Raw genomic sequence first — 72,089 nt, forward strand, 5'->3', positions numbered from 1 at the left:
CGTTAGACCCACTTTGTGCAGAGGGTTGGTTCTTGTAATGCGAGTGAAGCCATCAGACGGACAGAATGTGGCTATAAAATGTGAACGGGAGTCAAAAAAATAAAAATCACTGACTTCGCCTGTGCAGGTACGAACACGCTGTACTCACCTGTAGCGCTGACTCAGGACTTGACAGACGGATAAATTTGAATATTTCATGTCCACTCAGATCGTAAAAACAGTCATCAGAGCCACAATTACTTTAATCATCAGTTGTGATTAATGTGCAGGAATTTGTAGCAGAGGGATTGGTGCAGAGGCGGACCCGAGCTTGTAAAGCAGTGCAGGACATACGCACAATGTAGAATAAACTGTAAATCTATAGTGCAGAACTATATACTGTAGAGAGGTCACGTTTTAGAGTAATGACAGCCCACAGAATCTCAGATCTTGAGCTCTGTATGAACACGTTTAAAGTCAGAATCCACATTTTTTTTACATCATGACTTCAGCTCGACGCAGTGTGGTCCTCGTAAACAGCAGCATCATATCTGCACTGCAGGACAGCAGATCAGATCAGTGTGTGTAGACTTCAGCTCGGCTCTTGTTTAGTCTTTGTTCAGCATTAGAGGCCCCGGCAATGTGAGATGGGACTTTATCTCCTGCAGAGTTTCTTAATCCTTCAAACATTCAGCTGCCGAATATGAAAACAGTTTTTTTTTTCAGGTTCTACTCTTCTGTCTCTGAACCAAACATCAACATGTACAGCAGATCTGCACAGACTGAACTTTACACAGTGTGAGGATCCTTTTTTAAACGGCTTCTTTGATTATTATATATTATATCATATTTACAGAATATAATTTCCATAACTCTGTTCTCATTAGTGTTTACTCTTCTGAAAATAAGAGTCATGATGTTTTTGTTACCTTACAATGAAACTTTTATTTACAGTAGCCTAGAATGGACAAACTGAACACTGGCTCTAGATCAGGCCTTTAGAGCGTTTCACATGGAATGACAGGGGAAGGCAAGGGGGTTGCAATCTGTACCTACACTGCTAGATGCCCATAAATCCTACAACTCCAATTCCAAAGAAATTGGGACACAGAGTAAAACTTTAATTCATCCATGTGAAACATGGACCTGTCAGAAGACTTTCTGTCAGCCGGTCTCAGATGAGCTTAGTGGCAGTGTTTCTGGATGCTGTTCATTTGTAGATGCAGCGATGAGCTCTATTTACCGAAGTCATCTTTCATGTGGGCATACTAATTTACCACAGACTGTCTAAAACCTGGACGTAGTCTCCGTGATGTCCCCAACAGGTTTCTGAAGAGTCGTTGTAAAGCTCAGTGTGGTGGCGCTCAGCTCAGTCCTGCCTCTGCTGGCTCCTGGCTAATCTAGAAATGGGCAGAGAGGTGGAGCTGAGACGATCTGAATGAAACCTAGTTCCTGGAACCAGACCATGATTTTGTACCAGGCTGTAAACATGTTTATTTCTGCTGTGAACATTCTAACATGGGGACTTATGGAGACTGACTCACGTGGACATTTGAGGAACTGCAGTTTTTGGCACTTCCTGTGTTGGCTTCACTTCACAGCTTCTTTTGAACACATCTTTGGCTCTCAACGTGGCTGATGACACAATAAAAACACAAGTTGTTTTTATTTGAAGAGCTCATCTCATGTTGGATATACTAGTAGTAAGTATTTAATTAGACCTGCATCATATAAACATATCGAAGTGACCATTGATCCTCTGCTCTAATCAGTCCACTGAGTTTTAAGCAGCTAATTAACCTCATTACTTCCCTTTGTTTATCTGTCTGAGCAGCACTTCCCATGCTTCCTTATCACTGCTGATAAGAGATGAACACAAGACGTTTGTGTCAGTGTGCAGGCATGTGAATAAGTACGCAAACATGCGCCAATGACAAAATGTGTGAGTGTGGGTGTCCGCACCTGCTTCCCTGGGAGGAAACATCTGCTGCAGGGTGTCAGAGGCCACCTGTCCGAGTCCGTCCTGCAGCCGCTGACTGACTGGCCTGCAGAACTGATCCACTGTCTGCTGGAGCTGAACCTGCAGCAGAAGAGATCTGTATGCGGAGAAACAGCTGTCTTATTAGACAGACCTTTGGCCCGCCATCTGAGATGCTGTGGGTCTGTCCCGCTTGCACAAATGAAAGGCGAGTGTGTTGAACAGGAAATCTTCTCTGCATGCTGGAAGTAACAGATTGACAGGGTTTTCATGCTGCTGAGAGTCTTAAAAATAACGTTGAAATGGTCTCAAATGTGGCAGAAATGTCAAACATATCCTGAAAACACAACTCATGGGACCGGGAGAAGATTTATACTTGACAATTATGCAAAATACTTCAGATTAATAACAACGTATCTAAACATTCAGCTCATTCAGTCATCACTTTCACTACATCTAACCGACGCTTTGGCACCAAATTCTGTCCATGTGTTAATGCTCAGAGGATGAATCCTACTGACCCCCTCAGGAAGATCTGTGATAACTCTGATGATCTCTTGACTTTTCATCTCAGCCTCAGCTGTACTTTAATAAGCAAAGCAAATATTAGCATGCTAGCACACTGAACTAAGGTGTAAACATTGAAGCTAATGTTAGCATTAAGCATTGCGGTGCCTCGATACAGCCGTTAGCATGACTGTAGAGTCTAAAGGCAGGTTCACACCTAATGGTCTGTTCCTGAATCCAACAATGCAACAATGATACACTGTTTCAGTTCTTCAGCTGGTCCGGTTTGCGTTCACCAAAGCAAAACTCAAATGGTTCAGAAATTGTAAACAAAGGCGATGTGGTGAAAACGTCGTTCAAAGAGCGACGAAGTCAACGTATGGATGATGCTCGAACAAACACACCCACGACACTGCTGTTTGTTAAACCAAAACCTTCACCATTTGAGTATTTAGTTAGTTATGTAAATCATGTACTTAACTCACATATGTCTGAATGACTTTCATCTCTTCCTAAACCTAACCAAACTCTGTTTTACAATATTAACCACGTTTTATGTCACATTATTGTTACCGTGAAGACGGCCACCTGACTACGACATTAAAAGTCATTGATTATTTTTACCATGATGATGAAGATCATCTGACAGGGATGACGTCATCATTCCTGCGCGTCCAAAACTCCTAAAATGCAGCATCTTTAATGGTGACACATGAAAAGCTCAGAATCCATAGACACGACACATGAAATGTCTTTAAAACTGATTATTTATATGACATCCCATAATATTGTGTCAGACATATGGCAATAAAATTGACCAAAACATCATTAGCTTACACCACACCATATAACACCACGAAATCTTAATTTGAAATGAACCCTGACCTATGCAGCAACGTGCTGTATGAACATGATTCCTAAAAACACAAGTGACTTGCTTGTAAATGTATTGCCACATTGCCCCCAAAAGTGTAAATAAAGCTCCAGGCTCTGGGTTCACAGAGCTCCATTGTGTTGAGTGGCTTGCAGGTGTCCAAAATAGTTTCACAATGACTGTAAATACTCCAGGGCTGCTGCAATGATTTGAATTTCCCAGTGTGGTACCAATAACAACAATATCACTTTATAAAAAAAAGCAAACAGTCGAGGTGAGATACTCTTATGTAAACAGTGATTCGAATTTTGAAGAAGGTTATTAAAAACTTAATTCTCAGCTTACCTGTCAAACTGAAGGCCCGTGCAGACTTTTCTTCTGTTTCTAATAACTTGAACTTATCTTTTAATAAAAAAGACTTCTCTGATTTGAATGTAGCTCATCAGTTTGAGTCACCTGCACAGATTTTCCTCTGCTCCACTGTTTCATGTCCTTTCTATTAGGCGTACCTTCCTGAAAGCAGGAAGGTAACTTCATTGTTTTTGTGGTTACTGGCAGTTTTTATCAAAATAAATGTGATCGATCAAAAACCAATGAATTCACCATTAATGAATAACAGACAGATCACAGAGGCTGGTAAGTTTGAATCTTTGGATACACATGATGTGTTTTAATAAACTGAAGTGGAAACACACAGATGATTGAATTTTCCATCAGATCGTCATAAGAAAACTGTCATTGTTGATTGGTGGAATAGTTCCCCCGCGTTGGGAGCGAGTTGCTGCCCCAAGCTAAGGAGTTCAAGTATCCTGGGCTCTTGGTGACAGGTCATGGGAAAATGTGGACCAGTGGGTTGGTGCAGTGTCTGTAGTACTGCAGACTGCAGCTCTCCATTCGCCAGTCCATCTATGTTCCAACGTTCACCTATGGTCATGAGCTTTGGGTGGTGACTGAAAGAATGAGATCGTGGATACAAGTGGCCGAAAAAAGCTTCCTCCACTGGGCAGCTGGACTGAGCTGGGCTCTGCTCCTTCCTACCAGCTGACGTGATTTGGGTATCTGATCAGGATGGCCCCTGGGTGCCTTCCTTTCCAGCATGTCCAACGGGGAGGAGACCCCAGGGCAGACCCAGAACCTACAGGGACTACATTGCCCATCTGCCCTAAGATGGCCATCTGCCCTAAGGCTCATGACTCTAAATGAAACAGATTATGATGTTGTTGGTTCCACCTGTAATTAATCACCACAGTTCTTTGCTGTCCTTCAGTGCATGAATGTTGTGCTTGAAGTTTGGAACTTTATTGTTTACACATTTTATGTCGTGTCTTTGTGCAGTGTGTGATATTAAAGCTGTCATACATATACAGAATCGTCTTTAATGGAATAAATGAAGTTGTTGCAAATCTCAAATCTCAAAACAGAATTTCAATTCAGGTGATGCATGCCAAAACCCTTTCTCCAAAACTGAAACATAAAATCACAAATATTAATACCTGGTGCATTACTGTAAGTGCACTCTGCCGTATGCAAAATAATGATTCATTATGAATCATACATATTGAAAGAATAGCATAAAGAGAGAGTTATATTATAACTTATTTCCATTCTTTTTTTCTTTTTTTTTTATGTCTGCTGGGTTAAGTCAAACTTTATGGCAGCCCCTCTTTGGACAGCCCTGCTACATGCTGGGACTTAAAAGGTGTCTCTAGGTGGATGAATACTCAATGAAAAGTATCACCCAGCAGATTTCAGTAAAAGAAGCAGTGAACAGATGATAGCAACAGATTAAGATTTATTAACTGTGATAAAAATCATATATTCGCCTCTGCATGTTTAGAGATGAGTGGAAAATGTGAGAAAGGGAAGATGAACTTATTTAATGCAGAGAAACACAAAGTAGAGTGGAGTAAAAGTACACAGTCCTACTAAAATGCAAATATAAAGTAGTACACGAGTAACACTTTACAAAGTGCAGTGTCTGATTACATGTAGAGGCTGTCCTTCTCTTTCAGTGTCTGTGTGGGGCTGAGCGGTCAGTAGAGGGCGCTAACAGCCGCGTTTCCTCCGCCTGCAGGCCGGCGCTCAGCAGCTCAGGTGTCCTCCACTGAACGCGGCATGCTTCTGCAGCATGCATGCGGCATGAACTCAAGTGTTTGTGTTTCTCGGAATCTTCTGCATCAAGCCTCTGTCTGACACTTTGAACAGAAACATTTTCATCTGGATTCATTTTGAACGTTTTTATCTAAAATGTAAATGTTATTAACAGAACGCTGTGAGTGAAGTAAGAATACAATTAAAAGCTCCCGTGTGAGAAAACTAATATAAATCTATCACAGTCCTCCCCTCACTCCTTCTCCCGCCCCTCTCCCTGATTGGCTCTCAGCTGACAAACGTTCCACCCAGGCGCTTCGTGATTAGTTAGGGGAGCTGTCCATCATGTGTGGGGGGGGAGTGCGACCGACTCCGGCTTCGGGCCACAGAGACGCACCGCTGCTCCCCTTCTGTGCTGTTTAGTGCGTCGAGCGTCTGAGGGAAGTTGAGTTCGCGCGTCTTGTTGTGCGTCTGGACCAAGCAGCAGCAGCAGCAGCAGCAGCAGCAGCAGCGGTGCGCCTTTCCTCCTCCAGAGCCATCCCGGAGGCATCCCGGGGAGCAGCCACGGCAGGACACCACAGAGGAGGAGGATACTGCGTCCTTTATTATTCTTTTGACTCATTGAGACATCCATATTTTTCATTTCCCTGATGGTCACCAACATTGAGCAGCCGGAGACATGTGGAATAATCTGGGGAAAGTGCAGTGCTTCTCGTTAGTGTGTCTTCTCCTGACGCTGCGGGCGGAGGTGAGAACTTTTATTTGGCTGACTTTAACAGAGAGCTGATGTTTTTTAACGGAGGCTTCACTCATCAACCCACTGCAAGTGTGTCTCTTCTTTTTGTCGGAGGTTAAATTCCAGCTTTAATTGAATTGCCTGCTCGACAGTTGGATCATGTGATGTCGGAATTTTCTAAATTTGCCTGGAGATAAATTAAGTTTTCGGTTCATTCGGTTCATTTTTTTAAAGACATCTGCTGAGCTGTGATCTGTGTGATGCGTGAATCAGCTGATCCTCAGAGACAAAAAGCTAATGAATAAATAAATAATGAAAGTTTGTGTTTATCCCTAAAGTTTCATCACAGAAGGCTCGGTGCCAGCGTTGAGCGTTAATTGGTGTCTGATTGTCGTGTCTGCAGTGCAGCTTCAGCTGCGTGGAACATTTCTACAAGTCAGAGCTTCAGTATTTGATCACTTCTCTGTTAAAGTAAAAAAAAAAAAAAAAACATTGTGCGTAAAGCTCAGAGTTCAGGTGAATTTGTGGTGTGATCGGCTGCAGCCTGATCTGCAGAGTGAGCTGAACTGGAGTACTATCCAGCCCTGAAGTTCAATTGTGCCAATATGTACAGTTGTGTGGGCTGCAGAGTGGCCGTGCTTTCCAAAAAATAAATAAAAATAAGTTTCTTTTTGAAGATTTTTATGTCTTTTTTTGACCGTTTAATAAATATTTGGCATAAAATGTCACTTTTTTAGAGCCGATCGACCTTTTAAAGACAGAAATCCTGGACAGTCTTTCCTCCTTCAGATCTTTTCAGACCTTCTCACTCTCTCTCTCCTTTCCTCCTTCAGATCTTTTCAGACCTTCTCACTCTCTCTCTCTCTCGTGTCCTCCTCAGGTGTCTCAGTCCACGGGTTACTTCGAGCTGCAGTTGATTTCGGTGGAAAACCCTAAAGGTCAGCTCCTGAACGGCGACTGCTGCGACGCGGAGAAGAGCGCGGCGGAGGGCCACTGCGGCGCGGACGAGTGCGACACATACTTCAAAGTGTGTTTAAAGGAATACCAAACGGAGGTCACGACCAATGGACCGTGCACCTACGGCTCGGAAACTACTAAGGTTATCGGTGGGAATACTTTTCAGTTCAAAGGCGGACAGAAAAGCGGACAGAACCGGAACAACGATGCTGGGAAGATCATCATTCCCTTCCAGTTCGCGTGGCCGGTAAGTGGATCATGGTGTCACTGTGTGGAAGTGGAGATTTCATGGCTTACTGCCGTTAAAAGGCGTATTTGAGAGGAAAGAGGAATGCGTAAAAGTTTGCAAAATATTTACTTGGACGCATCGCCAGATTAATTCCCTCACATATAAAACACGAGTTCATGTCAATAATCGACCATACTGTGTACAGAAATGTAGAATTACACAAGGGAGTCATGCAGCAGCCTTAACTCTGTCATCCAGCTCTTACAAAAGACAGTTCTGGCACATTTGTGGCACATTCTCTCTCTCGTCCGCTCATTCTTCCCTTCGCGTGATTATTTGGCAACTTTTCGCGTCTCTGCATCATCAAACATCTCTCGAGGGACCTCCCATTCCTCTTTCGCAGCTTTTGGGTTGATGTCAGCGTGTTTCTGATCAAGCGAATGCCCCGAGTGCGCGTGACGCATGACTTTTACGCGCAGCGGAGGTGCAGTTTGTGTCTCGGTTTGATGAGTTACCAAACAAGCTGCTGTTTGTGTGGCTTCAGTTACAGTGTGTGGAGGGGAGGGAGAGGAGGGGGGTGTGGTGCCAGCGTTTGAAGAAGGGAGAAAATAAGGATTTCCAAGCCAGTGTTGATTAAGAAGTGGCAGGTAACTTATTATCTAATCCAAACAGAGCAGCCAGAGCCAATCAAAACTCGCTGCAGCCTCTTATTTGGAGAGCCAGCGTGGGAAACAGGAACAGTGTTGGCAAGCGGAGCTTCATGAAAGCTTCTGTTAGACTGAAGGAGCTGCTGCTGTTACACTCAAGAGATATTTATCGAGAAGGTTTAGTGGTGAGAGTGACGTCCTGTGGAGGAAACGTCACAGGTTTGATTCCTGCAACAGCTGAGTGAGCTGTCAAAATAAGAGTACTCAGTCATTGTTAGGCAAACTGGGAAGGAGTAACAGTGATCGCTCATGAATGAGCGCTTGAAGCATCTAGTCATGAAGAGAAACATGATTTATGACTCTTAATCGATTATTGCCTGATTTTATTATTATTATATATAAGTCATTTTAGTTTTTATTGGGAAGATTTTCTTCTTCAGAGTTTCCACATTCCACATGCTGTCTTTGCAGATACAGATGCTCATTTTTTGGAAAAACCTTGAATTGTGTTTCACGAGCTTCCAGAAAAATACACCTTTTAGGACTCAGTGATGAACAAAATGTCACTACTGACTCTCACATGATTTGGAGACTTTTAGTCTCAGCTTCTCCAGTTTGAGGATTTGTTCTTTTTGTTGTACATTGAATATTTGGGGATTTTTGCTCAGATCAAATAAGCTGTTTAAAGACTTGAATTGGTTGCTGTGAATGTATGATTGTCATTTGTCTTAAGATTTGACATTTTACAGACAAAAACTGATCAGATTATGAAAACAATCGACACATGCAAACCCAATTGTGGAACTTGGAACATTCAAACACTTCATGGTGTGAAATCAATGATCAGATGGAGGTAAAACTCTTTCTAAACCGTTCAATCATTCAACTCACTTCCGACATACTTGCTGTGAAAAAGCAGAAAGGCCGCCTGTGTGTTCATGTCAGCTACATACATATCGTACATATCGGGTGCTTTGTGTGCTCGGCTGGCTACGTGACCTCTCCATTCATCACTCCCCATGGTCAGCTGTCAGCAGACGGGAAGATGGAAGTAGTAAGTTGGGGCCCTGCGGGCGGATACGGTTACCACTAAGTTGTGTGTGACACAGGCGGTGGATATCAGTGTCACCAACTACTCAAACAAGTGAAGATCCCCGGTCAATCTGGGCCGGGGGATGCCTTTACCTCGCCGCCTCTCAGGTTCACGCTCTATCCGTTATTGGGTCATTGTCTCACTCGGCGTGTGTGGGGTCAGTATTTTCCACTATCCGCCTGGGAGGGGGGCGAACTCAGGAGTGTGTGTGTGTGTGTGTGTCTGTGTGTGTGTGTGTGTGTGTGAGGAGGGGGCACAAAGGAAGGAGAGTATCAGTGTTCAGCAGCTTCTTCTGATGAGACTGTCAAGGTCAAAGTAGTTTAAGGCATTTTAAAAATGTCATCGTGTTTTCTCGTGAAGGTGTTTGTTTAATATTTGTCTGTGCGACACAGCTGCACTGAAGAATTCAAACACGATACCTGCTGAGGGCTCCGACCTGAGATCTGTCCACGATTCTTCCAGCAGTTCCCAGATATCAGTTTGCAAACATATAAAACAGAGAATGTTTGAAGGACTTTAATCAGTGAGTTGAATCGACTAATCATATTGTAACTGAAGCATGCCTGTTGATCCTGGAACAGGGATTCCTCCTCTATTGCTCCTGTTACAGAACAAACTCATCACTCCACTTCACTCATCTCTCCTCAGATCTTTGCTGAAATGACCATGGGGTATCATGAGTTCTGAATGTAAATGAACTGCTTTTCCTGAAGTGCGACCACATCTAACATCTCTGAGGTTAATAGTTTTTATGTTTCCTGTTCAAAAGTATAGCTTGTTCTTCAAGAGAGAACAAAAAGAAACTGAAGTGATTGAAGAGGTGCTGGATTATTTACACAGTTAACATGATATTAATATTTTACAGTTATCCTCAGCATTGCGACCCCCCTAATCTTCTCTTAAAAAAAAAAAAAAGAGACAGACGTCTCACTCTGCTCACACTTCATGAGGCCAAACCTTGTCCTTCTCCAACCACAGACTGCAGTTTGTACTCTGGCGTGCTTCTGGCCAACAGACAGTCAATAACTAGAGTGTGTTTGTACGAGACCGTGGCCTGTAGCCTCTGGTGCTGCTATAGTGGACTCCTTCGGTCGGCCCCGGTATCTGGGCCACTGGTCCTGACATGAATTAGCTGCTCGGAAAAAAAAGAAAAAAGAAGAAGGACATTGTTCTGCCCCCTCTGTTGCCGATCATTCCCCCTTCATGTTAAGCCCTCGGGCTGTTTGGGTCTTTAGTGACATCTTTTCTCATGAAAGGGATGGGGGGGGGGATTGACTGATGGAGCGAGGGAAGGAGAGATGATGGGGAAGAGGGAGGAAGCAGCCCCCCCTTTAAAATAAAAAAAGCCTCCGCCCGGCTTCCTTGTGATATTTCTGTCACGAGGGTGGTGTATTTTTAGGATGCAGAAACTTCAGATGTCACTTTTTTTTTTTTAACAGTAGTGAGTGAAGCAAAAACAAGCATTTACTTCTTCTCCTCTTCCTCCTCTGCTGCCCCCCTCTCACCCAAACCTCCACCCCCCATCTCTTCATCTCCCTCTCTCCTTATGGGGTATTTTTAGAGCTGCTGTCCTCCCCTCACCCCTCTGTGAGTAAATCAAGGATCAAGGGTGCGTACTCCTTCAGTTTCATGGCCTGTTTTTTCCCCTCTGCCCCCACTCTTGCCAGAATTTCCCCCTCAGCCTGGCAGTTCTGAGAGGACAGAGGTGGAACAGCTGTTGTTTAGAGACCTCCTCCTCCTCCTCCTGCTAGAATAAATGTTTTAGTGAAATAGCATTAGGAAAACAGGCTATGATTACAGCGTGCCCAGCGTAAGATCACCTCACCCGGAGAAGTATCAGTGAGCAATCACAAAGTGCAATTTTGGATGATGGCGAGTCGTCGTCTTCTTCGGTTGTTTTCCTCGATGCCGTCACTGCCGGCGGTTGGCTCGTTTGGCTCATTTGCCGAGTGCGTCCCTGGCACGCTCGCCTGCGCTTCCATCAGGACCTCTGTTCGGTTTGGTGATGCTTTCATGGCTGATTAGTTTTGGGAAAAGGCGAAGAGGTGGAGGAGGAGGGCGTGACACTCACGTGAACGGAGGTGTAGGATTGGTGTTGTTGGAGGTGTGTTCGATAAAGCACAGTAAGAGAGGCGGGGTGCAGGGATGATCCTATAAAATCTAGAGAGACTAAAATGCCATTTTGTTTAAGCCTACATGTGCAAAACAGTTGTGCAACAAAAATAAAAGAATGCACTACTTGCAAGGCTGCCAGTGTTATGGGCCGCGAGTACCAGATGCTGCAACCAAGTCAAATCTTGATCCATCCAGTTCACTCATTCATCTGCTCCTCGTTAGCATTAGCTACCTGGCTATATTGCAAACCCGAGAGTGTAGATCACTGTGCAACGTCTGCACAGATACAACTGTCAGCTCGCAACTAGGGAGTCAGAGCCAGCTAGCCACCTGAGGCTTTTTTTTTTTTTGTTCTCCTCAGTGTAGCCATTCTACACATTGTAATGTATTTGATTTAGCAACAGGTTATTCTCCTGTCATTAATATCTTTGAGTCACAGAGCTTAGCATTTGTTTTGTGAGAAAAAGTAAACACTCTCGATAATGAATTACCTGGAAGCATCATGTTTTCTACACTCTGTGTGCAGCCTCTCTAGTTTGAGGCTTCATTGTCAGCCAGAGAGGTGGTGAACCATGATACAAATCAACAAGACATGTTTTTTGGTTCATACATCAAAACTCCAAAGGTTAAGTTAACCTGGAACATGTTTCTCTCTGTAAAATAACAAATCCAGACCCCTCATCTGCATCCCCTCCCTGCTCAGAGTGTCTTTAATAAGTCTAAAAGCCTGCAGGATGTCCACAGCAGGGCTCTGTTACGTGGTGTGTGCTGGCCAGGCAAGGCGGTTGAAAGCTCTCTGCTCGGTTAACTGCGGTCAGCACGGACGTGCTCATCTTTCCCACGCTGCCACTGGTTCCATGTCAGCTGATCTGGTTCAGAGGCGTATAAATGTGTGATTAGCTGCTTGGTCTGTCCACCTGATCGATTGTTGATGCTGCTGGTAAATTTGGTTTTATGTGTGACTGATGTGTCTACAGGGGTGGCTTTGTGTACTTGTATTAATGACGCTGTGGGGACATAAATCTGTTCTCACAGTTACACTATGGAGACAAAATAGCAGGTCCCCACAAGGTACCCCAAACTAGAATGAGACAGACAGCATGTGTGTGTGTGTGAATGAAAATTATATATATGCGTCATATTCATACTGTTATGATATGGAAACACTCTCAGCTAAAGGTCCACTTAAAAGCTTTTTTACTGATCTCAGTACAGTGAAGACGTCCTGAAAGAAAATCATAACTGCCACTGAGTTAGCATGTTTTTATCCTGTCATGAAGACCATGTGATGTTGTTGAAAAGTAGAGATGAAGTTAGTTAGTTGGGATTCTTTTTGACAAACTAAAACATGAGAATATTCTAAATATGATTATATTTTATTCATACAAAGAGACAATGGTGAGTGAAATAGTATTTTCAGTCCATTATTTATGTCAAACTCAATTATCAGTCTTATACCTCTTAACTAGTAATGTTGCTTGAAGCATTGGTATTGTTGTTATGGTTACCGGTAGTTTATTCTCCACTGAGCACTGATTTAGAACTTGCACCATGTTTGAGATGTCCTTATATACAGTTTCAATGGAAACCTGCCAGGCCAATCGTAAATAACTATGGCATATCACTGAATTAACACCAAGCCCACTGCTGTGTGTGTGTGTGTTTCTGACTTAGGCTACCTTTGGGGACATATTTCTGACTAAGGACCAGTCAACTGGGGACTGCTTGTCCAACTGGGGACAAATGCCATACCCCAATTGGGAAAAAGGTGATAAGGTGTATGTAAGCTTGGGCATGCATATGAGTCTATTGTGTATGAGTTTTTGTCTTCATGGGTACATCCACACCTTGTATTTTGAGCGTTATGCTTCTTGTTATCTCCACATTGTGGACACATTTTGGCATTGTGTCATTACAGATCACAATATGTTTGGCTCAGGAAGGCTTTTTTTCAGGTCTTGGTTGAGATAGCAGGAAGAGATGGAGTCAGATGACCTTCCAGCCTGTTCGGTGCATTTTTTTCTTAAGAAACGCGACAGCTGCTGAGATGCGATCACATTGCGAGTCAAGTCCACCTCCAGATATGGTTTCGCTGATCCGATAGCGTTCCAATTGCAATACATTCTGTGTGCATTTACACCTTGTATTAACACGGTTGTTTTCCTCATCCAGATACAAGATCTGTTTACAGATTACATGCTAATACCAGGTGCAAATGGGACTGTATACTCATAATGTATGTGTGTGTGTGTGTGTGTGTTTGTGTGCATTTAGGCGAGCCAGCGGTAATGAAATACATGCGTTCTGAGCACTGAGGTGAGCAGTGGTGATTAAAGCATCACACACAAACACACACACACACACACACACACAGAGCTTAATTTCCCACTTGACTCCCAGTAGTTGTTCAGAGGGCTAATGGAGCTCAGCTGGACCTCACTGAGCGAGAGAGAGGTTATGAAAGAACAAAAGAGAAGGAAGGCAGCATGGGAAATAGAAAAAGGGAGGTGCAGATTATACATGACCAAACCTTCCATTGTTGCTGTATTTGTTTATCTTCTAATATCTCATATATCCCTTGGGTATCTTGTCCATCTTTCCCTTTCTCTCTCAGAGTACCTACCAGGAGAAAACCCTGAAACCACATATTTTGTGCGTTAGAAATCGATTGGCTCCTATGTTTCAGTTTTGTTAGCTTGTTTTGGTGTGAACACACCTACAGTTTGCTTTCTTTGGTCTGAAACAGAGTGGGATAACATCATTGTGCTGTACATTTATATTTGGCTCGTTCAGGCTCACAAAGTTGCATGGAGTCAGAAGAAGAGTCCTATCATGGACAAGGTTTGAGGATTAGTGAGTCGTGACCTGACTTCTATGGTATCCAATTAGTAAATCTTTTTGTTTAAAGAAGGGCTTTTATGCAGTATACTTTTAGCTAAGCATGACAGATTTCTTGGCAATTTTTCTTCTCTGGTGTTTATCCCACTAAAGCGCACATGAAGTAGTAGCTGAAAATGAACGACTTCCTAACATGACTTTCATTCTTTTCATGGACTAATAAACCGAGTTAAAGGCACAAACGCTCCAGAGTTCAAGTAAACCACTGCAAACACGTTTGGTATGAACGCACCCTGACTCATCCTTTGGCTTTCCACAAGTATGCTGAAGAAATCAAACGAGGCAAATCAGATGGAAATTGTCCCTGACAAGTATGACTGCAGTGTTCTTCTGTACTTCTGCTGCAACATGGTTGTTGTGTAACCTGTTGATTGGGTGAAGGTTTAGCAGGGTTTCTCAACATCTGGGGCCAAAATCAGTAACCTCATTTACACAACCTCACATTTTAAGGAGAAACCCCCGGGACACTCTCATATACTTCTGAATCCACAACACGGCTAAAACGACAGATGTGTTATATGTGTACGATAGAATACCGTGAACGTTCTGGGTTGATATATGGCAAGATGGAAACCTTCACGATAAACAAACATATTTACATGAGAAACTGAAGATGAGCAGTGAAAATCCATTACAGTGTATAGATTGACTTCTCGCTTCAACTTTGACCTTCTGTACTTTCAGTAGTTGTGTGTATTTTTCCAGTGTGGCGAGGGAGTTCATGCACACTCACTTTCAGTTTGACCTCCAAATAAAGTGGTTTAGATAACCTGGATAAAATGTTGGCTTGTCTACAACCTACTTGTGTTTCTTGACATGTCTGACTTCTTTCCAGATCTCACCACTTACTTTAATGAGTAAAATGTCACCATATCTGATAGAAATAATGGACTGGGCAGGGGTCAATGCCGGGGCATGGCATAGTGGAGGTTTAAAACCAAGTAAGCTTAGTTTATCCACCTCTTACAATGAGGCTGACAGTTTACTCATCTGTTCTCAGTTAAACCAACTGTATCAATCAATGAGGGGACGTCTTGCCCAAAATTAATTTGTACTTTCCCCCACACAAACTGTTTACTAGCAGTTGTCATATAACAGCAAGTGTCTTAACTGCCATGCAAAGAAGACGTTATTGGCTCTCCAACTTGTGCCAAACAAACTAATGCTCGCTTGTGCTTCTACTCATAAACTTTGCCTTTACCTGCCACCATTTTCTCCAACTGCCTGATCTAGAAGACACGAGAAGGGTCAATCCCTATCACCTCCCAGAAATGACAGATCTGATTGGACAAACGAGTTGCTAGATTTACTGGCCTGACATTGGTTTTTACTTTCCAGAGATGTTTGTTAATACCCCTTCACACATAAGCTATAAAAATCTTATAAATTATTTATTTTTAAACCAGCATCAGTCCTAATCATACATATCGAAATGAATGATTTAAAAAAAAAAAATCTTTTCTAATAACACCATAACTATTTAAAAGAAATACCTAGTAACTTCATGGAAAAACTTGGTGGAGACTCTGTCCCCAATCAGCTTCACAACACTGGTTTCCTTCCAACATGACTCAAAATAAGATAATAGTTAGTTGCAGCCCTATTTTCTCCATTTGCCTTAAGAGATGACAGTTTAGTCAAAAATTCTGAGTGTCACTTTCCTGCAGTTATTGTCCTCATCTTCTTTATTGATCTGATGTGTCTGTATCTCTTTCCCTTTTGTCTTTACACTCAAACGAAACCTACTTTTGCTTGACTGCATGACAACTGTACAACTCGGCACGGCACTTGAAGTTTCTTCTCCCACCGAGTAGTTCAGGTCAAAACAACAGTCAGAGCTTATGTTGCACTTAGCAAACCCGTCTCTCCTTCCCCCTTGTCTTGACATTAAAGAGTTTTATTTGTGTTTGCTGTTGGGTGCAGGAGGGACGTTTATTCGTCACGTCTGTGCTCAGGTGGATCATTGATGAAGGAGCCGGTCGGGGTTTTCCCACGGCGTGAATATCACTTTCCCAGTGGCGCTGTGGAAACGAGGGCTGCCTTAACCTCTTTGTCACCGCACCTTTCAGTGGGAACAATGACTTTATACCTTGGCTTTTGTGCCCAGATATTGAGTTATCAAGACGAGTGGAGGGAGGGAGAAACAGAGAGCTTGAGGAGGGAGATGGAAACAGAGAGAAACGGAGATAGAGGAGGGCAGCTGTGCTGGGCAAAATGTCAGGAGTGGATTTGAGAGCGTTTACATAAGGCCTCTCTTGTGCTGCTCTCTAGAGTGCAACATGCTGAATCTGGTATTCACGCCTGCTTCAGGTGTTGCCTTCTCGCTTTGACACAGAGCTCTGAATTTAGAGCTGCATCCAGTTGTTAGTAGACGAGGGTGAGTTATATTCAGGGACCATCTCAGCAACTGATGGTATTCTTGTAACTGTCCCATCCTCCTGACTTGCTGACCTTTTAGAACTACAAGAGAGGAACATGTAATAGAGTTTTCAACATGAGGGATCGAATGTGACATTTCACTTCTCTTCCCTGAACCCAATATGTCATCTTCCAATCATCTTTTGTGACCCACAGTTAAAATCCTGAAGGGATTTAATTAATTTCATATTATATGAAATACAGCAGTGGTAGCAGCAGCATGCCCCACTTCAGAAATCGAAAAAAGTTCACACCCCCACCATCACCACCCCATAATTCTTATCAATCATTACCAATGATAGGAGAATCAACTGATTAAACATGATCCAAGTTGAATTCTAGTAAATAAAGCTTCAGAAGCTCCTCATGAATAGCTTCATATCCTCAAACTGATTCAATATTCATCAAACGATTGGTTGTTTTTGTGCCATGGTTCCCTCTTAGCTGGTGCTTCCTCACTACAGTATGTAGGACATTTGCATAAAGACTGACTAGTTGGTTGTTTGTCACTGAAGTTTTCTGCTACCTCTTTGGTTGGAGCTGAGTTAAGTTTAGGCAGCTAAGACGCAATCGTGGTTCACAGAACAGCTCTGATAGGTAAAGGCTTGTAAACCTTGGATGCAGTCTGACCCTCTGCATGAGATGTTTTGCTTGAGTGCGAACCAAGAAGTTGCTCATTCAGTATCATTTGCACACAACACACCCTAATCCTGTTCTGTATTGTAGATTTCTGCTGCTTCATTTCACATTTTGATCACACATTACAAATAATTACAGGTTAGCATTTTTTTCCATGTTTAAACACGTTGAAATCTTGAATAAAAAGTGACACCTCTAGTCGTTATTCATCACAAGAGTTGGCTTGCACTGACTCATCTTTCCAGCTGTGATGTTGCTGCTGCTGCTGCTTTCTGTTCTGTTCTTTTTGTCTTAATGTCTGATTCGGCATTCACTCAAGGGTCACAGTGCATCTCACGTCCACATCATTTTAATCGTAAAGAGGCAATGTGGCTCAGTTTTTAAAGGAGATCAGTCTAAACCAGTTTGTGAGAACCGACTGAATTTCCTCGGTGAGTCACTGTGGACTTTTACGGTCATGGTTGGTCTGAATTTGTCTCTCCCTCTCTCCACTTCACTCTGTTTACAGCCTGTTATCAAATCAGTAGCTTTAGCCAAGCATTTGAAGCGGTCACAGACGCATTCTCAGTATTACAAAAATCTGTCAGACAGTCCACATTTGTATAAAAGCCTGAGGACATTTCTCACAGGAAATATGGAGATGTTGATGCTCATTTTTCTCTGTTTTGTTTATGTTTCTTCTTTGGTAACATCACGTCCTTATAAAGCACAGAGCCCAGAATCAAACACATGAAAGCTCATAGGTGACTGTACTGTACGTACCACCATGGAGACAATGCATTCATAAAACAAAGAGCTTCCTCCTTCTTATTACTGTCTCTGAGTTTGAGAGTTAGGGGACGAGTGATAAGCAACTGGACTTGTGCTACAAGGTAAAGTAGTAAAGGGTGAGACAACATCTCTGTTCCTTTCTTGTGGCTGTGATACACAGTCCACTGTTCTGTAAATGCGCAGTGGTTGAGAGAGAGTGTAACGGTGGGAGTGTAGGTTGAGTCAGTGCTGCCAGATTCCCAGCGGCAGCATCTGATTACAGACGATTTCACGAGGAGGTAATAAAAACCCGAGCACAATGTTTTACTCAGATTTTATCTCTGTACCTGCTGTGACTTACTGAGATCGTTGTTTGAAGTCTTTGGCACCTTAAGAGCAAATATAAAATCATTGTGGAAACAAGTTCCAATACGTGATGCAAATTTTCAAGATATGAAAAAAAAATTGTTTTCGATATTTTAAGAAAACATCTTTCTGCACATTGAGGCAAAAAAACTAAAGTCACATTTCTTTTCAAGTATGTCACTGAATCAGAGGACTAACTAATGGATTTAAGGCGGTATTTTCTGCTCACTTTACAGAGCACCGATTTACTCGCAGCAGAAAAATTCCTCTCCCTCGCTGGAGGAGCCGGCGTAACCTGGAGCGACAGAAATAGCTTTTCACGCATTTGGTGTGGGAAAAGTGAATTGGGTCATTTTTCCATTCTGCAGCTCAGTATAAAGACCTGATTAGATTAGCTTTGATTAGATTTGCTGTCTGAACGAGGCCTCCTGGGGGAGGGTTGGTGCGGTGAGGCCTCCTTAGAGAGAAGAGGTGGTGGCGGGTGGAGGGGCGGTGGGGCGGTGGGGCTTGTTCTGTTAATAATGTGCTAAATTAACCATCTCAGCTCCTCTCTGCCGGGAGCGACATGTTTTATTCATGTCAACAGACTAACAGGTGTGACGTGACAGGTGTTACCGCTGCTTTTTTTAAATTTCTTGCTCTGATCACAACTCGAGAAAAGTCGTTAATTGGTTCTTGGGCTTTTTCTTTCTTCCTTTTTTGTTTTTTTACCACTAACAGTTCCCCGCTGCTGTGAACTTTCAATTAAAGGAACATTCCTCTTGTCACTGTCAAACTTAAAAAAAAGATGTGTTCTTCATACTGATAACTACATCCTAAATTACAATGTGCAAACAATGTGGAATGGGTCTGTGGTAGTGATGTAGAGAATTGTCAGCTGAATCTGCAGCTCAGTTCGGAGTTTTAGCTCATTACTCGTCCGTCTGTCTGCAACTTTACTGCTCTGCTTCACTCGTGGCCCCCTCATAGCGTCATTTATAGAGAGAAAAACTCATTGTAGACTCCCTGCACAGCAGTACTAAGGTAAAGAGCCAGGTGTTTCCCTTTGGAGTTGGTGGAGATCAAAAATGGAGCTGAAAGAAAGTTAAATTGACGTCAGTCAATCTTTCTTTGGCAGTACATTTGTACTGCTGGTTTGTTGTTTGGTCCATAAAATGTCAGAAAATGGTTATCAGTGTTTCCCAAAGTCCTTAAATGAAGAAAGAAACCAGAAAATATTTTGGACTTCGGACATTTTGTTCTGTAAAAAAAAAGCTTATCAAAATAGTTGGCAATAAGTTTAGGAGCAGACATCTAATCAATGAACTGACTAATCGTTGTGGCTCGAGTGATGTCGTTTTTACAGCGACAGTTGACTTTTATTGTAGTTTCGGTTTTCCACATCCGATCCAGCACTTGTGGGGAAACTCATGGGAAACACATTCGTTTGCCAGTTTGCTGTCACAGGTGACGTTTGTGGATTATTCATAACTCACACAAATAATGAACGCCACACTCAGTGTAGCACACACACACACACACATGGTACTATTACAATCTAAGTAAAGAGAAGACTTCATGTTACAGGTCAGAAACTCGACTCCACTTTCAAATCTAAAAGTTTTTCACATGGAGAAAGGAGCTGAACTGAATAATGGATCTTATTTATAATAAATAAATCTCATTAGCATGTATAAAAAACATAATGTGCATTGTTTGGAGCCGCTCCAGACTGTACAGTATATTCTCAGTAGAGTCGCTGGCGGCTGTTCCTGCCGTAATTTATTCATTGAACAGGTGAAGGCGGTGAGGAGTGGGCTGCTTTCTCCTTGCCTAATGAAAACTCAAATCCCTCTGACTCCTGTAAATTGGTTAGGAGGTGTCAAGTGTCTCCCAACACGTCCCCACCCTCCCACCAAACACCCCCGCCTCCTCCCCACCATCACACACACTTAAAGAGCAGACACACACACACGCACATAGTCGACTTCATAAGGTCGTATCACTTCAGACATGACACTTTGATCCTCTAGCTCCTGTCCTTCAAGGACTGCACACAGACAAACACTCGAGCTCAGACACACAAATATACACACACAAACGCACACACGCACACTCATGTCCCCACCGAGGCCGTGGGACAGCCCCATCTGTCTGGGAGCCAGCGGCTGTGACATTTAAAATTGATTACAAAGGGAAAGATTGATTATGATAATGTCCACTTATTTTCACTCATTACAGAGTTACGTGTGCTCGGTGGGCTCATAAATCACGTTGTGTCGTCTCCAAGCCTTGGTTGGATCAGGAGGTCACGATTTTCGAGTGGTTTTGATGAAGACGTGTGCGTGACAGTGGAGCAATCACACGAATAAGCCGTGACGTAGCGAACATTGAGGTCACGTGACTGATCAGCTCATGACTGATGTAACCTTCTTCACATTAATACATGAAACAAACACAGTTGTCTGATTTACTTACTCAGCTCCATCTTTAAAGCTTGCGGAGAAACAAAGACAACACATTTTCCTCACTGCTGTAGAAGTCCAGAACCAGCTGATCTTCATTTTGTGGATAAAGTTTTGTAATTTGGATTCTACTGACTGAATTTACAGCCTGTTGTGTGTCACCGCAGCATCCTGATGTATTTGTTGGTGACGTCACGGCTCCGTTACGGCTGCCTCTTGCTCCACGATGGTGAAAAAAAAAACCTGTGAACACATGTGGCTCTCCCCGAAGGTTACGTGACATCACCGCCGACACCTCCAGGCTCACAGAACCTGTCTGAACCATTCACTGGATCTGTTTTCCCACATTTGATTTCACTGTTAATTCAGCCCCGGGTTGTATTTCAACATTAAAATTCATAAACTCTCAGCCTGACATGCAGCTGCAGAAAAGGGTGTGAGTCCACGTGGGTTCAGAGTGAACAGCTTCATTAGGTTCCTCTTTTGTAAATGGTCTGCTGCTTTATTTCCTTCAGCTCAGTTCTGTTTTCATAACAGTCACATAAACGTCATTTTTAAACACGGATTAATTTGTTCTCTTTTTTCTCTTTTTGACTTTTGGCCAAACACGCAGCAGAACTGTCAGCACATCTTTTTTCACGTCCAAATGAGAGATCTTAGATCACGTTGACGTGCTGCTCATGCCAGAAAACAACAGCATGGCTGCAGACTCTGGGATGATGAACAGCACCAGCAGCTTTCAGCTGTTTTTTCTTCTACTTTGAACGCCTGACAAAACTCATCTGCCCGCTCGTTCCAGTTTCAATTATCATTTTCTTGGAATCAGAATTTTGGGAATATAAATTACGATGCAACTCATTCCATACTCTTTAATTAGATTCTTTGAATCTGCTTTAACAGCACAGTTACTGTAAATGTACTTTGTTTCTGGATAAACAGCTGAAAACAAGAAAATCCCAGTGAACAGCTTCCAATAAAAAACAGTGCTGATTAATTAATGAGGTGATATGATGGTTAATGTTAATGCTTTTCTCCGTTTTATATATTCATACACTCAATATCTCTGAGTTTGGAAGACTTTCTTTTGGACTCATTAAACATAAAATAAATAAATGCTGCCTCATTTGAAGAAGCAGCTCTGAACCTGCTTGTTGTGAACACCCCGAAGCAACTGCCAAGTACTTGTAACAACACGGCCTCATATGTGACTCAGGATTTTGTCTCTGCTGCATCTTTTCTGTGTCTCTCCAAACCGCGAACCAGACCCCGAGTACCATAAAATGACCTTTAAAGTGCCATAAAGCACTTTAGCTCTCTACCTTTTCTGTTTCATGTTTCTGTCTTCTCTGTGTCTCTAATCTCTCCAGTGCACCACTTTGTAACCTCCCCTGTAATCTTCCCTGCAGCCCTCAGTCGCTTTGAGTCCGACTTGGGTCATGGGAACTCACAGCTGCTTGTCCGGCCCCATGCAGTTGACAGACAGCGAGCTCCATTTCGGTTTGTTTGCTGATGCCTGTGAAAAAAGGGAAAAAAATAGCACCATGCACCTGAAACAATCCAAAGTTTGAGTTTGTTGCTGTGGGATGTGCGGAGTGCGTCTCCTCTGGAAAGTAGGGCATAGTGTGCAGGCATGCTGAGCTTTACACAGAATCCTCTATCACAGCACTAAAACCTGCACAATAATTCATACAGTGTTCATTTCAGAATTACCTGCACTAAACTAAATAAACGGACAACAGACTTATACTAACTGCTTCATGTAGTGAGTCCAGGTGTCGTTGTCTGGTTTTTGCCGGTGACATTGCTTCTTCTGCCTCCATACAGACTCCATAAAACATCATGATGTGTCCACAGTACTGAGGACCACAAAGTTTTATAGTTTTGTAGTTTTATTACTTTAACAATCATTTAAGTTATAAAAGTTAGACTATATTGAATTCAAGTCTGTTATTTAATTATTATAATTTTATATATATAATTAGAATAATAGCGTAATAATAATTATTTTATTATTTTATTATTTTTAGTAAGTTGATGTATTTTGTTAAATGATGAACAAAAACATTCTTATATTTAATATATAGACAAAGTAGTTGATCAGATACGAATAATCAACTCAATATGATACATCATTTAAAACAAGAAAGACGAAATATAAACTCTAGGTATTAAAAAAGTATTGTGATGGTGATCGATCAATCGCTGTCGTCTCCTGACACTGATCAATCCGTCACACACTGTAAAAACAAAGAAGGGTGAAATGAAACTAGAAAGCTACTGTAAAGATTGAATTATTTTCCATAAATTTAAGATGAATTTTTTGCACTTCACCTTGACGCATGCTACTATCTCGTGGTTGAGCATATGACAAGACTTATTTGATATAGGTCATTCAAGTCATTCAAGTCATTTTGAATTATGCTCAGTAGAAAAGCCAAACTATCACTGGACAACACCTGAATCCTTCTCAAGAATTTCGGCATGAACTGAACAATGGCGAGACTCGATTACACACACTGGGTCGCACTTTTGCGAACTTGCCAATGTTAATTCCTGAGGGCGCGTACAACCAAAGGAATGCACATCACGCGACATGCAAACATGTTGTTTAAAGCTAATATCCTTCTAGATTCATTTTATTTCATAAAAAGCTTTATTTCAGGTGACAGTATGTTGAACAGTATCGATTCCATTGTCAAACGTCTCGCCTGACACTTGACTTAAAAGGCACACGGAGTCCTCACCAGATCCCCATAGAAAAATGAATTGCCCCATCGGAAATCAATACATTACCACACAAAGTGCCCTTGAGCAAGTCATCAAATCCCTGCTAGTTCCAGGGGTGCTGACCTCCCTGTGGAGCTGAGCAAAAAAGACGAACGTCCGCCCACTGGGATCAGTACTGTGTCATGGAAAAAGGTGATCAAGAGAATCAAGAAAGCTGGATTTAGTTTTTTTTTTTGGCTCTGAAATCAAACCTGTCTAGTGAAAATCTGAAAAATGGGTTCTGTTGGTTCTGTTTTGTTCGAGGACAGAACAGCCGCTGCATTCGTTAACTAGCCTCAGGCAGACTGAAGCTAATCAGTGACAGCAGTGTGGGAACAGGACTTACTTTCCCATCGTTACTCACCTTTTCTGCAAAATATGCATGTGTGTGTGTGTGTGTGTGTGTGTGTGTGCGTGTCTGAAAGCGCTCGTGTGTCTGTTTATGAGTGACGACAGCTCATATCTGAGTTTCTGTGTAAACTCCACATCATGTGCACGTCCACATCTTGAAGTGGGCATATCTGAGTTTCTGTGTTTCTGTATTAGCGTGCACTGTGATAACCTCTGCCCTCTTTCTTCTCTCTGTTTCAGCGAGCGTACACTGTGATAGTGGAGGCGTGGGACAAAGACAACGGCACACACAGCAATGGTAAGGAACACAAAATGAAAGATCTTTGCACCTTTTGTTCCACTCATTCTGCTTATAAGGTGTTTTTTCATTATTTTGCACCATCATGTTAAATCCAAGTATTCTCTGCTCACAGATAATGTTACATATATGTGTTAACAAGACCCAGCTAGCAAATGCTAAGTTGGCTTTATCAAGAAAAGAAGTGGATCACGTGAAGTGTTTTTTTATTTAGTTCAGAGCCACTAATGAGCGTCTTGTTTTAGTCCACGTCGTGTTTTAATTCCTTTCTTTTGTCATCTGTGAAGTGAAAAGTAAATCCCAGCGCACCACGGAGCATTTCATTTGACAGGGCTAGCGGTCAAACAGTCACTCACATTGGATGGTAGTGGAGGAGATTGCACCTCCTCCCAGTTCGACTTCATTGACAGTCATCAAAGCAGAGCACCCTGCATGCCGCCTGACAGTGAGTCAGCTAAAAAAACGAAAGCTTAGATTTGACTGACAAAGTGCAAGTCGACTCCTGTTCTTCTGGACTGATGAATGGAATCATTGAGTTTTCAGGGGCAGCTCGACTATTCACGTAATGTTGACAGGACAAACGAAAAAAAGGAGAGCTTGAGAGGTAGTCACTACGTGAAGTGGATGTAGATCTCGGATTGTTGGTTCTGGAAAGTTGATTTACTTACTCAGATAGAAATAGTTAATATAGAGAAATAGTTGGACCGTCCGATGCACAGTTCTAATGGATCGTAAAGGAAAGGTCATTAAAATCAGAGGGGTTAGACCTCAAGGGAGCATGAATATGGACAGAAGATTTAATCTGCCAACTATCGTGCAATGTCCTCCCATAAAGCAATGAATCCAGTCAAGTATTTCAAGTATTTAACATGTTGACAGCTCATCAGCAGTCCTTGAAGAAAGGCTGCACACAGATCAGGTGAGATCAGGTAGTTGTGAAGAGCATGTCGTAGGTGGGATCCTAATTGTACTTTGCAGGAAAATTCAAAAACTGTTAACACATTTTATCGCATAGTCACCACTCATGTGAACTTGAGGTGAAGTTTAGTTCTAACCTGCATGAGTGCTGATTTCCTTTGTATAGAGCTTGTATCCTGTTTATACATGCTCCTTTCATGCCAACCCTGTTTGGTTATGTTCTCCAACACCTCTGGAAGGAAGAAGGGTTAACTGAGTGATGAAATCTATGTGATAAGACAAGGCAGGATTTGTGTCGCCGTTAGGTCTTGGCTTATATTCCAGACAACTGATTTAGAGCTCAGATCATTCAGTGATTCCTACCTGCTGATAGAACACCAACGAAGAAAACGCACACCTCAGATCAGAACACTTCATCTACACAGACTCCTTTTACCTTTCACATTGTTACCACACAGAGACATACGCAGGTTTTAAATCTGGGCAAAAGAGAGTACCTGGGTTGGATAAATACTGTTGTTAAATGTTGTAGATTGTACATGGTATTTTTCATTTTTCAAAAAACTTTTTCAGTCACCGCCCCCCATAATTTATAGCGTTAGCATCAGTAACATCAGCAGCATATTAGCGGCGTTGAGTTGATTAAATATCCAAATTCAGATTTTAGCCCAAACAACCCATCAATTAATGATTGAAAATGATTGACAGATCGACCACCACTACCATTTTTGTACAGTTCTTCATGTCTTATATGATTTTCACGCAGCTCAAGTCCAGCTATTCAGAACAAAGAAACTTTTTGACATTGAACAAATAATTTTAAGCATACTGACACTAAATAATTTAAGCATGAAAAAACCACGATAAAAAGAAAACCAAACTCACGATACAATCAGATGATTCAAATGAAAGCCACGTCAGATCTGTGTGTTCTGTGACTGTCACGTTCACATTCATGATTGATGGGTGGCTCATTCGTACACCTCAGCCTCCGCCTCCCCTTTTCTCACCCTCGTCGGGGTCACTCAGACTGTTTTTGGCTCTCGTCTATATTAAGCCTGCATCGTTAAGCCATTAATTACGGACCACAGCTCCCTTTCCTCTGATGTCTGTCTCCTAATTAGCATCCTGACAGCTGTTCGGCTACCGCACGCCACTTCATTATCCTGCAACAGTGTGACAGGCTGGCATTTAAACTGCCGTGCCTCAGCACGGATGGCGGCTCTGGTGGCGGGACACTTAAGTCTTTGCTTGTTCGACCACCTGTAGATGTGGCGGTGCGGCGGCTGGAATCCTCACATGGGCAAGCTGGGAGGCAGTGACAGGCAGGCAGGCAGAGCAAGGAAGGTGCTGACGTCTCGTGTCCCGTCTTGTAGACTTGGATTTTTCTCATTACAGGATCACAAGTTTGATCCCGGAATCTGTCAGTGAGTCTGTCAGCAGCCAAGCGTCCTGTCAAAGTGAAACCTTACCTGTTTGTTTCATTAGAGGTCATACTAGATAAGCTAAAAATATAAATGTAATTTCATGATAAGCAAAAAATCCTCTGCGAATGTTTCTCTGTGATGGTCAGCATGTTTCAGGAGATATTTGGGGATTAAGGGTTATTACATCTCGGCATATCTACTTTCGCTTGTCTGTCTCTGTCTGCCTCGGTTTGGGATTTCCTCCATTTTCGGAAATTATTTTCAACAAACGTCAGAGAGCAGGCATGAACCTGTTGCATCCAGCTGTGGGTGTTGCGTGCAGGTAGAGAGGACATTAGTGATAGTGTGGCATGATTAGACAGAGAGAGTTGTCATCTGTTACAGGCCAGGTGTGCACAGGGATGTCCCAATCAAGTTGGGTTTCGCCCGAGTCCTCTGAATGTCTGCCAACACAAATCCTCAGACTGCACCGTAAGTTCATACTTAATGCAGTTTAACAGTTCACGTTCAACTTACTGTTCATTAAAAAGTCAGTAAAGTTTGACTCGTTCTGAAGTATCACACATTCGTTAGATGGTTTCTGAAATTACATTGTGTCATAACCGTATGAGAGGATTGTCAGCTGTGGCACGAAAAGATCTTTTCTCAAAAAGATTTTTCTTGATTTATCGATTGATCGTCTGCAAAATGTCAGTAAATTCTCACCATTAAAGCCCAAATGTACACATTTAAATCATTTGTGTCATCATATAATTTTTTGAAAACCTAAAGAAATTCAAATTAGCCGTGGTCACCGCCATGTTAGATGTACTGCTTCTTCTGCCCCCCGGCTGACCTAAAAATCGTCAAAGACGTGAATCATCAGTGGACCTGAGGGGGGCTAAATGATGCCGGGTGCTCTAATGAGCCATGTGTAACGGCATAGACCTGTCAATCAAAACTTCCATACAGTTGTCATGATTGGGGAAATTAATTATAGAGACCAAAACAGTTTTTTGTACCAGGCTGTAAACATATATATATTTCTGCTGTGAAGTTGGACATTTGAACATGGGGACTTATGGAGACTGACTCACTTATACAGTTTTTAGGCTTCATTTCCCAGCCACAGAGTTTGTGACTTGGTTTTCCGTCCGTCATTTAATCATCTAATTGTATTATTGTAACTTGGGTTATATTTTTATATTTATGGGGTTTGTTACACAAAACAAAGGTGAAGATGTCATGATGGGCTGTGGGCACAATTTGGTGACTTTCTCCAGACCATATGACCATATGAACAAAAATAAATCGACAGTCTTCAACACAGTTTCTGCTTAGTTAGTTTGGACCTCTTGCTTTCTCTAATACTACTCAATAAGAAACTAATTCTGCATTCATGCAGTGAGTTACAGCTAAAGAAGACATTAATCATGCTTCATATATGGATCCATTTAACATTGCGTTGATGGCCCCAGCAGCAGTTCTAATAAGAAATATAGTCTGCCAAACAACACACGCAATGGCGTCACGATAATGATCATAATAATAGTGAGATTACAGAAAGGTGGCTCAAGGTGAGGACATGAAGTAAGTTTCCTGTCCTGTGTTACAGTCGGTGCTGCTGGTGCTTTGTGTGAACAGGTCTGGGCAGCAGGTTGGAGAGGCCTCAGGAAAAAGAAGGCTCTGTAAAGACTGTTTATGCTTCAGGAAGCCCCCGCCTGTTTCAAAACAAAACAGCAATGGCAGGAGAAAAGAGGACGGAGCAGTTGTTGACTCTGTGGGCTGGTTCGGATTGTTGGCTGGCGTGGGGCTTCACTGGAGGGTAGACATACGCCGATACTGAGCGTGTGCTGAAAGCAGTGGAACATCTGTCAGAAACCAGGGGTTAAACGGGTTCCTCCTGCACCAAATACTAGATCACCACGTGGATTCATCCTCCGCTGAAAATAGTCCCCAAAATATCTACTCCTGTTTGAGTAACATTTGCTAAAAACTACAGTGACCAGCTGTTTTAGGCTAAAGATGTAGGTGTCCCATAGGAACCAACAGGCTTGGAGAGGTAGTCAGGGTTGGGAATGAAGTTAGTTGATGTTTGGTGCCGTGCATTTAGTTAGTTAGTTTAGGTATCAGAATAAGATTTGTTTTGGTACAAAAGCTGCTCAGCGCTACATCAGATCCTGATTTATGTCTTCTTGACACAAAATAACAACTTAAATCTGTCCAGTATTGGAAAGGTAAAGTGGTTTACTGCCTGTTCGTATAATGATGAAGATTGATGTGAGCAATGAAAATGAGGTCATTTGCATCTTTACCGAAGTGGGACTGTGTGCCAAGCTGTGTGAAGCAATAAAAAAGATTCATTGTAAAGTTTTGGCAATCGCAAAGACAGCATTTAAAAGTTGATTAAGTGCAATTTCTCGTGCTGTATAATTTCCATTACGCTATCTGAAGAGTCTGGATGACTTAACTTCAAGCGACGAGCAGGTTAAAACAAATCAGGAGCGAGCAGAGAGGACCCGTTGGTCATTTCAGAGTCTTTTAATCACTGTTATAATTTATTCACTAAATTATTGGTTCATCACAGCATGACGAATGGCTGTGAAACTATTATGTTGCGGTGTTATACCACCTTGGGTCAGATGCCTCCCACAACAAAACAAACTCCCTGACAACCAGGTGAATTACTGTCATGTGAGGCCGACATTCTGTCTCTCATCTCAGGCGTGCTTTGACAAATATTCCATCCAACCATCCGTTACATACATCCATAGATAAGTGTGAGGCATCACAAAATGATACTCTGACCTCATCATGAGGTCACAAGTAGCCATTATATTGATTTCAAGAAAAAAAAAAGGTTGGAAAGCACACGCACACAGACACACAACCATTCAGTATCTACATTTTTCAGATATCTGTGCATGATTTTAAAATAGAAACTGTCTTTTAGCTGCTGGCCTCACATTTCTGGACAGATTTTGAGTTTGTGTGATGAATATTTATCATCACTTTTTGTCATTTTATACATCAGTTGTTTATTAGATTTAATGAAAACAGATGGATTAAAAAAAAAAGTTCCTTATTGCAGCTAAAACTGGGAGTTACAACTCAATAAATTCTGGGTACAGACTAAAATTTGGCAGCTGGGAAATACGAAAAAGCTGCCAGTGAACGTCTGATCAGATTTGTGCTCTTGTTTACTTATTTGTGATCAGATTGTTCCTGATTTAAATTTAAAAAAGACGTTGGTTTTACATAATTTCATTGGCATAAGTTCTCGTACGGCTGCTTCTGATCAGGCATTTAACATTTTAGAACTTTGTCAAATAAAAAAAGATACAGACAAGTTTTAATGTGAGCATCCAACACGTCCACGTGGACCTAAAATATCTTTCTGCAAACAGTCGGATGTCTGGTGTAGTGAACGCAGCTTTGGCTCCGGTTCAAAGATCATCGCTGTTACAAGCGACAAGCTGTAAGGAGGTCAAAGGTCGAAGCATAAGTGCCACAGCCCCCCCAACAAAACACTTTAGTTACAAGCAGCTTGCAGCGTGAAACAAAAAGCTTAAAAAGCAGTCACGCTTTGTTTATTAAATGAATCTTCACACAATCGTGCCACTCTTGACTCGATCAGCTGCTCAGATCTGAAGCCCCTCGTTGTTTATGTAAGCCGGTTTTATATGGCCCACTCTCTCTTGCTCTCCCTAGTAACAACGGCCTCTCTTAGTGTGTCTCCTCCAGTACAGAGAGAGCTCATGATTGGTCTATATTTTTATATCTAATTGCTGGAGATGAACAGTAGTGAGTGAGTGCCTGGGTGTTTCAGGTGGTGGGTGTGGGACTGAAATCTGTGGCAGTGTGTTAGCTCGCAGAGAGACTCAGTAAATCAGGACAGCGTGAAAATGGATTCTTACTGTCTCGTCTACAGAGTCAAACTTAAGCAGTTATGATGATAAAATACAAAGTGTGTTGTTATTCTGAAATGATAAATCCTGACCTGAAGGGTTTTCCTGAAAGGGAGAAAGTGAATTAAAGGTCGAAGCATGATTCAGAATTCAGAGTTTAGAGATGTTAAGCTTCAGTGAGACTTAAAACATAGAGGACAAAAAGAACCCTCACCCTGCACTCTGACTTGCTTCTCTTATGGTGGCTAATGTTAGTGATATCTGTCTGAAGTTTGAGCGTTTCAGGAGGTAGCTTTGGTGGATAATTAGGTTAGAGACAGAACTTTGACCTGGGACACAGTGGTTTGTGTTCCCCTTAAAGCCAAAAGTTTTCAGTCCCAGGGTTTAGACAAAAAAACTACTTGGTTAGGTTTGGGAAATGATCATGGTTTGGGTTCAAATAAATCCCAGAAAGCTTCCCGACAGAAAGACCTAAGGGTTAATTAGGCCTATCCTAGCACATTGCGTGTCTTGGCATCAATTCACAAATGTAATGACTCTTTTCTACTTGTGCCAGTTTCTATGAAATTCTACTTCTACTACTTCTGAAGGTAAAACATTTAATCACTCAAACTGCATTGTGAAAAAATCATCTTAGTCATGAAAAGAGAAGTTAGCAGTTAAACCTGGCAGTCCACTGCAGCAGCCTTGTGTTATTCATGGTGGATTTAAACTATCAACTCCGGCTGTGTCCGTCAGTGTTTTGCTCAACCCACCGAAGACAGTACCAGCGTGAGCAGTCAGGATGAGTACTTCCTTCCAGTTCTGTCTTGTCCAGGTCACACTCGGCTCTGCGAGCCGCAGCAGCAAAGCCAGGTCACGCTTCTTCTGTTCCTTGAGAACAAGCTAAAGGGCCTTTCCTATGTCGCCCTTCCTCGTCTGTTCCCCGTCTCTTATTATTTCCGGCCTGGCTACGATGGAGTTGGGGCTGGATATCCTGAGGGGTGGAGGGGGGGACAGAAAAGCATTTCACCAAGCAGGAAAACTGAAAAAGCACTTGGGTTATCAAGCCCTCGCAGACCTCACTCCTACACACTCTGTTTGTGCTTGCTTAATTTTCCTATTCTTTTCCTCGTTTTCCTCTTTTTTTTTTCCTTCTTCCACATTCTTGGTGGATAGGAATGAGGTTTGACCGGAGGATACACCTTCCCTCTAATGTGTGCTAACAACAGGCATTCTTCGAAGCCTCATGGACTGTCTTATCTCACTAAACACCGGGTTGTTGGGTCAAATCTCATAACCGGAATCTGCCCTTTTCCCTGAAATGTCATTCACAATTTTTGTTGTTTAGACATTCCTATCTAACTGACCCAAATACTTAAACTGTTGAGCTTTGTATTGTTTCTGTAGTGCTAAAAAAACAGTTGATTAATCAGTAGTAGCTTAGCTACCGTAACTGCCAGCTGCTAAAGTCAGTCATTTCAGGAGCCAAAACTGAAGGTTAGTAAACAAGATGATGCTTTTTCCTTTTCCTGTTTGAATTCAAGGACACATTATTTCAACATTATCACTAAAAACTGCTTTGGTGCTGTGAGAGAACAGGTGTAAGATGTTTCCTGGGATTGATTAATCCAAAACAATAATCCACTGATTAATCGTCAAACATAATCTTTAGTGGCAATTGTTGTTGTTAAAAACTAATGATAGAAGGACAAAGTGAAAATATCACAGCTTTTCAATCACTAAACAAATCAACGTTGTTGTAACGTGTATCGATTTGATTTGCATCTTTTGTCCAGATGACGAGCTGCTGATTGAGCGCAGCATCCACAAAGGGATGATCAACCCTGGTGAGGAGAAGCAGACGGAGGAGTACAAAAGCTTGATCGCCAGACTGGAGTACACCATCCGTGTGCGCTGTGACGAACACTACTACGGCAGCAAGTGCAACAAAGTGTGCCGTCCCCGCGACGACTACTTCGGCCATTACGTGTGCGACCAGTTTGGGAACTTAGAATGCATGGAGGGCTGGACAAATCTTACGTCAAGCTGCAAATCAGGTGAGGGGAAAAACCATAGTGAAAACACATGCAGTAATACACAGGCCAGTGTGTTCATAAGACTCCTCAGCTTCATATTTTACTGGAAAATGACAGATTTGTTTTGCATGGAGTCACACAAACCGACAAAAAGCAGTAAAAGATAAGTCAAAAATGTGACTGATAAAATCTTTTTTTTTTTTAGTTTTTCCATTACTTCCAAAGTTGGTAAAAATTTTTTTATTTATTTGGCTCTAACAATACTATTTTTTAAAGGTATCTGATAGAATAGATTTTTTCACTCAGGTTTTTATATGCATTCATGCAAGAGCTCATAGACATGCAAATGTGGAGAGATGGGCCGCCACACGACACTCTGCAGAGCCCAGGAGGTGAACTGGCACCTTTCCATCTACTAGTCACCGTCCATACTTTAGTCCATACTGGATATGAACGGTTCACAAGCCAAGTCCTTACAGACACATGACCCTCACATGACCCTTTACAGCCAACTACAGAAATGTCTTTGCACACAGGGACGTAGTTTTTCTCCTTTTTACCTCCTTTTTGGAAAAAGTCTGGAAGTTCATTGAAGTTCATGTCAAGTGTCACTTTGCAAGAATTCAAAGAATGTTTGGAAACTCGTCACTTCTGGAGACACCTTCAATTTTCCGACAATGACTTTGCCATGCATTGTTACCACGGCAGAGATTCTCTTAGCTTTTCACAAACAAAGGAACACAGGAAATGAGAGTTTAATGATTCCACCATCTGCAAAACAAGGTGCCCGACAAGCACAACGTGATGTTGTAGATTAAAAAACGCTAATGAGACGCTGATCTGTGTCAGATTATGATCAGGAACCAACACAAACTTTCTCTTTCCTTCCCTAAAACAGCCATCTGCAAACAAGGATGCAGCCTCGAGCATGGGACGTGCAGCATGCCGGGGGAATGCAAGTGAGTCGCCTCCCCTCCATTTTTTTGAATGTTTCTGTTTGTTTGCTCACCTGTCAGCTGATGTGAAATATGCTCATGTTTGGATGGAATCCCCCCCAATGTAAGAGTTTAACGAGGATAACAGTGGTGACACTACAGAGTGATGAGGCAGCGAGGGGGGGTTGTTGATAACATACCAAGCAGTCGAACCCCCTCCCCTCATCCTAGTTCTGTGAAGTGCCTCCCCATCCCTCCACCTCCATCCCTCAGCTCCACTCTGATCCAGAAGCCATTGTTCTGCTTCCTGTTCTAAAGCTGGCCCGCACACACACACAGACACACACACACACACACACACACACACACACACACACACACACAGAGACAGATAGAGAGGTCTGTTTTGATATATTTCTTCCCTCGTCCCTCCTCCAGCACAAGCGAGAGGCACAGTGCCCCCTCGTCTCCCTCCCCCTTGCTCTAAATGTCTGCAAGCCCACATCACCTCTTCCTATCCTGGGCCTTGTTATGGCTGCCACTTGCCTGGTGGGAAGTGTGGATTCCACCCAGTGAGCTGCAGACAACAGGCAGGGCAGACAACAGGCAGGGCAGGCGTGCAGAGAGACGGGGGTGGGGTGGGGTGTGGTGGGCTTCAACACAGCTAAACTGATGCTTTTCTGAATATTCAAGAGTAGAAAAAGTCGTGCATTAAAAACAAAGAAATCACGACACCTGTAGGTCTGCAACATGTCAGGAAGAATTCCCGCTCCTTCTAGTTAAACAGGTAGCTCAGTAATGACTGACTGCAGGCCTCACGTGGAAATAAAATAACAGATGATCAGTATTAGTATTAGTCGAGATGTTAAGTAGACTTCACCTCTGGCTTGGAAGAGTTGATGTGTAGTGTTTTGGAGCAGCACAGGCGAGCAGAACGGGGACGACAAATGACTTTTTGAAAAAATGGAACCGTAACTTTGTCTCTTAAAACCCAGTCCTGGTTACTCTGACCTCGCTGCTTTGTGCAGAAGAAAACTTCGAGCACCACAGAGGAAATGCCACCGCGGTGGTTTAAGAAACGTTATTTCTACGCTGCTCAAACGCTGAAGCGGTCTCGTTAGAGGAGAGACCAGCAGTTACAGATGTGTTAGCCGCGTTTAGCTTGTTTTGTCTGCGAGCAAATGAGTTGTGAAACTTGACAAATGGTTTGAACTCTATAGTAAATCATCAGTAACGGATTCAGTGTCTTCATGAGTGGACTGTCAAATTGTATCTATGATGAAGACACGAGGAGGACGGTCCTGTTCCACACAAAACTGTAGAATGCACGACTGAAGTGTACATTTAGACACAGTGGAGCAGGAGTGCACACACACACACACACACACACACACACACACACACACACAGATAGTGGCAATTCTTTGGAAAAGGGAGGAGAGGTGAAGGTTTTATACCGTAGCAGGTTATGATCTCGAAAAGACATTTTTCATTGGAAATGGCCGGAGGATTGGAAGAGAGCAACACCCTGGAATGTGCCTCAACATGTGATTTGGAGCTTCATCGAAATCAGGGGCGAGCACACACACACACACACACACACACACACACAGATACATGCACACACAATGCTGTGAACTAAGCAAGATGATGGATGACACTCATCCAACAAAAACATGGATACAGAGCAAATAAAAGCATTTTGGTTGTTGATTTAAAGGGTTCAGTCCACATTCATCAAACAAGACACGCTAAAATCATCAGCGTACGGCTGTTAGCTCAAAAGATAGTGGGCGGTGATAAAAACACACAACACCATAAAATAACAACAAGAATGTGAGGGCAGAATCTATCACAAGGCCGCACAGGGGGATTCAGTTTGGTTTACGTACTGTAAAGCTTCACACTCAGGTCGAGAAGATTCAGACCAACAGTTTTCATGTTCATCACAGGATTATTTCAGGTGATGGAGGCTTGGATTCATCATCTCTGCACTATTTTGTTCAACAGTTCATCATATATGAGGGATTGTAACACCAGTTCAGAGCTTCAAACCTTAACTTTTATCAATCAGCTAGGCTTGTTCTAATCCAAATAAAGCATAAAAAATGTCAGAGATGATAGAAAACTATAAATATAAAACATATGTTGACTCATCCTTCAGGTAAACGTCACAATCCATCTGAGAAATAAAGTGGAAACAGAGAGGCAGAGGCCGAAGGGTTAAAGACAGAAAAGCTCCGAGAAAAATAAAGAAGAAAAAAAAAGCGTCTCAGGCTGGCAGAGGAAAACTAAAAATGTGTGTTTGGTATCTTGTTTCTTACACACAGCGCATTCACAACCTACGCTCCCTCATGTGACACTACTAAACATGTAGCTAGGCAACAGCGGGCTAAGTCCGTCCGCTGGATTTGGGCGCGAGGCTTGCCTGTAAATAATTCAGTGGTCCCACACACACACACACACACACACACACACACAGCCCCCTCTACCTCTACCCCTGCCCACCATCCAGTCGTCCTCTGGGTGTGGTTTGTCTGAGGGGCAGCAGCCGAGCGGGGGTTGCGGGCAGGCGGGATATTTTGGGCTCTGGCTGGCCCCTGCGGCCCCTTCCATTGATGGGACAGCAGCAGCAGCAGAAGCAGCAGCAGCCCGACGACGGGGCTTGTGGGTAATGCCACCCTTGGCCTGTGGCTTCTCGAAACCATTTCCCCTGCTCTCCCACACTGCAGCCAGACAGACTGTCCACGCTGCCACCGCTGCTGCACGGCTGACAGTGTGCAGGGCACCACCACCAACCGCAGTGCCGGACAACACCACATACTGTAGTAAACAATACACAGCACTGTCACACACACACACACATGCGCATAACTGGGCTTCACTCACTGAGCGAGATCAGATTAAAGTTATTGCGGTCGTGCCTGCAGTTGAAGGCGTTTCAGCTTTCAAATTGTCCATGAAACAAACCTCGTGTTTGCACGTTTTATGAACGTTTTAAGAACTTAAGGTCCCGGCTGCATTCCAATTGTATGAATCTCAGATGATCTGCATCTGATAAATGAGCCGACCGTGACTCAAACCTCACGATAGGTGTCTCTGAACGGGCCAAATCATTTTTCTATTTAAAAACTGTCGGTTACATAAAGCGACTGTTGACAGAGGTCTGTGGTTCGGTCTGTGGTTGTTGAGGAGGAGACAGAAATCTCAGAAAAAGATTTGATCAATAAAAAACTCTTTGTAATTTGGATGAATTAAAGCTTTAAAAAGTTGTTAAAGGTTCTATTTTAACGTTTGTTTAAAGTTTTTATCAGCTCTGTTGGACTTACACTGGGTGATGACGGGATGTATTGTTGTAAAATGTGATCATTTCCCCCTGATATTAAATCTATCATCAGGCCAGAATTTGGGTTTACACGGTGGTTTCACTCCCATCACTGTTAGCATGTTTTGTAGACTCTTCACTCCCAGATATATGCAGCCATTCTGTCCGATATTTCAGACCTCCACTGGCTCCGCCGCGGTACGGTTCAGAAGCTCGCAGGTTGCGTCAATCTGCACAGAGCAGCTTGAGCTGACAGGAAGTCAGACACAGATACAGCACAGAGGATCCGGTCGATTTTCAGAATAAAACACCCCGTGCAAACTGTCGGCTGTAAAAACAGACAAAAGGGGAAACAAATTAGCCACATAGCATATTAACAATCTTAGAAGCTCCGAAACCAAGAACAACAACCAAATCTGAGAACGTTCTAACATGTTTTTGATGATCAGACACTTTTATGTGTTCAGCAGTGTGTAACACACTCCTGTTGGTTGATTCCTAAATAGGACTGAGGTTCCACCAGCGTGGTGCCTCCATTCTGTCACTGTCTTCATACTATAGCACATTACTGCTCACTACACAGCAGTATATCACTGCTGTGTAGGAGAAGTGTTCATTCGGCATCCATTTTGAAGTGTTTGTTAGCCGCAGTGGAGTGAGGGTGGTGGTGGTGGTGGTGGTGGAGGAGTAGGGTGGGTTGCTCCCTAAAAATAGCTCCCGACGGGAGAAATGACAGGACAGGTGGGGCAAGGTTACCACTGGCCTTGGAATAACGGAGTGCTGCCATAAACCAACAGATTAGTTAACCCTTCACTGCCCCCCCCACCACCACCACCTCTTCGAGACGACTAACCAACGTTCCACAAATCCGCTGCTCATTCCGGGTTTGACCTCCACCGAGCTCACGGCAGGGAAGACGTGCAACATGTGACGCACGTCAAGAAAGATAGATAGAAAGATAGAATATTACTGAACAATTAATAAGTGATTTCTAATGAAATATGTTCAAATATCTTTGCTGGAATTGAGCATTTGATGCCTTTATGCTGTAAAGAAAATACTTTGTTATTAAAACTTAGTGAACAGCATGTTTTTTTGGCCCCTGAGGCCTTCTCCATGTTTTCCAAGAGGTGTTTAACTGGCACACAGCCTCAAGTGGTCCTTTGTGTTTTCACATGTAAAAGTATTAAATTACTGTATCACTGTGTAACTATCACAGTTTATCATGTTCCCCTCCCCTGTGTGCATGATATTCCCTCAGGCTGCAGCTGTGAATAAGAACACATCCTCAGTGTGCTTGTGAAATAAGAGGGACTTTTTTTTTTTTACTGAAAATCAGCCACCGTTGAACTCTGTGTGTTTTGATGATCAGTATTTTACTGAAATAAAAGAAAAACATTGTCAGACAGTGAAGAAGACTAAGGTTGCCGTTCCTCCCTTATCGGTAGTTTGAGGTTTCAGATCCCTCCGAGGAAGGAAGCGGAGAAGGGCGGAAGAAAAGAGATAGGAAAAAAGGATACAAAATGTGAGGAGGAAGTGAATAAAGAAACACAGTAGACTCACTGTTTCAGTAGAAAAGCTAACAGTCCTCCTCGCTGTGCGTTGCAGGTGTAACTACGGCTGGCAGGGTCCGCTCTGTGACGAGTGCCTGCCGTATCCCGGCTGTGTTCACGGGACCTGCAGCGAGCCATGGCAGTGCACCTGTGAGAAGAACTGGGGAGGTCTGCTGTGTGACAAAGGTACGACCATATTTCCATCTCTTTTTACATACGTGACAAAGCAAAACAGCACCTAAGATACACTTTTTTTGGTGTTCTGAAAGGCTTTGACCTCTCAGCTCAAAGGCTGTTGGTTTCAGTTCTTAAAATCAAGAAGCAGAAACTTTAAAATGTGCACAGTAAAGTCAGCGCAGACATGATACTCACTGTGATGATGTTTGGAAGTGAATGGAAACCAACGGTGGTCTAGAAGAAAGCACACTCACACTATGACTTGCAAAACAGTTATTGTTGAAGTATTTTTGATTTCCAGTATACGGGCTAAAACATGCAAAATCACTGGCATGGTCTTTTAAAGCTCGACCTTCTTGCACCACACGAGTCGCATGAGGACACAGTGATTGGTCAAGATGGAGGGAACTAAAGTAGAAATTATATTTTCTGTAAATATGTTCTTACATTGTGCTCCTCGTAACCCACAATCAATGCCTTTGTGAGGGAAAAAAAGCTACAACAACAAGTTCCTGTGTATTTTAGACAGTTTGTTAACTGTGTGTTTTACACACAGATCTGAACTACTGTGGGACCAACCGGCCCTGTAAGAATGGAGGGACGTGCATGAACACGGAGCCGGACGAGTATAACTGCGCATGTCCAGACGGCTACTCCGGCAAAAACTGCGAGATCGGTGAGTTCTCAAATGGAATGCTGTGGAATGAGTTCTGAGAAATCTGATTCATGATTAATAATACTGTTTTGATTCATTTTCCTCTGTAGCGGAGCATGCCTGTGTGTCCAACCCCTGTGCCAACGGAGGGACGTGCCATGAAGTCCCATCAGGCTTTGAGTGTCACTGTCCGGCAGGCTGGTCCGGGCCGACCTGTGCTAAAGGTGATGACTAAGTCTCTACCAAAACTGTTTTTCCCATCACTTTTTGAACACGTTTTATGTTTTCTTTTTCAAACAGACGTTAATGTTACACATTAAGATTGTGCTAAGGTTAAACTACATTAAAGGTCCAGTGTGTAAGACTCAGTGGCACCTACAGTAGTAGTGAAGCTGCAGCTTGCAACCAAATGAGTACTCTCCCATGCCTCACCCTCTCCTTCTGAGCACGCAGGAAAAAAACTCGCGTAAAAGGCAAAAGTCCATATCTAGATCAGTGTCTGGTTTGTCTGTTCTAGGCTACTGTAGAAAAATGGTGGACTTGCTTTCACTGAAGATATAAGGGGCTCATTTTAACAAGAAAAACACAATGATCCTTATGTTCTGGTGATTATGCACTAATGGAAACATACTAATAAATACTGTATCCATTCCTGCCAATAAATACTCCTAAATCTAACACACTGGACCTTTAAGCTTGAGGAAATATGAAAAAAAAAAAAAACACACTGTGAGATGACTGAAATGTGTCTAAGATTTGTTTCTATCCAGGTATCTTATCCCTACAATATCTTAAATACACTGAAGACATAAAGGTTATGTCCTCAGAAGTCTGTTCTTGGAAATGTAAGGGTTTTCTCCACCGTTCCCTTGGAATTTAGTCCTATAGGTCACCTGCTAAACACAGTATATCTAGCAGCCCCTCGCTTTACAAGCTTAGCCTCGGCTGTATCTCATTGAGTAGACAAACTGAACACAGAAGCTAGAGAGTCATTTTTCCCCCCCTGTTCATATTTCAGACACAGATGAATGTGCCTCCAGCCCCTGTGCTCAGGGTGGGACCTGCATCGACATGGAGAACGGCTTTGAATGCCTCTGCCCTCCACAGTGGACGGGCAAGACCTGCCAGAGAGGTACACCTCACTGAATTATTGATTGACGTGTCGTGAACACAGATGAAATTCTGAAAGAAAGGACTGCATCAGATTGTCATGGAATGTTTTTTGTTTTCTTTGGCGTGAGTTGGAGGGAAACTTTTAGATGTCCTGACTGTAAAATGTTGCTGCATGTTGGATGATGTTTTGCTGTGTGTGTGTGTGTGTGTGTGTGTGTGTGTGTCACCTACAGTGAATGCCACTCGTGCAAATTCATTCCAGGAATCCCATTTGCTTGCAGAGTTACAGCATATCTGTCTGTCTGTTTATCCTGCCGTGTTGTTTAACCAGTAGTATTACTGCAGGAGGGCCACTAATTTCAACTGACTGAGTGTGTATGTGTGTGTGTGTGTGTATGCATGCCCAACGGAGACACTCGCTGGGTATCATCTGCAACTCGAGCCAGGTGACTTGAGTAAAGCTAAAAATAACCTCCCGCCTGGCAACTGCTAGCCTTGGGACCAAATATACTTCGACGGGGGGTTATCTTTGGCTCCAGACTGGGCGTAACTGGGGAGTATGTACACTACAGTGAGGCGGCGCCCCGGCATAGCGGAGCCCTCACCCCCTTCCGTCTTCAGCCAGGAAACACTTTATCACCTGTAAACATGTGCAAGGGAGGGTTATGGATTCGGTTATTCTTAGAGCGCTTCCCCTTTTTCAGGGAGCTGGGTGTTGTGGTACCTGGGAGAGAGCGAGATGCGATGAGGAGGAGGGGTAGTGGAAGGGGGGGGGGGGGTTTTTGGGAAAGGGTTGGAAGTGTTTAGTTTCAGCAGGCCAACAGGTGCCGCTTACCTCCTGGGAGTAGTATTAATGCACTGTGTCGGTTTATAGTGAGCGAGGCGGCGCGGCGGGGGCGGCGAATGCTGCCTCTGAAACTGACCACTTGGAATGCCGCAGGTTGGCCTTCAGGGAATGCAATAGAGAGACATTAACCCTGAGGGAGGGGGGCGAGGATAAAGCAGTGGGGGACGATGGAAACCTGTGGAAGAAATGAAACCCTGTCAGACATGAACTTCACCCTGTAAATGTTCTGGCAATTTGACATTTTGAAAAACACCCCGATTCGTTTACCCATAAAAGTCACGAAACGTTTGACGACTTCACTGGATTCAGTTATGTTAACAGAAAGGTTAAATATGCATGTTAGATACTTTAAAAGTCATAGAACCTTCAAATGTTGTCATTTAATGTTGTTTCTAACGCACAATGAAACAAAATCAAGTTAATGAGCTTTAAAATACTGTGAAATTTAACTTGCAGAGACGTCTGATGGGCCTTTTTTAAGAATGTGTCGTCATCGTCGTTTTTCCTCATGAGGAAGAAAATATTAGATTAAATATAAAAGGAGCTCTAACAAACCAAGTGGAAACATGTTGTTAGGCATCCTGCAAAAGCTCAATACCTGGGTTTCTCCAACAGAACTGAAGAAGCCTCTTCATGCATCTACGAATAAGTCCAGTTTCCCCAGGTTGAACTTTTGTCAAAGAAAGATGACCTGGACGACTGAGAACGTTCACAAAATCAAATATAGGAATGAAGTCTCCTTATATCTAGTTGTGAAACTGTATTTAGGGAACTCCCCTCAGTACTGATGATGGTCATCAGTCAGTCCATGTTTTAAATTCCTTCACTGAACTCACCGCGAGTGCCAAGTATTGTTCTATCGTTCTGAAATGGAGGTTTATGTTTGAAAGGCCGTTTTGGCAACAGGTGAACAAAGCCAGCAGCATTACAGATGTGTGAAAGGGGTTTTTAGTCATCGACAGAAGCAGAAAACATTTGGATGCCAGAGTTCAGACCCGATCTAATGTTATGTTGTACTGTATGACATGAAGCTGTACGCTTGGTGACGGGGGCTTCTGAGCAGGTTCTTGGCTCTCTCGTTCATTCTCTCTCTCTGTCTCTCGTCTCCATTTTGCAGACGTTAATGAGTGTGCGGGGAAGCCTTGCCTCAATGCTTACTCTTGCAAAAACTTGATTGGTGGATATCACTGTGCCTGCTTTCGTGGATGGGTGGGCCAGAACTGTGACATAAGTTAGTATCAGTCCAGCAAATCATTAGTCTTCAGCCTCTTTCCACCTACCTGTAGCACTCTTAGAGACTCTTAAAGTCCTTTTAGCTGGCTTGCTTCTGTTCCGCTAGCTTCCCTGATTTCTTTTCCATTCATCAGTATTTCTGAAAGGCTAAAACACAGATGCAGATAAATGATTATATACTATCATCCTGGACAGTAAAATGTGAACTCTTTATCAGTTTAACAACCCATATTTTGTTAGCATTAAACAGCTTTAACTTCCACTCAGCTTTGACAGTTAACTCAGGTGTTTCTGGCCTCATCTTTTAAAAATGTATTATCTAGTACAGTCCAAAATACTCTTTTATCTTAGAATATGGACACCTTAATGAGGCTTTGAAGGGTAATAATGGCTACTCAAGTTTTATATAGTAGAATGCTGGCAAAATAATCTGCTTTTTTATGTTTAAAATGGCAATTCATTTAAATTTGACTATCTAGTATAGATAGTTCATCTTAAACTGCTTCCATGGAGCTGTGATAGCATGCTAATGGCTATGACTCATGGAATGATGAATACTGTCCTTTCCTAATTTGTTCAGACTTGGCTACATTACAGGAGTAAATACTTGTTTATTGAGGACATGGACAGAAAACAGCAGTAACATGTTCTGGCTTTTCAGAAAAATGCTGATTAAGAAAAATATCCTAGTGGAACAGAGGCCAGCGAGCTGAGGGGACTGGACTTGACCTCTCTATTCATTCTCCTTTCTTTTTCCCAGCCACATCCTGGCCTAATTCTATTCAAGTATAAAACTATAACTGACTTTTTACCAACTGTAAATCTTTTAGATAAAGTCTAGTTTCGACTTCTGCAGCTTGGTTTTCATTGCATGCTCTCACTGCAAGTCTGAATCTGTGTCTCTGTCCAACTGCATGCTCCAGCACCAATGCATGTTCCACTCCTTAGCTCGTCAACAGTCAACACTGATGTCTTCTGTTTGTTTTCTGCTCAGATATGAACAGCTGCCACGGTCAATGTCAGAACGGAGGGACCTGCAAGGTGAGACACAGGAATGAATGATCAAAAGTTTTCAAAAACAACAAGGTCTTTATTGAATTTAGAGATTTTTTTACCAAATATGACACAGTCGTAGAGTTGGAACCAAATTATTGTTGATCATCAAAGTACCTGTCAGAACATAAAAGAATATGCTCGAGGGTAATATGAGTTTAAACATTGGCTACTAACTTGTACTGCCTGAAAGTGTTCTTTCATTACCAAGTAGAAAATAAAGGCACTGTCAGCAGGATTTTAATACATTTGTTTTAGTTTCAACATATATATTGATACAACCACCTGAACCTACTGAAATCATCATAAATACAAAGCCAAACTGAAACGTCCTTAGTCGTCTGATGCATTTTGATCAATATATCCCAAAAAAGTTTCTCAGTGCTGATGTTTTGAAACCGAGCCGGGAGCCTGTTGCTGCTGGTTGCTTGAACAACCAGTTTTCTTTAATGACGCTTCTCATTTTGTCAGAAAAGATCAATAAGTGAAGCTTTGATCAGCTGCAGCTGAGGAAAATGTGATAGCAGCTCCTTGTTTTCGTTCCAGGGGGTGGCCAGAGGCTATCAGTGTGTTTGCCAGGCAGGATTTTTGGGTCGGCACTGTGAGGTTCAGAGAAACCGCTGTGCAAGCAGTCCATGCAGGAACGGTGGCCGCTGCCACGCCCTGCTTGACGGGTTCATGTGTGAATGCCCGCAAGGCTTCGCCGGTACAACCTGTGAGGTGAGGGCTCGATCCCGCTTATACGATACACACTGTTAAAAACAGTCCAGTGCTTTGGTGAGAACACACGCCTCTACCTCCCTGTTCTCCATCTCTAGGTGCAGAATGACCCGTGCAGCCCGAACCCATGTCACAATAAGGCCCAGTGCCACAGCCTGATGGGAGATTTCTACTGCAGCTGCCCAGACGATTACGAGGGCAAGACCTGTTCAGAGCTCAAGGACCACTGCAAGACTAACCAGTGTCAAGGTAACGCCTGGAGAATCCTTGAATTTTATGATATATTTCATTATCCAGCTGGAAATAAGGGCATACACTTTCCATTCCAACTTTTTGACCTGCTGATTGTTTCCCCCCCCTACTTCTATAACCCCAAGTGATTGACAGTTGCACCGTTGCTGTGGCAACCAATGACACCCAAAAGCGGGTGTGGCACATCTCATCCAATGTGTGCGGTCCACACGGCCGCTGCATCAGCCTGCCCGCCGGGAACTTCAGCTGCTCCTGCGAGGCGGGATTCACTGGCACCTACTGCCACGAGAGTGAGTCATTATTAGCTCAACACACAGACTATATTTACCATCAGTTACCCTCACTGGGAACCACAGGATTCTTACGGTAATTCAGACTCCAGTTTCACTAATCATCACTCTCTTAGTTTAGATTACAACAGAAAAAAGTAAATCCGGAAGGAAAAACATGAGTAAGGTTCATCCAGAGAGCTGTGAGGCAGAAAAATTCTTTCATAACCGATTACTTCACGGTTTTTAGTTTTGTACTTTGGATTCTTCTCAAAATCAACACCCACATTCTCTGATTCTCAAAAGCGGACGGGAACAGGAAACAGGAAAGTTTGTGTAAAAGAAAAGAAAACAAACATTAACAGTTTGTCATGGAAATGTAGGAATATACAAATTCAATATGACTTGTACCCAAAGAAAAAAAAGAGGAATAAAAGCTTCTTTGGAAAATATTTGCCTTTATTCTTTTTTTAAACTGTAATTAATAATTTAATATCTGTAAATATCTCTCATCTCACTTCCTGCAGACATTAATGACTGTGCATCATCCCCCTGTAAAAACGGAGGCACCTGCATCGATGGGATCAACTCCTTCCAGTGTTTCTGCCCAGACGGCTGGGAGGGCAGTCTATGTGATGTTGGTGAGTGTGTGCTGCTTAACCATGTGTATGTGTCTGAGAGGTTTTGGGGTCAATGTGAGCAACACATGAGTGTGAGCATATACTATAGTTTGAGAGAAGAGTCTTGCTAAGTCATGCTGCCTGTGAGTCATCGCTGGAAAACATCAGAGTGAACATCAGTCTGAGAATCTTATGGGAGACAAAACAATGAAGGGTTTGTTCACGAGATAAAAGCAAGCGGAAAAATGTGGTAACCAGCTGACTGATTCTGAATCTGTTTGTCAGTACATACAGTTAGTTGGATTGGTCGGTGTGCACATTTGCAGATGACACTCTTCCTTATATGAATGTTTAAATAAGCTTGAAAAGCCGAAACAGTTTAATTTGTTGAATAAACAATCTTTGGAGTGTAAAGCTACAAATTGTCCACAGCTCACTGACTATTGATCAGTACTCAAACTATCCATTTAAAATCATACCAAACATATGTAGCAGTCTTGATATATGTCAAGCTTGCATATATCATATAATCACATGGAGGGTCATAATTTAGAACATAAGTTTATTTTTGTGCTTCCAGACAAGAAGAATGAAGTTCTATGTCATCAAAATATAAAATCAACTTGGAATCAAAACTGAGAATAACTGCACTGACACTGTTTGTTCCAGATGTGAATGAGTGCAACAGGAACCCCTGTCAGAACGGAGGCCAGTGTGTCGACCTGCTCAACGACTTCTATTGCAACTGTGTGGACAACTGGAAAGGAAAGACCTGCCACTCACGTAAGTTAGAGTGTGTTTGAGATTTTTCAGAAAAAATGTAGGAAGTTGCGATAGTTTATGATACTAATATTGTTTTTTTTTTATTGAAAAAGTACATGCAGCTCGTATGAATGTCGTCTTTGACTGTTGTTTCTGTGTTCTCCTGCATGTCAGGTCTTATATTCTTTAACTACCACAGCCTCTTAATCTTCCTTCTGAGGTGCGATGCCCTCGCTGGCTGCTGTGCAGGCTTGTTTTACCACTCCGACTGCGTGTCTGTACTCTGGAGCTGAATTATTCGGCGAGCGCTGGCGTGGAGTCAAATGTTTAAAAACTTTTTTTTTTTTTCCCATGTTTCCCCTGTTCAGGTGAGAGCCAGTGTGACTCCACTACCTGCAGTAATGGAGGGACGTGTTATGACCACGGAGACTCCTTCCTGTGTAGCTGCCCCTCAGGCTGGGGAGGCAGCACCTGCAACACAGGTCAGTCTTATAACTCTAATTACACTGTTATGGCTCTGGTAATAACGGTGTAAAGACACAATGTGATACTCAGGGGGCAGCTCTCTCTCTCTCTCTCTTTGTGGCCTGCTCAGAATTCAAACATTTTCATGAAAGGGAATTTTTTTTTGTCTTTTTTTAGCGAAGAACAGCACATGTGACTCGGGTCCGTGCGAGAACGGTGGGACGTGTGTCGGAGGTGGGGACGCCTTTACCTGCATCTGCAAGGACGGCTGGGAGGGACCCACCTGTGCACAGAGTATGTCACTGCTAGGATGATAGAGATGGGCTTGGACATAGTGTGTTATTTTTCTTCCATAACTTCAGAGCAGCGGAAAGAAAACACTTAAATCCACCTTTCTGTTTGTTTGATATCTGTAGTGTCTCCAGAGTTGGGCTGACCTACGTTGGTTTTCCTGCTAATATAACTTCTTAACAATAATTTGCCACTTTTACAATCTCATATGCGCCTGAATGAGTTGATTTAAAGTCATTCTTTGTCACAAAAGACTTTGAAATGTGAAAGTTCCAGCTTGTCATTTTGCCCTTTCTCTCTTGCAGATGTTGATGACTGCAGTCCACATCCCTGGTAAGACTTCTTTCATTGTCACGATGAATCATTTTAGCATAAATGAAATGTTTTCATCTTTTTTGTCACTGCTTGTTGTCAGCCGTTTTCATGGCTGTGACCAGAGCTGCTTCAAGAGGCCAAAAACCTCTAATAAAAGTTTTTAATATCTTCATTTCATCTCTTATATTTGATTTGATTTGAGGGTTTTATTTGATTGATTTAATTGTAGTATTTTTTACTGTTGTTACAAGCACAGAGGTGCAGATTTCACTTCTGGTCGGCCCTGCAGACAGATCTTCACCTCTTCAACCTCTTTTGCTCTTAACTTGATTTCCTCTGCCATCCGATTGGTCTAACTGATCTTGAAAGCAGATTATGCTGTGGTGTTCTGGACTGCAGCCCTCAGTTCTAGTGACTATTTATCGCCGTAGGGTTCGGCACCTTATGATCCTCATCTCCATTGGATAAACTCCAGGTACCTGAGGTGCATTGTTTCCACTCGACAGTATCAAACAGAGCATTGGAGCAGCTACAGGGTTTCTCAGAGACTCACACATTTCTTTTCTGATCCTGCAAATCTGATTTTCTGCTCCAGAGTTCTCATTAAAGATTGTGGATGTGGAGCAGTCTGATTTATATTTGTAAATTCAACATTTTTGGGATTTTGAACTGTTTGTCAGTCAAAACTAGAGAATCTGTCAACTTTGAGCAGTTTTGTTTCTGTTTTATGACATTTTAAATCAGTAAAAAAACGCACCAGCTCCTCCTGACAGCTCCTCTGGATCAGAGACGACCCCAGACAAAAGCCTCCCCCATTCTCACCCTCCTCTGCAGTGACTGACAGGTGGATTAGTGGTGCTTTTGGTTTTTGGGAGGAGGGAGAGTGTGAAGAGACTCACTATTCACCGGCATCGACTTGGGGGTAGTTGTGAGAAGCAGAGGTGTCGGGGAGGGGGTGGAGGGGGGCTCAGTATGTGGTCAGCGGGGATTTACATATGAAGTCTGGACATTGATCAGGGATCAGCTTCAGCCTGTCTGTAGCTCAGAGGGCAGAACTGAGCTGGGAGCCTCCTTAATAATTTCCTCCACGTGTTTAGATGTGATCTTCTCTGAAGACGTTTTCTTGAAAAGAAGCTGTAATGTTGTAGTTATTGTCATGAAACGGAGAGAGAGTACGACACTTCTGTTTTTATTTCCTAAAAATGAGGTCACAGTAACAGAAAAAGGAAGCGGTTGAAGTTGAATGTTGTTGTTTGCTGGTTTTCCCACGAAAGCTCTTTGGGAATATCGGCTGCATATGAATCCTTTTAAGGAATTATTAAAGAAATGAGTGATCATCAGTCTATAACAGTCAAACCACTGAGGCAGGATGAGGCAGTTAATGGTTTAATTGTAACTGAATATCTGCAGGATTAAATATAATAATCCTCTAAATGAATGACGCCGAGGGTTTCCACAGACACAGGCTGACATTACTAAATTTGGAGATGTGAATTCCAGCGAGAGACGTCACCAAAACCAGCTTATCAGCAGAGTTTTTTTCCCATGGAAGGGTTTAGACTTACAGTTTTTCAGCACAGTGTTTGCCCCCCTGAAGATCTCCGTCAGAGAATTTACCTGTTTCTTTCTGTCTCCTCTTTCTGCAGCTACAACGGTGGCATCTGCGTTGACGGCGTCAACTGGTTCCGCTGCGAATGCGCCCCGGGATTCGCCGGACCGGACTGCCGCATCAGTGAGTCCCTGGGAACCGGAGGGGTGGTGGTGGTGTTGGGTGGGGGGCGCGTGGAAAGGGATCAGGTTGGTCAGAGGTGAAAGGCCACGGCGGGGGGAGCGTGAGCCGATTGTTTCAGGGCGACAGATTAGGAAGCCTTTTAGGATGACAGTCTTAACCTCTCACCCTCCGCACTGAGCCGAGGTCAGAGCTGAGGTACGTCAGACGGGTCAGTGAGCTCTCCCGCGGCCTTCTGGGAGAAATCTCTTCAGATAAGCCTTTTCAGAACCAGAGTGTTATCCAAGTGAAGCGTTTCAAACCAAAGGCCTATACACTCTTTGTGCAAAGCACGATTTTCCAAATTCCATCAGTCATTGAAGGCACTTGAATGCAACATCTCAAAGCTCAGTTTTTTTTCTCACCCGTGTAAATTAAGATGAGAAAACAAAGTGAAAAGGTGCCGCAGCTCTTTGTTTGTCATTCAAGGTTTTAGATTTTACTCATCATGTGGGACACACCGCTCGTTTTTCATGGATGGATCGCCTCTGTGCTTTTCTTTTCCACAGACATAGACGAGTGTCAGTCGTCCCCTTGCGCCGAAGGTTCGACCTGCATGGATGAAATCAACGGCTACCGCTGTGTTTGTCCTCCGGGACACGCTGGACCTCGCTGTCAAGAGTGTGAGTGCGATACATCTAAAAAACAACGGTGTTTGTGTTTTTTGTCATTTGTATTTTCAACGCGTTAATTTGAGTATTTTTAGTGTTTAAGTTATGAGAACACACTGACACAAAATGGTGGAAAATCAGCTGAACCGTTTCATTTTGTTCTCTCCAGTCATCGGACTTGGGAAGTCGTGTCGTCACGCTGGCTTGCAGTTTCCTCACGGCAGCCGGTGGGAAGAGGAGTGCAATGCCTGCCAGTGTGTCAACGGATACGTTCGCTGCTCCAAGGTCAGGCTCGCCAGGAAGACTGAGATTTACCAAAACAAACATTTATAATGATGCTTGACAAGTGCAGATAAATCACTGACCTCGTGTTCTTCCAGGTGAGGTGCGGTCGTCGGCCCTGTCTCCTCCCCAAAGCTCTGCCTCCTCCCGCGGACACAAACCCTGCGTCTTGCCCCGGAGGTCACGAGTGTGTGGAGCATCAGTTCCTCACCTGCTTCTCGCCGCCCTGCCACCAGTGGGGTGTTTGTTCAACGCCGGACCCCCCGACACCCCTGCACACCCAGTGTGAGCCCAACAGCGGTTACCTCGACAACCGCTGTGCTCGCATCACGCTCATCTTCAAGAAAGACAAAGTGCCGCAGGTGAGGGGCTTCCCGTGGTTTCATATCGTTGTCACTTGAATGTTTTTGGGTTGTTTGGACTAAATAAGAAATTTGAAGAATTTTCTTTCACACAAAACAATCAATGGAAACACTGAAGAAGCTTAAATCTCGACCACCTCCCTGTGCTTCAACCGCTGCTGCCGCTTTGCCTCCAAGTGAAGTCACTTCAATTTGAAACGTTCTGTTTAAACTTCTCAGTGTCCTGGAGTGAAGCTGCGTGGTTTAACACAGCAGCTTTTCATTTGGTTTTAAAGTCGTCCTCCTCCTCAGGTCATAAAAAGGAAATGCAGGAAAAAAAAAAGAGACAATAAAACGAAATGATGGGTTTCACACTCTGCTTTAAAAAGTTCTGTTTAATGAGAGAATATTTAAGACACGACGCTTTGTGGTTTTTAATACTGGATATCAAAGCAGGGCGTAACGCGGAGACGTTTTATCAGCTGAACTGTAAACGCTTGATAGCTGCTGGATTCTTATCAAATGCTGACGAGATGAAAGTGACTTTAAATGTTTCGTTGATTCAGTTTGCAGCCGCGAACACGACGTCACGATTCACAGTTTACACGGGTCGACAGTTTGCCTCATTGTCTCGTGGTGCAGATTTATACAGTCAGCAACTAGAATCTTCTCGACCATTGAAAAGACGTTTTGTCCCATCGTGTATGTCGGATAGAAGGAAGGAGGATCGATGGGGATAGATAATGTTTTGAGCTTTGATTCGAGGAGGCTCCGAACCACCTGCACGTAACCATGCATCATGTAACTTCTCCTTGTCATTTAGAGGCCGTTCTTAATTATTAATGTCATGAAAGTTTCAGTTTTTATCCTAGAAAATCATTTTTCTGTAATGAAGATTCTGTAAAGTCCCTGATGTGTTGAAGCTTCCATCTTCACTCTCTCATCAGTCCAGATGGTTTTTTTGTTGTTTACTACAGTCTCATGAAACCTTAACTGACCCCCCGCGGCAGCTCTGAATAAAGTTTTATGAATGGAAATGAATCTATTCCTCTGACACAGATACTGATCTAAGATCTGAGCCACAACCCCCTCCTCCACCTCCCCTGGGCAAAGCTTTGTGATTGGCTGCATCTGAAACAGACTTAGGAGGAATTAGAAGCTGATTGTTCCTCACCAGCGGTGCAGATACTAATCTGTCTTATCTGTGTGTGTGTGTGTGTGTGTGTGTGTGTGTGTGTGTGTGTGTGTGTCGCAGGGCACCACTGTAGAGAACATCTGCTCTGAGCTGAGGTACCTCCCTGTGACTCAGACGCTGGCCGAGGAGCGAGCACTGCTCATCCTCTGTGACCTGTCCTACTCCAACAGTGACGCCGTGGAGGTCGCCATGGTGATTATTACACGCAAACACACACACCTGCCCACACACACACTGATGTTTTTTATATTGGTCTGTCTTAGCGGTGGTCTCATATTTGAGGAGGTGTCTGGATACATCTGATAATGATGTATTTGAATTTGAAATGTTATCATAAATATCATCTCTGTAACTTGAACACATCGTCTTATTAAGAAGTTAAAAAGAATAATTTTTTCTTACAACTTCTTTTTTTTTTTACTTTTTTGAGTGGATGAACTGCACAAGAGGACAATTTGTTTCATGTTATCTTCCATCTTGTCTCACAAACAATGACAGTATGATGAATGGACACGTATACGTGACATCATGTCCAAGCTAATCTAAAAATTACAATTAGGCAAAGACGTGGATCATCAGTAGACCTGAGGTGGGCTGATCTACCTGTCAATCCAAGTGTCCACACTGTTCATTCTGCATAACTTTAAGCCTTAATATAATGTGAACAGGTGAGTTGTATATAAATTCACCCTCAGTACAGTTGTCATGAACGGGGAAATTAGCTACAGAGACCAAAACAGTTTTTTGTACCAGGCTGTAAACATGTTTATTTCTGCTGTGAAGTTGGACATTTGAACATGGGGACTTATGGAGACTGACTCACTTCTGGAGCCAGCCTCAAGTGGACAAGAAGAGGAACTGCAGTTTTTAGCACTTCTGCACAACCACAGAGGCTGCAGCTCAGTCACAAATGGCACGCTTTACGGCAATACTTTCCGTCTTTGCACGACGCTTTGCATCGCAGGAAGAAACACAAACAAAGAGCAGGAAACAGGAGGAGGTCGCTGACACTAAACAAGGAGCTGGTACCTGAAAGATGGCTCATGCAGATGGTGTTTGGGTATGATAAGTGAGATAAGAGGTCGAGGCATTTCTTCATAGAACTGACATCATACAGTACGTGGTGTATCGGAGCAGAAGAAGTCAGACGGTCAGACAGAAGCAACACCTCCACATGTAGGTCCTTCTCTCCCTCTCTCCATCTCACTTTCCCTCTTTTTTTTTTCTCCCACTTTATTAAATCGCACTTAATTTGTCAGTGCAAATCGTTTCCAGAGGAGTCCAGTAAAGTCTGCGGTGCTTTCTGTTTCTTTCCTCTGCGAGTTAAAAAAAGAAACAAAGAAAGACGAGGGAGGGGCGTTTGAAGCTTTTAACAACATCTGGATGAGATTTAGCTTTTCTGTTGGAACACCTTGCTGATTTTTGTCTCTGCTCTCCCTCTTCTTCTTCTTCCTCTTCTTCTTCTTCTTCTTCTTCCTCCTTTTATTATTTTCCTCCTCCTTCTTTACCTCCTCTTCTGTTTCCTTTTCTGCTTCTCTTTTCTTTCCCGCTGTCTTTTCTGCCCCTCTTCCTCCTCTTCCTCTTTATTTTCTGCCTTCCTCTTTTCTCTCTCTTCCCTTCTTCTTTCTCTCTCGGCCACCCAGACTCGGGGGAAATCAGTCACTTCGGGGCTCTAAGCTCTTAATGGAGGGGATTAGTTCTTGTTCCTCTGATGTCTGCGGGCCTGTTTTGAGCGACACATACAGGAAAAGGAGTGGCGAACCTGACATCCACCCAAACCCCACAACAAGGCTTTCATAAAATAAAATAAAAACTCACTCCCACTCTCTGCCGACTCGTGTTGCAGCGAAATGTCAGCGCTCATTTCCAAGTGTGGGTGAAATCTTTATAATGTCAGCACGCCTGGCGGAGAGCGCGGACGCTTCTCAGCGTGGATTCATTCTCTTCCAGAGGGCGTGTCTGTAAAGCCCTAAAACTGATCAGCTCCGCTGCGAGGCCTTCATCCTGAGCAAGAAACAAGTGCTTCAATATGTTTCAGTGTGTGTGTGTGTGTGTGTGTGTCTTCCTAGCATCGCAAAAAATGCGAAAAGCCTTCTCTAGTTGGTTTGTCCATTCTGGGCTACTGTGGAAACCAAGTTGTTGAACTATGAATGAGCCTCTCTGTTGTAGTTCATGCTGACTAGGTAAATCAAACTTCTCAAAGGCATCATCCTGAACACAAAAAGCTGGACAAGAAATCTGGAAATCTGTGGACTAAAGGCTGAAGTGTGTTAGTGTCGTCTGACCACGCGTGAAGGCAAAGAAGTCTGAACATCAGAATGAACAATGGAAGGTGTTTGGATGATCAGACCGGACGTCATTGTTGGACACAGTCGACTAAATTCTGACACTGGAAGCGCTGTTGGTCACTCTGCCAAACTTCCAGCAGATGATCACTCTGGATACTGCGGCCCTTTGCTGTGACGGGGCCTGTCAATCACTCTGGGTGGGGGCGGGGTTAGAGCTGTGTGAATGAGCTGCTGATTTCCTCGGGAGAAGGAAAGAGGAGTGTTAGTCCCCGGCCGAGCGGGAGCACAGCTGGCCTGTTCTCTATTGTTTGTCCTAATTGAACCGCACCGCTAATCCCCCTCTGCCCCCCCCCCCCCCGCACCTCCTTGCTCTCACCCTCAGCACCTTATTAGGCAATTAACTCCACCCTCTGTGGCTCAGCAGGGGGTCCGAAGCCACATGTTAGGATGAGAATCTCTTTTATTCTGAGGGATGAATGCGTGTTCCTCTGTATTGTTGTAGCCTCGAGCAGCGCTGACCATTTGGCAAATGAGCCTCTTCTCTTCCTCTACTGTACTCACCGAGTCTGTTTCCTCACTCAGTCTGCTGCTTCACCCGTTACCTACAAATCTGCTTTTCATTTCTTTCACTCTTTACCATTCATCGCAGAACGTTTTAGATGTTTAAAACCATTTTAATTCAACCATCAAGACTGATTTTTGTTTTCTTCTCCCGTCCTCTGTCTCTCTCCCTCTCCGTGCACAGTCCTTCGAGCAGGACGGCCAGTCGAAGGACAGCGACCGCGGACAGATCCAGAAGGCAGCCAGCGCCATCATCAGCGCCCTGTCCAAACGCCACAACAGCACCATCATGCTGGCTGTGGTGGAGGTCAAAGTGGAGAAGCAGGTGGATTCGCCGCCTGTCGGTGAGTCAGAATGACAAGATGTTTGTAACAAGATGGTGGCTGGTAGTTCAGCTCTTTGCTGCAAAAGTTCTGGATGTAAACACAATGTGGGAACTCTTGATTTTCTTCTAACATCTCCTCCGTGCTCTGCTTCAGGTTACTTGGTCCCGGTGCTGTGCGTCGTCTTTAGCCTCCTCTGGATCTTCTGCATCGTCGTTTGCGTTTGGTGGACACGCAAGAGGAAGAAAGAGCGCGAGAGAGCCCGATCCGACGAGACCATGGTCAACAACCAGCTGAGGGACAGGAATGTCCCCAACAAGGACAACCGAGACAAAGACATTCAGTACGAATGCAAGAAACTGATGGGCCCCTCCGACAGGACGTGCGACGGGGCCGAGGGCGAGGAGGAAGGGCAACAGGCGGAGCAGGAGGACGACGAGGAGAGGGCGCTGGGGGAGAAGTGTCCGCCACAAAAGTGCTCCATAGCGGGGCCGCAGGACAGGGGGATGATGGGTAAAGGAGGGGTCATCTGCACAACACGCAGTGGTCCCGACAAGGCGCCGCACCGGACGGCGAACAGCCCCAAAGACAACCGGTGTAAAAACCTGAACGCCGCCAAGCTCAGCGAGGACATTAAAGACCACTATGTATGAACACAGAGGAGGAGGAGGGACCTTCATGAATCAAAGAAAAAACAAACTGCGATGTCTTCAATGTATCTTAAAAAAAATGAAGATTACAGATGCTTTAATTTTCTACTTTTTGTTTGTCACACCTTATTTAACTTCTTCGCCTGCAGCATGGAGACTGACTTCACCAAAACCTGAGAAAAAAATGCAGAAAAACAAAAGAAAAAAAACATGGAAAATAAACCTCACAGCTTCTGGAGTTAAACTGTCACACTGTTGGAATCATCACGGCTCCTGATTTTTTTCTTTTTTTTTGTGTTTACAGACTTTCTGAACTAACGCTCACCTTCTTTCTTGTTTCCTCTTCTGACCTTTGAGATCTAAGCTGAACGTCGTCGGCTGGCAGCTGTTGTTGTTTGGTGCATTCGTTTCCTGTCTGCCTTAGCCCTTAAACCTGCGGGCCTTTTCTACACTGTCTTTATATCTTTTTTTTAAATATATATATATATATATATATATTTAAAATAAAAAAAACAAAAAAAAGATTTTATATACAGTTTAAGTCTTGAACGTTGGCACAGAGAATCCACTGTATTATACCTGGCATGAGCATTTGTTTTGTTTACATTCATCTTTTCCATTTTGCGTTGAGGCTTAAAGGTTCTTACGTATATCCTCTGAAACTCGTGTCACTGCTTCTCGCGAGTCTCCACGATGATTTTTCAGTATTTTGCTTAGGTAGAAAAGTGCCTTCAGTTTTTTTCTCCCTCTCTCTCCTCCTATAGAGTTTATGCAGAAATGAAATCCATATAAAGGGAAAGATGTCCTGGTAACAACTCTTCACACCCCAGTAAAGGTTATTTTCTTTGTACATATGTAAATATGAACAAAATGGCTGTGTATATTTGAATTTAGTAACTTAAGTGATGCTTTGTATCATAGTTATTCTAAAGAAAGTTTTTGTGCTTGATTTTTTTTTAATGATGTCATTCCGTTTATTAGTGTCTGTTGACACTTTGACAGGTTTTATACAGATTTTTTCAGACTGTGTCCAGGGTCCCACTGAGTCATGAGCATCACTTTAAAAAAAGGAAACAGATTGTTTGTCTTTACGTGTCCTGATCATTTGAGTTTAGAGAGCTGTCTGTTAGGATCCGAGCAGCAATGACGAAGAAGCTCGCGGAGCGACTGTCGGAACCTCGCGCGCAACGGTCCCATTCATTTCATGATGAAGTCTGATCCCGCCGTTCTCAAACAGCTGTTTCAGATTTAGGTGTCAAATCCAAATCAGCCTTCTCCAAGTCTTTCAAGTTTTGTTTGAGTTTGTTTGAAGAGATTCAAATAATGACGGCAAACCCTCCAAAAATCCTTCTAAACGTCGCTGATTTCAATGCTGCTTCTTTAGTAAATGGTCTATAAGTTGTTTTAACTCAGTCCGCTGACATTTCTTTGGTAATACTGTACATCCCCTTCCACATCTCACATACTCTAGGCTGTACACATATCATAAAAACACCCTGTTAGCATCCTGTTGGAAAGCAGCAGTGTGTCGGTGCACAGGCAGGTAATAATGGGCGACCTGGCCTTATTTTAGTGTAACATATCTGTAAAAGGAGAAAGCTCCAGGCCTTTGTGTTGTGTTCACGGCATCCATTCTGTTTCTTTGTCTTCTATCCCTTCTCCAGCTGTTTGAAAATAAATGACTTGCTCTCGATTGGGGACTCCAAACGGCACGAAATAAAGTAGCCCTGTGCTGTGTCTTAAACTGGCCCTGATGCAGCTGATTTCTATTTTCAATACACACTTAACGGGTCACAGGGTCCAAACATCTCAAAAGCACTGCTGCTGCTGCTGCTGCCGCTGCTCTGTTCAGTCTGTTCATACTTGGGTTATAAATCCAGCGTTTTACAGTCTGTTGACAGTGGAGATGCCTCGCAGGGCAGCGGGGTGTTTAGTGAGTATGAAACCCTTCATGTGGTGCGCCATCATGCGCCTCCATGCGCCCTCAAATCCCTCTGCTGAAGTGCCGTATATTACACTGAATCCCCGTCATAGACAAAACAAAAGGTAGTGTGGTTTGGATGGATGAGTGTGTCTCCTGAATCGTTTCCCCCCGTTCAGCCCCGCCTCTCCTCGTGTATCTATTCTGGTCTAATGAAGGGAACAAGTTGTGTTGTTGTTGATGTTGTTGACTGTCGTGGTTGTTGTCCAGTGTTTGTAAAGAGTCTGTTTCTGCACTAAAGAACACACAGGAGAAGAGAAACATTTAGCATTACCTCCACAACAACAAACGAAAAAGTCACTGTTTGTGGATGAACTTTATGTTTTCAATATGTTTTTGTTCATAATGCTGATGCAAATCATGTAAAACCCAAATTCATATTCTGTCAGTACATTTCACGTCGTGTTGGTCCCACAGGAGGGGCTGAATGTGCAGAACATTGTAATTATTTTGTACAAAATTTGGTAAAAGTCTTGGTTTGTTAGTGGAATTTTTTTTTGTTTGTTTGTTCTTAGAACAATCCTATTATTTATTAAAGTATTTTATACCAAAGTTTATTTGGTTTTGTCTTCTTTATGTTAACATAGTTCATAACTGACCCTTCACAGAGATTTCCACAGAACGTGACATACGCAGCAAACGATGGAGCGATGGGTCATTGCTTTCAGACAGGCGGACAAAAACAGCTTCTCAGTTTGACTGTCACCAACAGGATTTATTTACTTGTGGCTTGTTAGATAATCATTGTAAACTCCATGAGTGGATTGAAAACTGTTTCCAGCTGATTGCAGCTCAGCACAGTGTAATAATGTAGAGGGGAAAACATCTTCAGTTGGTGATCCTGTAGAACAGCAGTGTCCAAACTTTTTTTGAAGATGGTCAGATTTGACAGTGGGAAGATGTCCGGGGGCCAATACTAACATTTTAAAAATGAAAATAATTACCAATAAAAGTTACAAACAAATGCACTGTTCTGTAACACTTTTCATTGCTCATTTATTTTAAATGGCAATGTCACCAAATCTAAACCAAACAGGTGTGAACAAATCTAAGCACCAATTCTTCCTTTCTTTCACATCTGAAGTCGGATAACTAATAAATTGTATGGAATACTTGCATGAAGTTGATACAAATCTGAACCGCATGTTCATTTTGAACATGACTTGTGAGTAATGCAAAGTCTGTTAACATTGAAGTAATAACACCAGCAGTTATGTCCTTATAGTTTAACATTTAGTGCATCCAAATGCTTCGTTATGTCAACCAAAGAAGCCAAATCTTCCAGTCATACAGTATCTGACAATGCTAGCAGATTAAATATTATATTATAAAAATGAAGTAGGGCTGCATGAAATCTGACTGTGGGCCCCGGGCCGAACTTTGGACATTCCTGGTGTAGTACAATATTATAAAAAACTGTAATAACCCATTCTAACATAACACACACAGTTACTTGCACAATTAAGTAAATAAATAAAAGTCACTAATTTGTTTGTATCGTTGTTGAGGATGTTGCTAGTCTACGAGTCACAGGCTGTGCAGGAGGCTTTTTTAAAAGGTGCGCTCTGTAAACTGGAATAATCAGTCCCCAATCCTGATGACAACACAGGTAATGACTAACTCTAAAACAACAAAAAGAATACCTGGAAATTACTCAAACATGACTTTTTGTCATTGTTAGTCCAGATACTGGAGGACAGGTGACAGGCAAACTAATTCATTTTCATTTAATTTAAACATTTTAGTTGACAAAATCATCCTGTGTTTGAGGCTTTGGATTTCAAAATGACATTATTATGAAACATTTTTACACATTTTGCTTTTGACTGTAGGACAGAATTTCATCAATTAAAAAAAAGAATCAGATTTAATTCCTTCTGCATTTTTCAGGTATCCAGTCAGCCATCGTTCTGCCTCCCGCCTCATTTAGCGCCAGACCAATGAGGTGAGTCCTTCGCGCGCCTCCATCTGCCCCTTTAATGACACTGTGGGAAATGATTAACATTAGCCGGCTCTGCATGAAAGCCTTCCAGCAGCTGTGTTGGATATCCATAATGTTCGGTGGGACGTTATGTGCCGTGCTGTGTGTTCATTAACCCGACAGTTGTTTTGGGAAGAATGGGAAACGTGTCTGGAATCCTGGATGGCGCAGCACTTGGGTCACGCGCACGTTGAGTGCACGATCGCTGACCTACTTGGAGAGAAGTACAATGAAGGAGAAGATGATGGTGTAGTAGAAGGAGGAAGGGCCGGTGGTGGCGTGTCATCATACAATGCAGCGTGTAAGCTGATACTGGATTCTTACAGGAGCTGGTTATAGTGAAGGCTGTCGGTCCACACAGGTTCAGTTTTTCCACGCTGCGTGTGGAACACATGCGAGTGTGTGGAGATACTGAGCATTACACATGCAAATGAATAAAGTTCATTCTTACACACCAATATTCAACAATCTCAATGAGTATTTGACACAGGTCATATGATATATGATGAAGCATGTTCCATTTGATATTCTGAATGTAGAACTTTCCAATGAAGACATTTGGAATACACCACTACTACTCAGGTTTGAGAACCATTCTTTGTATACAGTTCATTCATAATATGCCTCTCTGGGTTTGTTTAGGATCAGCTTGGAGTGTTGCAAACATAAATCTGGACGTAGTCTCCGTGACGTCCCCCACAGGTTTCTCAAGAGCTGTTGTGAAGCTCAGTGTGGTGGTTCTGGTTGTCTCCATCTTGGCAGTTCTGCCTCCGCTGCCTCCCTACAAATGGTCAAAGAGGTGGAGCTGAGGCGAGCTGAGTGAAGCCTGGTTATTGAAACAAGACACCTATAACGACACCCACCTGTCAATCAAAGTGTCTACACTGTTAATTCTTCATAATTCTAAGTCTTAATATAATCTGAACAGGTGAGTTGTATATACATTCGCCCTCAGTACAGTTGTCATGAACGGAGAAATTAGCTACAGAGACCAAAACTGTTTTTTGTACCAGGCTGTAAACATGTTTATTTCTGCTGTGAAGTTGGACATTTGGACATGGGGACTTATGGAGACTGACTCACTTCTGGAGACAGCCTCAAGTGGACGTTTGAGGAACTGCAGTTTTTAGTACTTCTCGTGTTGACTTCATTTCACAGACACAGAGGTTGATGCTTGGTTGCAAACACACCAGTTGTTAGTCAGCTGTTAGGACATGACTTTGTATGTATGGTTTTTAGATGTGTGCAATATGTGTTCAGTCGAACAAGTCAAACCAGTGGAAACATCATTACATTAATCAGAGTATGAATGGCTGTGTGCATATGGGAATATTATTTTTCTATAAAAACCCATGAAACAGGAAAGGTCTTATCCTGATACAGTTTTTAGTTTGTCCATTCTGGGCTACTGTAGTGAAACATAGTGGTTCCACTCATTCTAAGGTAACAAAAACAAAATTATTCTAATGTTTTCCCAAGCTTGTTCATATTGGTACTTTAAATGAAAATTTGAACAGTTCCAGTGTTTGTGATTCTGATGGAAGGGATGTGCTTCAGTCCATGCTGAAATGTATTTAAAGTTCAGCTAAATATTGGAAAACACTCACATGGTTTGTTGAGCTTAGTTACAGCATTTATTTGTGTCTGGTCGTATGAAGGGATCTCTTTATGTGTCTAATTACAGCAACCAACTGTTTTAATGAACATTTGAGCATGAGAGTGTGAAAATGTGAACCCATCTTTAAAGTTAAGCACCGTAAAGAATAATGATCATGTTTTCTTTGTCTTTTAGCACTTTTAAAGTGCTGTGTTTACAATGTTGATGTGACAAGCCCATTTTAAAGACCTACAGATGTTTTTTCATGACTGTGAGTGGAAAGTTTCTTTAACCATTTGTTGTCGACCATTGTCGAACCAACAAAACCTAATTCACCATTCCTTAAAAAGGAACAAGGTGATGTCCGTTTGTGTTGCCTACTTCAGCTGTGGACAGCTGTCAGAAATACAACATTATTGGGCACATTTGAAGGCATCATTTTCAGACAGTCATTCTTACTTGTCATGTCATTATTCATTGGCTAACCATAGGCCACATGGCATCAGGTTAACAAAGGTAGCATACAGTATTTACTGTAGATATTTTAACACCAGTAAATGTGTGTGGAACAGAGCTGATACATCCAGTCAATACCTGAGATGAGCAAGGGGCTAAATTAGTATTTTGGTGAAGTTTCATTGTCACATTAACTGTGTCTTCATCTCTGTAGGATGAGTGCAGTTTTAATTTTCCATTTAGCAACCTCTTGTTCTGCAAAACAAAAAAATGTCCAGTTTTAAAGCTGTTGCCTACACCTCTCAGTCCTGCATTCAAATGTGGGTTTCAAATACTGCAGCAGGTGATTTTATTGATGATTGACTGCTGTAACTTCCAAACACACATTAAATAAACAGAAAAGCATCTACACTTATTTATTCCGATACAGTCCCCTTCAGAATGAGTTAGTTTACAAGGTAGCGGAGCAAGAGAGAGAAATGTTCAGCATTCTTGTCTCCTGGATAGCAAACATCTACATGCTCAAATTCCAAATCCAACCACATGCTTGGACAACGCTAACCGCCGCATAAAGCTTCATGACACTACATCACGGTTTCACGGCCCATTTGATGCTTGTCGTCGTGGATCATTCAAACGACCAACACAAAGCGGTCTCCAGGGTGACAGGACGGAGGCTTAGCTTGATGTTTAACCGAAGGTCTCGCGTCTTCTGTATTCAGACAGACTCACTCACTGTGGCAGGTAATCTGCTGTGGAGATGGATGGATGCCGTACTACAATCACCAGGCGTGCAGGAACAGTGAAGCCACCTCGTCTCAGGTTAGTCTGGTTCACTGGAGCGCTAAGATGCTATGATGGATGGACGGATCTAACAACGCCACTCTGAGTTGTTTTAGAGTCAACAATTTGGTTGCAGTGTAGATGTTTGTTGTCATATTTTATAGGTGAAATTCAAAATAAAGTTTTATTTATATTATTAGCTACTCAACCTCGTTAGTATTAAAAACAGGAACATAAGTATTTTCAGTAATTTCCACATTCAAGTCCTCGCAAAAGAAGAGTAGGATCAGGAAAGGAACAGGACTTGTCTGACCTTTCTACATTGCTTTCTGCACGACTGTAGACACAAGAAAACCCATGTCCAGATGTTTTAATAATTAATAAAAAAAGCTGTGGTTGGTTTTCTTTATCATCTGTAGCCTCCTCTGCCTGTACGTTGTAGCTAAGCGCTTCATTTCGTTCAGCTCTTTGCAGATCAACCCTCAGTTTTCTTACGTTTAACGGGAACTCTCCAGTCACCCCTCATGTTAATCCAGCTAATCTCGAGGCTAACAGTGCTAATGTTATCAAGTGAGGTGATGAGAGGTCGACTGGTATTTGTCTCCACTGTTTCCTCCTCGTGCTTCATCTGCAGGTGCTTTAATGTGACAGAGCTCGCACCGAGCACTCATTTCATCGACTTCAAAACTTCCAAATGTCACTTTTATGGCTGCTCTCCAATCTGCCTGTAACAGCAGATGACTGATGGGAGTATCTTCTCAGAAGTCCAAGTAGACCAGAAAGGTCCAGCAAATCTCTCAGTAAACAGTTTTTAACAGGCAACTTGAAAAAGTTTAGAAAAAGTTGAGACAAATATTGTTTTTGTACCACAGTCCAGGGAAAGACTTTGTATCACAAGGTTTTAAGTTGTGTGACTGTCTATAGTTCAAGTATGAAGACGAGTTTACAATTTAATCTATGACAATAGTTTTATTTTGTCTTTCAAACTATATATATATTTTTTTAAATTAGTCACATTTCTCACATTTTGCTGTAGAGTACACTCAGAAGCTGCTCTTTGTTATGGTTAGAGGCCACACAAAGCTGGACCAGGGCCAACCAGAGAAGGAAATAAGGTCAGCAGTCCCTTTGTCAAAACCTTTGTCAAGACTAAAGCATTGAGGACACTGAAGTCATGTCTTTGGTATTTTATTATCTAACTGAAGAATTTCAATTTGAATACTTTTAGACCAACAACAAAATAATTACTTGACTGTTTTGAACCTGAACCTCCATCAGAATCTTTTATCTGGCAGTGTGCAGAAGGGTTTGAAGACACGTTTAGACCTTCAGAAAAAAACTCTTTACTTTAAGCAACATTGTGAAGTACGTAACGCTTTACGGCACTAAGTCACACACCACCAACTATTTGACTGACAGACGCCGAGCTGGGCTGACTGCTGTTGGACTAGTCAGTGATATCAGCTGCTGCTGGGTCTGGTTCTGGTTCTGGTTCTGGGCTGACTGCTGCTGGACTAGTCAGTGATATCAGCTGCTGATATGTCTGCTGTTGTTGACCTTGTTGATGTTTGTCTGTTAGCAAAGTTGTCGACTTGCTAGTTTTTGATCATAAGTAATGTAATCAGAACAAATACTCGAGTACAGCTGTCCATATTTACCACAGTGAGATTACACTGTGAGGATGCTAAATTGTAAAAAACAAAAAAACAAAAAAAAAAAAAAGTTGATCAAATTCATGATCTATCCGAGCGGTGCCAGCCCCACAGTAAAATCTGAGGTATTCCCCAACCTGCTGGTCTGGCGCCACTCAGCTTCTAAACACAATGACCCAGATATAATGAAGCCGGGAGGCTCAATGACTTTCCCCAACCTCCTCCTGCTTCTCACATACACCTTCCTTCTACACACACACACACACACACACACACACACACACACACACACACACACAAACCTCAGTCCACACACACACACACACACACACACACACACAAACCTCAGTCCACACACACCTGTTTTCACTGGATCACCAGCAGCGTGCTTTGGTCTCACATGCACTCAAGTGATGATGAAATACTGCCACAACCAGTGCTGCTGGACCAGGTCCCTGGGAGTCTCTATGACAGGATCTAGATCACATCCAAAAGCTGCTCAGACAACATCAACTAATAATAAACACAGTCTGGTGCTCTACTAATGTTTCCATTACAAAGTGCTGCAAGATTGAAATGAACTTCTAAAGGTTTGGCAAAATAAAATGTGAACAGTGCATTGACTATGTTTGTATGTAAATATATTAAAGAAGCTGTGGATGGTGCAGTAATATATCCCCCTACACCTTTACTGTTTTTGTCTGGTGGTGTGTTGGAAGATGATTTGTGACCCTATCAGGAATAAACCATTGAGATAAATATGATCTTCTTTAAATCCCCATGTCAGCTGAACCCTAATGTACCAGTTGGATGTGTTCGGAGCAGATAGAGACTCTGGCTTTGACAGCATGTCAGGAAGACGCAAGGGAAAGTTGCTCATGAATAAGGAGACGGGGCAGGGAAAAAGGAATGCTCAGTGGAGCTCCTGAGGACAGCAGGAGAGCCGGATTCCTCCTCAGAACGACCACGCCTCAGCCTCCCAGCTGGCGGTGAGCCCTCCGACTCCTCCCAGGGTTAGGGCCATGTCCACATGTTCAAACGGAGATGAAAGGCCCCCGGTAGGAAGGTTGTCGGTGCCAATACCAACCGCCTGCCAAGTAAGCCCTGCTTAGCGGTGCTCTCCCAGATGTTCCTGACACTGAATATTCTGCTTTTCGCCTCTCCCGGGGGACAAGGAGGGAGCCTCCGCTTGACCCCTTAACATCAAAGTGTGGAGGAGGATTCAAAACAATGAGCACTTCCCAAGAGTAAAGGAGTGAAAGTGTGTGTGTGTGTGTGTGTGTGTGTGAATTAATGATTTAGGAGGGTAAGAAGTGGGTTGGGCCCCCTCATCAGAATAGCTGACGTTAAGATGTCCTGTGGGTATGAGAGCAAAGAATAGGCCAACACATACTTTGAGCCCACGCCTGCATCCTTTCACTAAAGATTCAATCCATACTGTACTGTGTTTATATGAAAAGGGGAGTTTGACTCACATCTGCTTCACGGTATGAATTAAACGTTATATTAAGTTACCTGCATTTCATGTTTTACACAAGACTGTCTTTAAAATACAAAGTACTTGAAGGACCAGTGTGTAAGATGTAGTGATTTAGTCCTCTCGCCCTCCTGTTGCAAGTGTGAAGAACAAACTATGGTGTGTTTAGTTTGTCTGTTCTGGGCTACGGTAGAAACTTGGTGGACTCCATGGAAGAGGACCTGCGACATCTGTAGGCATAAAAACTCATTCTTCATGAGATACGACATTATTCACTCAGAAAATACTCAAGGTTCACTTCTTCCTGAGCTTTCATCATTTTGCTCACAGGCATCAGGAAAGTTTATTCTGTTTACCAGACTTTTTCCTCTGATGGTTGGAAGCTCAAATGTCCTGTTGTGCTCCCGGTTGTGAGTCGGAAAACCTAGATAACCCATTAGCTACCGTTAGCATTCAGCCTCTTCCGAGCTAACGGAATAATGCTTGATAACGTAACACAATACGATAGTCGAAAAGTATTGGTGCACATCTTATTAAAGGCTGCAGTAAAATGCACTGGATATGATAAACTTGAACTGTTTTGTTGTTTTCACTTCAGAAATGTTCTGGTTAAGTCGGTAACACTACATGACATTTTGGTCACTAGAACATATATTTCTGTTTAATGTTCACACACATTACATTCAACTCAAAAGTGATTTACAGCTTTCCTATTACATCGTCTTACACTATCAAATGGTAGCGTTAGCTAGGAAGGTTTAGTTCAGTTTATGTTTTGTTTGCAAAATTTTCAACGTAACATAGAGGAATGAAGTAGCCTATCAGGAAATATAAATACTATATGCAAAATGAGCAAATTGAGCTATCAAGTCAAGTTAAAAGTTAGAAATGTTTTGGAAGAGGATTTTCAGATTAGCTGCATTTCACTTAGATAACGTCTATTCTGTTTTATTAAAACATTTGGTTTAGCGTTCAGCAAAAGTAATAAATCATAAAAAAAAACAGAGTTCAGTCTGAAGACAGTGGAATAGTTTGTAAGTTTAATGCAACATGTCTGGGTTACATGTACACCACCCAAGGCTACACATTTTATAGACAAGCCTGAACTGAGAGAGGAACGTCGTAACTCCCAGTATCATCCACCCATTCATCACAACAAATGGAGTGGATCTGTTTCATGTTGGAGTTTTACTGCTCCCTCATAATGAAAGCTGAGCAGACGCTTTCACAGGAAGCAGAAAGTGGTTGTCATTGTGTTACTGTAGAGCGAATTATCTTGATACGCTTAGATCGTTGTGCGTGCCGCACATTTGTCAAATTACGTCAATCTGTGCGTTTTTATAAAGCAACAGAAGTAGCCTGAAGGTGAAAGGAAAAGTTCAGCTACAGTTGATCGTCATAAAACTTTAAGTGCGGTTTCTGCCCTCACATGTATCAACATGTAAAATATATGCAAATGAAGAAATATACATAAAAATGTAATATTTGTGTTCCAGAATTTCAGTATGTCTATATTTGTGGCTTTTGAGTAAATATGATTGTTTATATCAAACTAGAATTATACAGCTAGAATTTTATCACCAAAAAAACAGTGAAATTATACAAATGAAGCTGATGCAGAACAGCAACAATAATAAAGTAATTAAGTATATGACATACTGTGTATATGTGACCTTCCTGTAAATACAGAAGTGTGAAGCAGATCTACAGATCAGATGTTGTGACCTCTCACTCCCCTCTCTTTCAGCCTGGCCAACACTCACACCTTACGTCATGCCATATGCACGCTGTGAGGTCGAGCCCCGGGGCCTTTGGGTTGAGACAGCGTGATGGACGGACCACTGTGTCATCAGTTGTCCGGAGGTGCAACAATAAGGCTTAATGCGTGATTAAGTCCCAAATCAGCTCACATTATGAGTGAGCACGTCAACCATGTGCACCGAGTGCAGCGTAGCTGCCGAATCTGCCCTTAAACCCCGCCCCTACTGTGCACCCACACTGTGGCTGCACGACTTTCTGCTCTTTGACTTTGCCATCATTAGCCATCATCTGTCTTCTGATACTTCATTTAAAGCTGCAAATGCGTCCTTTCAACATGAGTCAACACAAATTATTGGTGCCCTCTGGTAGAGTTTTATATTCTCCAGCTTGTAAAGCTTCACTCTTATTTCTGCTTTTTGACTTTGACTTTGACTTTAACTCCCCTCAACTTTAATGACCTCTGATTTCATTGTGACACACACAACAAATGGTGCAGGGCTCAAGTATGTAATGAACCTTTTGAGGTTGTATATAATCATGCATTAAGCCCCAGACCTTACTACGTCCGTTTCGTTGTTAAAGAACTAAACAAGTTCTGATCACTTCGTTGAATTTTACTGATTGTAAATTATCCATAAATACCTAAATAATCAGACTCCCAAAGAAACACATCAAATACTGCTGCTTAAAAATATTATATTGTTACTACCCTGTAGTCCTATGTCAATGCAAAGGGCTCCACGGTCAAATTAGCAAGAAAAAATATGCAATGTGTAGTTAGACTTTCAAAGTAAAACATCCTACTTCCTTAAGTTTGGGCACAAAAACTACTTGGTCAGGTTTAGGAAAAGATCTTAAGTTACCTGACGTAACTTAAATATCTTACACAAGTTAAGTTACATAGCCTACTGAAACTTAAACCAAGTCTGTTTTTACTTTTCGTTTTACACAGACACAAACAACATCTTTTTACACATCCATCCATCCATCCATCAACCCAACCTCTTCATTACATGGACTTTCTCGCTATTTGGCACAACCCATGTACCTTGCATTCAGACATAACGCTAATGGGGTACCTATAGTGTCATGTTTTGAAGCTTAGGGCCACTGATCAAGCGGCAGTATTTGACAAGTTGGGATTGAGACAGCACTGCCCTATTTGCACAAACCTCTTCCGTATCTGGTTTAATAACTTGAGGTGTGTTTATGAGGAATGTGTTCTTGAAATCTTGATGGTATTTTTATAATAACTTTCTGTCTTTTCTGTTGAGTTGTTTTGGTATAAAGGATCATATAGGAGCAAGGGTTGCAAATGAGCTTGGGTTGTAGATGTTGTGGTGTGTGGCCTCTGTCCATACTGTACCTATTAAAATAAAATGATGAGTAGATAACCCGGGGTGACAGTTAAACTCAGAGCTTTGCCTGTTGAACCTCCCCTTTACCAGGAGTAGCAACTGCATAAAAGGGACACGTTCCATTATAGTAACCATTTTATTTCAGAGAGTACTGCAGTATTAGAGTTGGCGTTTTGTTTCATTCATTATTTATACTTTATGTTCATGTTTTTTGTGAAGGGAAGTTATTTCGATCTGTTTTGCCCTCACCATCACCATCAACCTTGTTTCTGACTTCCAAAAATTGTAGAACTAATCTCTGCCACACTTGTAGCTAGGTAGCTATGAGGGAAGATAATTTTCCCATTCTTAATCCCTCATACAAAGCTTCCATTGCTTCAGTGGTGGTGATTCAGACATCTGGAACCAAGCTACAGGTCCTTAGTTGCATCCAGCGAATCTACACAAGAAAGTCACAAACAGATTTGGTGATGTTAAGGTGAACCCCAGTGCCCAACAAAAACACACTTCTCTTATTGGTTTCACCTCTGTCTACAACTCTTGATGTTCTGCTATTTTAATAATATGAATATAATCTCTGTAACCGCAGCCCTAAGCATTGAGGTGTAAGTGTTTACCTCTGCCAGCAGGTCTGCAGGCACATTCCAGTTTGGGGTTTATTCTCCCTGCGTACACCTCATCCAGCTCCTTCTTTCTCCAATTAGATTACTTTAATTTGCCCAAGGCCCAATGTATAACAATTCATCTTGATGACACACAGCTCAGAGGTTGTAATATTTCAGCTTATAAAGCAAAACATAGCAAAGAAATCTGTGACCTCTACTCTGAGAAACTTTAGATAACAAAAGGCATGATCAGTACTGATTTGGTTTGGCAGATATGGTTGGTGTCACGAATCCCCAGCCGGGATGACTGTTTGTCTTGTTTGTGTGTGGTTGTTTGTTGTCTGGTGTCTTCTTCTGGCAGTGCTTGAGGGGGCGTGCCCGCACCTGAATACCTGGCTGACGTCATCACCTCATCACCTCACCAGCTCCTCTTCAACTGTTGGCAGTATTTAAGGAGCAGCCACACAGCCAGTCTCTGCTGGATCGTTGTGAAGTATCGTGTATGCTACAGCCTTCTAGCTTGAAAACCTACCTTGTACCAGTTAACTGCCTGTTTCTGCCTACCTCTTGCCGTCTGTTTTTTGTCCGCCACTAACCGCGTCTCTCTGCCTCAGGAATCAGTCCAGTCCACTCAGCCTACGCCTCGTGTAGCCAGTGTGTGGACCTCCACCCTCCAAGCCTGCCAGCTGACCCCTCTCTGGATAGCCCCCACCTCTGGACTCCCACTCTCGCCTACCTGCTTCCATTTCGTTTCACGTATTCACTCTCTGTTTAAGAAACTGTTACATTCAAACCCTCTTGTTCTGATCTGCTTCTGGGTTCCCCTCAGAACCGTGACAGTTGGACCATATCTGAGCAGACAAAATTCAAAAGAGATTAAAAAAAATATTGTGTTTTAAATGTTTATTTTCTACCTTTGAATTGGTGAATTTACAAAAAACAACAACCTACGGCCAGTCTTTAGTTTGTCTCTTTAGGGCTACTGTAGAAACATGGTGATTCAAAATGGCGGACTCTGTGGAGGAGGACCCACAGTGTCTGTGGATATATAATCTCATTCTGAGGTAACAAAAGTCTAATTTTCAGGTGATTATACACTAATTAAAACAGATTATAGGTTAGGATAGGATTATATAAATAAATAAAGCCCCCTGAATCTGACACACCTTTAATACTGCGATAATTTCAACTATATACCCAGGACCAAGTCCAATGTTTAGTAGTAGGAGTTTCCATGAGTGAGACTCTTAAAGATGTTCTTTAAAGCAGTGTCTTCATCTCCTCAATTATTCTTCTTCTCTGACAGTCATCCGATCCAGACTCTCCTGAAACATCACGCTGATCTATGTATTCGTCAATTTGTCTTGTCGGACACATTTATTCACACAGCACCTGTTCTGTGATGTGTCTAACACTTTCTCTCCCTCCTCTCTACGTTCTCAGCTCGTCTTGCTCACGCTTTCATCAGACATCAAACTTCAATCTACCTCCACGAAAAACTGCCACGTTTGGTTTGTTCTAGGCAAACCCCTCTGCAACATTAAATCTGTTAAGCCCCATCCTCCGTGAAGGAAAGGATTGTCTTGGACTATACTGTACATCTTTGCCCTTACCTCCCTGGGCACATTTTGCTCATACCACTTATGTTACCTGTCTGTCAAGGCTACACCACAGGCGCTAGTTGCAGTGCCATAGAATGATCAAAGGCTGATGGAATGATAAAGCTCTTTTTTTTAGCCCAGGCTAATCATTAGAAACCTCCTACACTACCCTGAGGATTTTAGAGGAGCTGAACTGGCATTTTAAATGAAACATGTTCAGATCTGCCTCTTTCAGAGCGCAGAGAAAAATGAAAGAGTTTAGAAGAGAGAAAGGTTGACAAGACTAAGACAAGATTAAGATTTTTGTTAGCATGCTTCTGCTTGAATTGAAGAAAAAATGATTTGTCTTTGAGGTAGTTTTAGGACCCTTGGGCTGATGATGTCCTTGGAATGCTGTATGCAAATTTTTACAGATTTATGGCTGTTAATCCAAAATGAATCCAAAATCGTTGATAGAAAAAAGAGCTTTCACCCAACAGCAGGGCAACACTTGTCCTAAGTTTATACTGAATATGAAGGTACAGATGTATGGATATTGTATATTCATCCACCAGCAGGACGACATTACACACCAGACACAAGGATCTTGTCCAGATTACTCAAAGAGGCATCGCCTGATCACCAGCACATGTTTAGGACGCTATTTTGGTTTGTTTCCTGATCCTTTTGGACTCGAGTCTTCAGAGCGTCATAACAAAGGCCAAACGCATGTTCATGCATGATGTGATGTCCTACACACATACAACACATACACAAACACTTAGGGTTTGATAAACACAACGTTTCTGATGATTAACATCTGTATCCCTCTGTTGTCCATCTGTGACAGGCTGCAAACACACAGATCTGCCAATGAAAAAGTACTGTACACACACAAAGTACATACAGTACAATAGTACATAAGTACAACAACATGTGCAGCACAGTACAAGGTCAGGAGGTAGTCAAGACAAGAAGTTATATGGACCACCAGAGAGACTATGGAGATCCAAGGGACCAAAGCATTTTTGCCATTTCTCTGTAGACAAGTTGAATGCAGCGTTTTTATGAAAAAACAAATCTGACTGTTATTCTGATTCTGTTCTAACATTGTATTTCACAGTGAAAGACACAGTTATGGTTTGATGCTAAGAGATTCGATGTAGTAACATGCAGTTGTGAAGCTGCCAGCAGCCTTTGGGACTGCTCCAAAACCAGCAGATCTTGTGTTTCTGAGACAAACCTGAAACCAAAACCTAATGACAAAACATGTTTGGTCCTGGATCAAAACTTTATATTTAAAGGGATTTTTAGGGTCTCTGTGTACAGAATGTGAAATATAATACTCACAACTATGTTTTCATTAGTGTATAATCACCTGAAAATAGGAATTATTATGTTTTTGTTAGCTTAGAATGAACCTTTTACATCTCCAGACTATGCAGGTTTTCCTCCACAGAGTCCTCCATGTTGAACCCATGTTGCAATCTACCGCTGTATTTTAGTCACTGAAACCAGCAAAGTCCCTGCCCTAGCTCCAATTTTTGTGATACATATATGTTGTGGGAAATTCCTCTCCTTACACTGCCACCAGGATAAAAGCATACAAAAGTACAGATATATATATTATATATATATATATTTTTTTAATCTAAATGGGTCAATAATGCTACTGTTTGGGAGGTGGACAAGAAATTAATGTCGAACAGTATAAATTTACAATCTTCTGTTTGGACTTTTTCTGATTCAGATTTTAGATTCTGTACAGTAGAAGCATAATGGCCTTTTCAGACAGAATGTGATTTGTGGTATGTTTTCTGCTGGACTCTGCAGCCAAAGTTCAGCCTGGTACATCCAGACTTTTTTAC

At 42.6% G+C, this 72,089-nt stretch overlaps 1 protein-coding gene across 2 annotated transcripts; it reads left to right on the forward strand.

Moving 5' to 3' along the window:
* Nucleotides 1-5,796: 5,796 nt before the first annotated feature.
* LOC104929631 (protein jagged-2) lies at nt 5,797-57,513 on the forward strand. Of its 2 annotated transcripts, XM_019260251.2 has the most exons (26): nt 5,797-6,177; nt 7,046-7,369; nt 24,079-24,136; nt 32,147-32,407; nt 33,285-33,345; nt 38,255-38,385; nt 38,933-39,052; nt 39,142-39,255; nt 40,050-40,163; nt 42,109-42,222; nt 43,219-43,265; nt 43,824-43,997; nt 44,096-44,246; nt 44,375-44,539; nt 45,046-45,159; nt 45,808-45,921; nt 46,269-46,382; nt 46,543-46,659; nt 46,962-46,989; nt 48,618-48,703; nt 49,249-49,362; nt 49,520-49,635; nt 49,731-49,994; nt 51,229-51,360; nt 54,202-54,361; nt 54,497-57,513. In XM_019260251.2, exons 1-26 carry the CDS (start codon nt 6,109-6,111, stop codon nt 54,991-54,993), a joined length of 3,759 nt encoding a protein of 1,252 aa, XP_019115796.1. In that variant the 5' UTR covers nt 5,797-6,108; the 3' UTR covers nt 54,994-57,513. The 2 variants fall into 2 exon arrangements, with proteins under 2 accessions (XP_019115796.1, XP_027134528.1); XM_027278727.1 differs by lacking the exon at nt 42,109-42,222.
* Nucleotides 57,514-72,089: the final 14,576 nt, after the last annotated feature.

Source organism: Larimichthys crocea, chromosome V (assembly GCF_000972845.2).
Source record: "Larimichthys crocea isolate SSNF chromosome V, L_crocea_2.0, whole genome shotgun sequence".
Taxonomy (NCBI): Eukaryota; Metazoa; Chordata; class Actinopteri; family Sciaenidae; genus Larimichthys; species Larimichthys crocea.

Coding starts and splice junctions, on each gene's coding strand:
- LOC104929631 (XM_019260251.2), top strand. CDS start 6,109: ATGTGGAATAATCTGGGGAAAGTGCAGTGCTTCTCGTTAGTGTGTCTT. Junction 24,137..32,146: donor CAACGGCACACACAGCAATG/GTAAGGAACACA, acceptor TCTTTTGTCCAG/ATGACGAGCTGCTGATTGAG. Junction 32,408..33,284: donor TACGTCAAGCTGCAAATCAG/GTGAGGGGAAAA, acceptor TCCCTAAAACAG/CCATCTGCAAACAAGGATGC.